Source organism: Pristiophorus japonicus, chromosome 13 (assembly GCF_044704955.1).
Source record: "Pristiophorus japonicus isolate sPriJap1 chromosome 13, sPriJap1.hap1, whole genome shotgun sequence".
Taxonomy (NCBI): Eukaryota; Metazoa; Chordata; class Chondrichthyes; family Pristiophoridae; genus Pristiophorus; species Pristiophorus japonicus.
In genome coordinates, this window is record NC_091989.1 from 89,761,151 (window position 1) to 89,832,949 (window position 71,799).

The window sequence follows — 71,799 nt, forward strand, 5'->3', positions numbered from 1 at the left end:
GAGGTGGAAGAGGATGAGGAGGAGTAAGAGGATGAGGAGGAGTAAGAGGACAAGGAGGAGGAAGAGGACAAGGAGGAGGAGGATGGGCAGGAGGAGGAACAGGATGGAGGGAGGAGGCAATGAGACATTCGACCTTCCAGACAGGCTGTCTGTGACTGGCTCATCAGACTGTGATTCAAATGAATTAAACCCCAAATCCCCATAGCTCACCACATACCCATCATACCATCCCTGTCTCATGCCATATCACAGTATCCTCCTGGGCGCAAAGCTGAAATGAGACCACAAAATATTCCAAACACCATTAATAAATGTGTCTAGAAACAAATGACACATCACATGAATTCTAATAAGGAATGATCCTTGTGCCTACCATAGTTGAATAGCTGTCATTGTGTGCAAGGTATGAGATGTGGGTGTGAGTGTTGCTAGGTAGGGATTGTTGGTGGGTGAGTGCTGGAGATGTGGTGCATTGAGCAGTGTGTGAAGCTTGTGGTGCAAATGGTGGTACGTAGCATTTGTTGAAGCCTTCACTCACTCTACCCACCCGTGTGAGCTCGTTAAACTTCCTCCTGCACTGAGTTGATTCCTGGGGAGCACAGTGCTGCCCGTGACGTGGTGTACCACCTCCCTCTACATAGTGTGGCAGACTTGTGGTGAGGACCTCCTGCCAGGTGAGGGGTACAGAACCGCCCGCCTTTTCTCCATCGCTAAAACCAATGCCTCCAAAGCTTCCTCGGAAAACCTCCGGGCTCTCCCTCTGGGGCAGCGATCTGCCATCAGCATTTGTAAATAAGTGCTCCTTCTCCATGTCCTTCTTATAGTTGTTGAGGCAACAATCCCGAGAATGAGGTGCTGCAGCATCAATGAACCTACCCTTTAAATAATGAAAAAAGCCTGTGTCAATCATTACTTGCCAGCCCTGATATTGGTCCATTATCATCATCATAGGCAGTCCCTCGGAATCGAGGAAGACTTACTTTCACTCTAAAAATGAATCCTTCGGTGGCTGAACAGTCCAATACGAGAACCACAGTCCCTGTCACAGGTGGGACAGATAGTCGTTGAGGGTAAGGGAGGGTGGGACAGGTTTGCCACACGCTCTTTCCACTGCCTGCGCTTGATTTCGGCATGCTCTCACCGATGAGGCTTGAGGTGCTCAGCACCCTCCCGGATGCACTTCCTCCACTTAGGGCGATCTTTGGCCAGGGACTCCAAGGTGTCGGTGGGGATGTTGCACTTTATCAGTGAGGCTTTGAGGGTGTCCTTGTAATGTTTCCTCTGTCCACCTTTGGCTCACTTGCCGTGAAGGAGTTCCGAGTAGAGCGTTTGCTTTGGGAGCCTCATGTCTGGCATACGAACTATGTGGCCTGCCCAGCGGAGCTGACCAAGTGTGGTTAGTGCTTCTTTTCAGTGTAATGCCAATGAGCTTGGTTTGTTAGACTAGAATCATGACCGCAATCATTTTAATGAGGAGTGAGGACAAATTTTGGGTGCAGCCTAGACGATTTTCAATGGGCACTACTTAACCATTTTTAGTCGAAACACTGCCCATTTCTTGGCTATAACGAATTTCTAGCCCAGGTCCAAAGTCACCTGTTCCTCCCAAGTGTACAGGTGTAGACATCCGGGGAGGGCTAGTCAAGGCTGTGATGGCTACCTATGGCCAAACGTCCTGCTGACATTTGCTGCTTAGGGTCACAAATGGCTAATTGGGTATACTGGAGAAATACTGGTGTCCCTGTAACAATACCCCAGGAGAGGAAGGAGGGTGACGAGAAGATTGGTGAAAAAAGGAGCAGCAAAGGTAAACAATAATAATCAAGACAATATCAAGAAGTGACATATTTTTATTGGAAACCTAGGTGAAGGGCCGAGTCCCACTCCCCTGCCCTTTTCCCGTAGCCCTGCAAATTTTAATATCTTGAAAATTTCGATCAGATCACCCCTTAACTTTCTACATTCCAGGGAATACAACCCTAATTTGTGTAATCTCTCCTCGTAACTTAACCCTTGGAGTGCGGATATCATTCTGGTAAACCTACACTGCACTCCCTCCAAGGCCAATATATCCTCCCTAAGGTGTGGTGCCCAGAACTGCTCACAGTGCTCCAGGTGTGGTCTAACCAGGGCTTTGTGTAGCTGCAGTATAACTTCTAACCCCTTGTATTCTAGTCCTCTAGATATAAAGGCCAGCATTCCATTAGCCTTTTTGATTATTTTCTGTACCTGTCTATTGTGTTCCTAACACAGATGAGACTGCACACAGGGAGGTTAAAGTAACAGTGACCTCAGTCTTTATTCAGACACCCCAGAATGAGGAACAAGCTGTTATTTCACATTCAATCCATTTTGAAAAAGCTTCCACCACCACCAGGAACATTTTACCGAGAAACGGGCCCGCATAGTCGACATGGATCCTCGACCATGGTCTGGAGGGCCAGGATCACAAACTTAGTGGAGCCTCTCTGGGCGTGTTGCTCAACTGAGCACATACGCTGCATTGCCGTACACAGGACTCTAAGTCAGAGTCGATACCGGGCCACCACACGTGGGATCTGGTTATCGCTTTCATCATTACTATACCCGGGTGTGTGCTGTGGAGATCCGAGATGAACGTCTCCCTACCATTTTTTGATTGCACTACGCAATTGCCCCACAACAGGCAGTCTGCCTGAATGGACAGCTCATCCTTTCGCTGCTGGAACGGCTTGATTGGCTCTTGCATTTCAACGGGGATGCTGGCCCAGCTCCTATGCAGTACATAGTTTTTTACTAGGGACAGCAGAGGATCTTGGCTGGTCCAAGTCCTAATCTGGTGGGCCGTGACAGGTGATTTATCATTTTCAAACGCTTCCATGACCATCAACAAGTCTGCGGGCTGCGCCACCATCAACAAGTTTGCAGGCTGCACCATTTCCAGCCCCGTGGTGGGCAATGGTAGCCAACTGAGAGCATCCGCACAGTTCTCGGTGCCTGGCCTGTGGCGGATGGTATAGTTATGCACTGATAGTGCGAGTGCGCACCTTTGTATGCGGGCTGAGGCATTAGTATTTATCCCCTTGTTTTCAGCGAACATGGATTTGAGGGGCTTGTGATCGGTTTCCAGCTCAAATTTGAGGCCAAACAGGTACTGATGCACTTTCTTTACCCTGAACACACACGCTAATGCCTCTTTATCAATCATGCTGTAGGCCCTCTCGGCCTTAGACAAGCTCCTGGAGGCATAGGCAACAGGTTGCAACTTCCCCGCAGCGTTAGCTTGTTGTAATACACACCCAACTCCGTACGACGACGCGTCAAATGTTAGCACAAGTCTTTTACACGGGTTATACAATACAAGCAGCTTGTTGGAGCATAACATGTTTCTGGCTTTCTCAAAAGCAATTACTTGTTTTTTTCCCCATACCCAGTTCTCACCTTTGCGCAATAACACATGTAGGGGCTCTAAAATGGTGCTTAACCCTGGTAGGAAGTTACCAAAATAGTTGAGGAGTCCCAGGAACGACCGCAGCTCCGTGACGTTCTGTGGCCTGGGCGCGTTCCTGATAGCCTCTGTCTTGGCGTCTGTGGGCCGAATGCCATCCGCCGCGATCTTTCTCCCCAAAAACTCCACTTCTGTTGCCATGAAGATGCATTTCGACCTCTTCAGGTGCAGCCCTACGTGATCCAGTCGCTGGAGGACCTCCTCCAGGTTTTGTAGGTGCTCGGCGGTGTCCCGACCCGTGACCAATATGTCATCCTGAAAGACCACCGTGCGTGGTACCGACTGGTGTAGGCTCTCCATGTTTCTCTGGAAGATCGCTGCAGCCGACTGAATTCCAAATGGGCATTTGTTGTAGATGAACAGTCCCTTGTGCGTGTGATGCAGGTGAGGCCCTTCGAAGACTCCTCCAGCTCCTGCGTCATGTAGGCCGAAGTCAGGTTGAGCTTGGTGAACGTCTTGTCTCCTGCCAGCATCACAAATCGGTCGTCTGCCTTAGGTAGCGGGTATTGGTCCTGTAGCGAGAAACGATTAATAGTTACTTTATAATCGCCGCAAATCCTGACCGTGCCATCACTTTTGAGTACTGGAACAATCGGGCTGGCCCAATCGCTGAATTCCACTGGGGAGGTGATGCCCTCGTGTTGCAGCCTGTCCAGCTCGATTTCCACTCTCTCCCTCATCATGTGAGGTACTGCTCGTGCCTTGTGGTGAATGGGTCATGCCTCTGGGGCCAAGTGGATCTGCACCTTCGCCCCGTAAAAGTTTCCAATGCCTGGCTCAAAAAGGGAAGGAAATTTGTTAAGAACCTGGGTACATGAGGCTTCATCGACATGTGATAGCGCTCGGATGTCATTCCAGTTCTAGCGGATTTTGCCCAGCCAGCTCCTTCCAAGCAGTGTGGGGCCATCGCCCGGGACAATTCAGAGTGGCAGTTCGTGCACCGTGCCCTCGTAGATGACCTTGACCATGGCGCTGCCCAGGACAGTGATAAGCTGTAGGTGTACGTTCTCAGTTTCGTGTGGATGGGGCTCAGGGCTGGTCTGAATGCCTTTTTGCACCACAGTCTCTCAAATATTTTTTTACTCATGATGGATTGGCTAACGCCGGTTTCCAGTTCCATGGCTACGGGTAAACCATTCAATTTTACGTTTAGCATTATAGGTGGACATTTCGTCGAAAATGTGTGCACTCCGTGTACTTAAGCATCTGCCTCCTCTCTCTGAGGCTCGAAATTGCTTTGATCTACCATGGACCGATCTTCCTCTGCCACGTGGTGGTTAGCAGGTTTTGCAGAGCTTGCAGCTCGTTTGCAAGCTCATTGGAGGGCCCCATTGTACCACAGCTCTTGAAGTGGCATGAATAGGCTGAATGGAAGCCTCCACAACGCCAACAAGATGTGAATTGCCTTGCGTTCATCCTTTGTTGGGGACTCTGAGTCATCTGGGTCACCTGAGGCCTGCTGACATTTGCAGACTCGTCGGTTCTGCCCTGTACATTTCTGCTCACAAACACAGTTCCAGTTAATTTATGAACATTGCTGAGGGATTTGTTTGGTGTTATCACTGGTGGACATAAACGCCTGTGCTATTGCAATGGCCTTGCTGAGGGTCGGTGTCTCTACAGTCAAAAGTTTTTGTAGGATGGTCTCGTGGCCAATGTCCAGTACAAAAAAGTCTTTGAGCATCTGCTCCAGGTAGCTATCAAACTCACATTGTCCTGCAAGCCGCCTTAGCTCGGCGACATAGCTCGCCACTTCCTGACCTTCAGATCGCTGGCACGTGTAGAACCGATACCTCGCCATCAGCACGCTCTCCCTCGGGTTAAGATGCTCCCGAACCAGTGGACACAGCTCCTCATACAACTTATCTGTGGGTTTCACCGGAGCCAGAAGATTCTTCATGAGGCTGTAGGTCGGTGTCCCGCAGACTGTGAGGAGGACCGCTCTCCTTTTTGCAGCGCTTCCTTCTCCGTCCAGCTCGTTGGCTACAAAGTACTGGTCTAGCCGTTCGACATAGGCTTCCCAGTCCTCACCTTCCGAGAACTTCTCCAGGATGCCCACAGTTTGCTGCATCTTTGCGTTGGATTCGTATTCTCGTCACCAGTTATTGTGTTCCTAACACAGATGATGTGCATACAGGGAGGTTAAAGTAACAGTGACCTTTAATAAGACACTCCAGAATGAGGAACAGGCCTTAGGGACCGGCTCATATACAGTGCTCCCAAGGGATGCTGGGATCCCTTGGGACTTCAGGGGATGAGCTCCCTGGTGGCGGAACATGGGAGTGCATACTTTACAGACACGCAACACTCTCCATGACATTTTAATGATCTACATACCTGAACCCCTAAGTCTCTTTGGACCTCCACTGTTTTCAGCTTTTCACCATTTAGAAAATTCCCTGTTCTAACCTTTTTAGGTCCAAAGTGGTTGACCTCACATTTCCCTGCATTGAAATCCAATAGGAGAAATTAAAAACAGGAATAAGGAAATGACAGAGACGTGAAACAAATATTTTGAATGTGTCTTCACAGTAGAAGACACAAAGGGGGAGAAATTGCCCCGCGACCCGATTGTGGCTGGTAACTTTCCAGGGCCGGGACTTTTAGCGCTCGCGTGGAAGCCCAGCCCTCGCCGCTGAATTGCCCTCACCGCCTCTAAAGGAAGCGGAGCACAATCTCCCGTGCTCCACTTCCTTTGGGGGTGGTAACCGGGGAGCTACTTGGGCAGGGAGTCAAGCGCTATGCAGATGCTCAAAGGTGAGGGCCACTGTGCATTTGCACGGCCTCTGATGGCCATGACTGGGCCACCATGGCGGCATGCCGAACTGCAAGATGGTGGCCCGGACCACACTAGGGAGAATCGTCCAACAAAAAAAAGATGGCGGCGCAGGGTGCTGGCGCCCTCCCCTTTAAGCAACGCTCCAAGAGCGGATGTCGGCCAGATTTGCAGCCCGCCGGCAATTTCCCCCGCGGGGTGGTAAGATGGCGGAGGTTGCGCAGCAGCACAGGGCGCTAACCGTGGAGTACACCGCTGCCATGGCAACCCCGCCGCAAACTCCCGGGAAATTTCCCAGGAGGCAGTAGCGCCCCCTTCCCCGGGTGAAAACTATCTTGTGCCCCGTTAGCGACCCCAGAGGCACTAATGGGGCTATAAAAGGGAGCAATTTCGCCCCTAAAAAACATACTGGAAATTGTGGGGAACCATGGGGTCGAATGAGAGTGAGGAACTTAAAGTAATTAATATTAGTAAAGAAAAAGTACTGGAGAAATTAATGGGACTAAAAGTTGATAAAGCCCTTGGACATAATGGCCTAGCGTTTTAAAAGAGGTTTTGATCTTCCAGAATGCCTAAATTCTCGAATGGTCCCCATGGATTGGAAGGTAACAAATGTAGCCCCGCTGTTCAAGAAAGGAGAGAGAAAACAAGGAACTATCAGCCAGTTAGCCTACCATCAGTAGTAAAGAAAATGCTAGAACCTGTTACCAAGGACGTGGTAACAAGACACTGAAAATCAGAATATAATTAGGCAGAGTCAACACGTTTTTATGAAAAGGAAACCGTGTTTGACAAATCTATTGAAGTTTTTTGAGGTTGTAACTAGCAGGGTAGATAAAGAGGAACCAGTGGATGTAGTATATTTGGATTTTCAGAAGACAGTTGATAAGGTTGTTACACAAAATTAGGACTCATGGGATTGGGGGTAATATACTAGCATGGATTAAGGATTGGTTAACAGACAGAAAACAGACAGTAGGATTAAACGTGTCATTTTCAGGTTGGCAAGGTGTAACTAGTGGAGTACCGCAATGATCTGTGCTTGGGCCCCAGCTATTCACAATTTATATCAATGAATTAGATGAAGGGACCAAGTAAGTGTAATATATCCAAGCTTGCTGATGGGAAAGCTAGGTGTGAAAGTAAGCTGTGAGGAGGATGCAAAGAAACTGCAAAGGGATATAGACAGGTTAAGTGATTGGGCAGGAAGGAGGCAGATGCAGTATAATGTGGGGAAATGTGAGGTTATTCACTTTGGTAGGAAGAATGGAAAAGCACAATATTTTTTAAATGGTGAGAGATTGGGAAATGTTGGTGTTCAGAGGGATTTGGAGGTCCTTGTGCAAAAATCACTGAATGTTTACATGCAGGTACAGCAAGCAATTAGGAATGCAAATGGTATGTTGGCCTTTATTGCAAGATGGTTGGAGTGTGCGAATAAGGGAGTCTTGCTGCAATTATATAGGGCCCTGGTGAGACCGCACCTGGAGTATTGTGCACAGTTTTGGGGCTAGACTTTCCACTTTCAGGCTAAGGCCGAAAAAAATGGGCCTTGCTCCAGCGATGCAGGACCTATCGCCCGTGCTGATCGCCGGCTCAAGGCCCATTTTTTGGGGGCGATTTTCCACTTGGCCTTACCCCAGCGATGTCAAATGGGCGATGTGATTGCTCGGCGATCGCCCAAAGAAAACAGAAGTGAATGAAAAAAAAAGCTTCCCTAGCAACGCATTACTGCGCATGTGCAGGTTGATTTTTTTTTCAGGTTGAAGCTCCTTCCCGCGTTTTCAGAGGTCAGGGGTCATCACACATGCTCAGAAGCTCTGTGAGGGTCGGGGAGAGAGAGAGAGAGGAGAAAGCATTTTGTGGTTTGAATAATCTCATATTAATCGATAATGGAGGCATCATTTGAAGGGAGGAGGTCCATGCCTTTCAGCGAGGAGGCCAATGAGGCCCTGGTGAATGTTGTCAGCACCAGGTGGAAGGATCTGACACGGTTAGGCATGGGAAACCTCCACCCTGTGCATATCGGAAGATTTGGGCAGAGATTGCCGACGTGGTCACGTCGGCATCTAATGAAGCCCGCACACCGGACCAGTGCCGCAAGCATTGGAACAGCCTACTGGCAGCTGCGAGAGTAAGTTGAAATTTATATTTAAAGATCTAATTAATAACTAGAATCTGCAATGTTATTAGGTTACATTTAAAGATAACTAAATTATGAATACATTTATGCAACCCAGCATAAAGTTAAATGTTGTAGTGTGAAATATGCAACGTAATGCTAATTTGTAAAAGAACATTTAAATCTGTCAGTTCAGTCTTAAATGTCTTCAATGTCTTAAATTGCCTGATCCATTTGCTTATGCCGTGCAATGTTATTGTATCATTTACAGAAGAAGATCTCGATCAATAATCGAGAGCAACGCAGGACGAGCGGGGGCTCTGCCATGATGCACAGTTTAAGTGCTTACGAGGAGGTCGCGGTGGCCTTGGTGGGGCCAGAAAGTCGTTCGGTCACATTCCGTGGTGTGGCCGAACCCACCCTTGAGACATGTGAGTAATGAGAACTGTGCATTGTGCAATGTGTGAATCATTAGTAAATACTGAAAATATCGTAGTTACGCATGTAATGTCATGCAATTATAATGTAATTTGATGTTATGCAATGTTATGCAATTACAATGGAATGTTATGCGATTATAATATAATTTGATATATAATGGTGATGTACTATAGATATTCGAATGAGGTCATGTTAGGTCATGTTAAACCTTGTGGTCACCTGTGCATATGGGGTAATGGAAAGCATTGCAATGTTTTGAGTTCGAGAAAAATTGTAATGCAATGAGCTGAGAGTGGATTCACTCTGGAGCATCCACGATGCTGAGAATGACGTGAGTAGCACGTGTAGCGAGTTGGTCTTACCGCAGGTGAAGGGTCCACAGCCAGCTAGGGAATGGAAGACCAGCAGGAAGAGCAGTGCAAGGACGGCAGTGCAGGGGTCCCCTGCGGTCATCCCCCAGCAAAACAGATACACTGCTTTGAGTACTGTTGAGGGGGATGACTCATCAGGGGAGGGCAGCAGCAGCCAAGTTCATGGCACTGTGGCTGGCTCTGTTGCGCAGGAAAAAGAGTGGGAGAGGGATAGTGATAGGGGATTCAATTGTAAGGGGAATAGATAGGCATTTCTGCGGCCGCAACTGAGACTCCAGGATGGTATGTTGCCTCCCTGGTGCAAGGGTCAAGGATGTCTCGGAGCGGGTGCAGGACATTCTAAAAAGGGAGGGAGAACAGCCAGTTGTCGTGGTGCACATTGGTACCAACGACATAGGTAAAAAAAGGGATGAGGTCCTATGAGACGAATTTAAGGAGCTAGGAGCTAAATTAAAAAATAGGACCTCAAAAGTAGTAATCTCGGGATTGCTACCAGTGCCACGTGCTAGTCAGAGTAGGAATCGCAGGATAGCGCAGGTGAATACATGGCTTGAGCAGTGGTGCAGCAGGGAAGGATTCAAATTCCTGGGGCATTGGAACAGGTTCTGGGGGAGGTGGGACCAGTACAAACCGGACGGTCTGCACCTGGGCAGGACCGGAACCAATGTCCTAGGGGGAGTGTTTGCTAGTGCTGTTGGGGAGGAGTTAAACTAATATGGCAGGGGGATGGAAACCAATGCAGGGAGACAGAGGGAAACAAAAAGGAGACAAAAGCAAAAGACAGAAAGGAAATGAGTAAAAGTGGAGGGCAGAGAAACCCAAGGCAAAAAACAAAAAGGGCCACTGAATATAAAGGGGCTGCAGGAGGGGTCAAAACTAAAAATCATGGTTTAAAAACTAGGATTAAAACACTCTACCTAAATGCACGCAGCATTCGAAATAAAGTAAATGAGTTGACGACACAAATCATTACAAATGGGTATGATTTGGTGGCCATTACAGAAACATGGTTGCAGGGTGGCCAAGACTGGGAATTAAACATACAGGGGTATCTGACGATTCGGAAAGATAGACAAGAAGGGAAAGGGGGTGGGGTAGCTCTGTTAATAAAGGATGATATCAGGGCAGTTGTGAGAGACGATATTGGCTCTAATGAACAAAATGTTGAATCATTGTGGGTGGCGATTAGAGATAGTAAGGGGAAAAGGTCACTGGTGGGCGTAGTTTATAGGCCCCCAAATAATAACTTCACGATGGGGCGGGCAATAATCAAGGGAATAATGGAGGCATGTGAAAAAGGAACGGCAGTAGTCATGGGGGATTTTAACCTACATATCGATTGGTCAACTCAAATCGCACGGGGTAGCCTGGAGGAGGAATTCATAGAATGCATACGGGATTGTTTCTTAGAACAGTATGTAACATAACCTACAAGGGAGCAAGCTATCTTAGATCTGGTCCTGTATAATGAGACAGGAAAAATAAACGATCTCCTAGTAAAAGATCCTCTCGGAATGAGTGATCACAATATGGTTGAATTTGTAATACAGATGGAGAGTGAGGAAGTTGTGTCAGAAACGAGCGTACTATGCTTAAACAAAGGGGACTACAGTGGGATGAGGGCAGAGTTGGCTAAAGTAGACTGGAAACACAGACTAAACGGTGGCACAATTGAGGAACAGTGGAGGACTTTTAAGGAGCTCTTTCATAGTGCGCAACAAAAATATATTCCAGTGAAAAAGAAGGGCGGTAAGAGAAGGGATAACCAGCCGTGGATAACCAAGGAAATAAAGGAGAGTATCAAATCAAAGACCAATGCGTATAAGGTGACCAAGGTTGGTGGGAAACTAGAGGATTGGGAAAATTTTAAACAACAGCAAAGAATGACTAAAAAAGCAATAAAGAAAGGAAAGATAGATTTCGAAGGTAAACTTGCGCAAAACATAAAAACAGATAGTAAAAGCTTTTACAGATATATAAAACGGAAAAGAGTGACTAAAATAAATGTTGGTCCCTTAGAAGATGAGAAGAGGGATTTAATAATGGGAAATGTGGAAATGGCTGAGATCTTAAACAATTATTTTGCTTCGATCTTCACAGTGGAAGACACAAAAACCATGCCAAAAATTGCTGGTCACGGGAATGTGGGAAGGGAGGACCTTGAGACAATCACTATCACTAGGAGGGTAGTGCTGGACAGGGTAATGGGACTCAAGGTAGACAAGTCCCCTGGTCCTGATGAAATGCATCCCAGGGTATTAAAAGAGATGGCGGAAGTTATAGCAGATGCATTCGTTATTATCTACCAAAATTCTCCGGACTCTGGTGAGGTACCAGCGGATTGGAAAGCAGCTAATGTAACGCCTCTGTTTAAAAAAGGGGGCAGACAAAAGGCAGGTAACTATAGGCCGGTTAGTTTAACATCTGTAGTGAGGAAAATGCTTGAAACTATCGTTAAGGAAGAAATAGCGGGACATCTAGATAGGAATAGTGCAATCAAGCAGACGCAGCATGGATTCATGAAGGGGAAATCATGTTTAACTAATTTACTGGAATTCTTTGAGGATATAACGAGCATGGTGGATAGAGGTGTACCGATGGATGTGGTGTATTTAGATTTCCAAAAGGCATTCGATAAGGTGCCACACAAAAGGTTACTGCAGAAGATAAAGGCACGCGGAGTCAGAGGAAATGTATTAGCATGGATAGACAATTGGCTGGCGAACAGAAAGCAGAGAGTCAGGATAAATGGGTCCTTTTTGGGTTGGAAATCGGTGGTTAGTGGTGTGCCACAGGGATTGGTGCTGGGACCACAACTGTTTACAATATACATAGATGACCTGGAAGAGGGGACAGGGTGTAGTGTAACAAAATTTGCAGATGACACTAAGATTAGTGGGAAAGCGGGTTGTGTAGAGGACACAGAGAGGCTGCAAAGAGATTTGGATAGGTTAAGCGAATGGGTTAAGGTTTGGTAGATGAAATACAATGTCGGAAAGTGTGAGGTCATCCACCTTGGAAAAAAAAACAGTAAAAGGGAATATTATTTGAATGGGGAGAAATTACAACATGCTGAGGTGCAGAGGGACCTGGGGGTCCTTGTGCATGAAACTCTTTTGAGTTTATCTGTAAAATAAAAAAAACATTAAACCGTGCCACCCGCCCTGGATGACACAGCAGACATTTACAAGGCCCTTTTTTTTTCCTTTTTTGTGTTTTTTTTGTATTTTTCTTTTTTTTTTGGTTTTTTTTTGGGCGCTAAAATCACTTTTTTCCAAGTGCCCCCTATAAAAGGGGAGGGGGACACTAAAAGCACTGGCAATTAAAACAAATTAAACTTTAAAACGTAAAATCAAATTAAAATTTGGTTGCCGGGCGTGATGATGCACTCCAGTCCCTCCGGTGCCCACCTCTCGCGGAAGGCCGCGAGCGTACCGGTGGACACCGCGTGCTCCATCTCCAAGGACACCCTGGACCGGATGTAAGAGCGGAAGAGAGGCAGGCAGTCAGGTTGAACGACCCCCTCGACCGCCCGCTGCCTGGACCGGCTGATGGCACCCTTGGCCGTGCCCAGGAGCAGTCCTACGAGGAGGCCTTCGGACCTACCCGCTCCCCTCCGCACTCCTTGTGCATGAATCCCAAAAAAGTTAGTTTGCAGGTGCAGCAGGTAATCAGGAAGGCAAATGGAATGTTGGCCTTCATTGCGAGAGGGATGGAGTACAAAAGCAGGGAGGTCCTGCTGCAACTGTATAGGGTATTGGTAAGGCCGCACCTGGAGTACTGCATACAGTTTTGGTCACCTTACATAAGGAAGGATATACTGGCTTTGGAGGGGATACAGAGATGATTCACTAGGCTGATTCCGGAGATGAGGGGATTACCTTATGATGATAGATTGAGTAGACTGGGTCTTTACTCGTTGGAGTTCAGAAGGATGAGGGATGATCTTATAGAAACATTTAAAATAATGAAAAGGATAGACAAGATAGAGGCAGAGAGGTTGTTTCCACTGGTCGGGGAGACTAGAACTAGGGGGCACAGCCTCAAAATACAGGGGAGCCAATTTAAAACCGAGTTGAGAAGGAATTTCTTCTCCCAGAGGGTTGTGAATCTGTGGAATTCTCTGCCCAAGGAAGCAGTTGAGGCTAGCTCATTGAATGTATTCATATCACAGATAGATAGATTTTTAACCAATAAGGGAGTTAAGGATTATGGGGAGCGGGCGGGTAAGTGGAGCTGAGTCCACAGCCAGATCAGCCATGATCTTGTTGAATTAGGGCTTGATTAGGGCAGGGAAAATGGAGTATGAGAAGAAGCTTGCAGGGAACATTAAGACGGATTGCAAAAGTTTCTATAGATATGTAAAGAGAAAAAGGTTAGTAAAGACAAACGTAGATCCCCTACAGTCAGAATCAGGGGAAGTCATAACGGGGAACAAAGAAATGGCGGACCAATTGAACAAGTACTTTGGTTTGGTATTCACGAAGGAGGACACGAACAACCTTCCGGTTATAAAAGGGGTCGGGGGGTCTAGTAAGGAGGAGGAACTGAGGGAAATCCTTATTAGCCGGGAAATTGTGTTGGGGAAATTGATGGGATTGTAGGCCGATAAATCCCCAGGGCCTGATGGACTGCATCCCAGAGTACTTAAGGACGTGGCCTTGGAAATAGTGGATGCGTTGACAGTCATTTTCCAACATTCCATTGACTCTGGATCAGTTCCTATGGAGTGGAGGGTAGCCAATGTAACCCCACTTTTTAAAAAAGGAGGGAGAGAGAAAACAGGGAATTATAGACCGGTCAGCCTGACATCGGTAGTGGGTAAAATGATGGAATCAATTATTAAGGATGTCATAGCAGTGCATTTGGAAAGAGGTGACATGATAGGTCCAAGTCAGCATGGATTTGTGAAAGGGAAATCATGCTTGACAAATCTTCTGGAATTTTTTGAGGATGTTTCCAGTAGAGTGGATAAGGGAGAACCAGTTGATGTGGTATATTTGGACTTTCAGAAGGCGTTCGACAAGGTCCCACACAAGAGATTGATGTGCAAAGTTAGAGCACATGGGATTGGGGGTAGTGTACTGACATGAATTGAGAACTGGTTGTCAGACAGGAAGCAAAGAGTAGGAGTAAATGGGTACTTTTCAGAATGGCAGGCAGTGACTAGTGGGGTACCGCAAGGTTCTGTGCTGGGGCCCCGGCTGTTTACACTGTACATTAATGATTTAGATGAGGGGATTAAATGTAGTATCTCCAAATTTGCGGATGACACTAAGTTGGGTGGCAGTGTGAGCTGCGAGGAGAATGCTATGAGGCTGCGGAGCGACTTGGATAGGTTAGGTGAGTGGGCAAATGCATGGCAGATGAAGTATAATGTGGATAAATGTGAGGTTATCCACTTTGGTGGTAAAAACAGAGAGACAGACTATTATCTGAATGGTGACAGATTAGGAAAAGGGGAGGTGCAAAGAGACCTGGGTGTCATGGTACATCAGTCATTGAAGGTTGGCATGCAGGTGCAGCAGGCGGTTAAGAAAGCAAATGGCATGTTAGCCTTCATAGCAAGGGGATTTGAGTACAGGGGCAGGGAGGTGTTGCTACAGTTGTACAGGGCATTGGTGAGGCCACACCTGGAGTATTGTGTACAGTTTTGGTCTCCTAACCTGAGGAAGGACATTCTTGCTATTGAGGGAGTGCAGCGAAGATTCACCAGACTGATTCCCGGGATGGCGGGACTGACCTATCAAGAAAGACTGGATCAACTGGGCTTGTATTCACTGGAGTTCAGAAGAATGAGAGGGGACCTCATAGAAACATTTAAAATTCTGACGGGTTTAGACAGGTTAGATGCAGGAAGAATGTTCCCAATGTTGGGGAAATCCAGAACCAGAGGTCACAGTCTAAGGATAAGGGGTAAGCCATTTAGGACCGAGATGAGGAGGAACTTCTTCACCCAGAGAGTGGTGAACCTGTGGAATTCTCTACCACAGAAAGTTGTTGAGGCCAATTCACTAAATATATTCAAAAAGGAGTTAGATGTAGTCCTTACTACTAGGAGGATCAAGGAGTATGGCGAGAAAGCAGGAATGGGGTACTGAAGTTGAATGTTCAGCCATGAACTCATTGAATGGCGGTGCAGGCTAGAAGGGCCGAATGGCCTACTCCTGCACCTATTTTCTATGTTTCTATGTTTCTATGAATGGCGGAGCAGGCTCGAAGGGCTAGATGGCCTACTCCTGTTCCCAATTCTTATGTTCTTATGTTCTTATGTTCTTATGATTTGAATAGTTAATCGTTGTTTATCAAATTAAAGGTCAAGTGGTCGTCGAGTCAGTGCAGTCCACTACCACTGAACCGTCTCCAACATCGCAGGAGGCTTAAGAAGAAGAGGAGCCACTGCAGACTCCTGCTGCTGTGCTTCAGCAGGAGGAGGAGGAGGAGGTGACAGAGAGGGAGGAAGAAGAGATTTTTTTTGCGGGGGGGGGGGGGGAGGGTGGCGGATCAACCTGCAGCCATCTCGGTTGAGATGGAAGAATCACCGGGACCAAGCGGTGTGCAGGTGGCGACGCCAAGGCGCGTCATATTGCAAACGCTGACCCCACGGAGGTCTGGTCAGCGTGGCGAGCAATCGCCTGCCGTGGAGGGCCAGACAGAGAGCTAGATTGCCCTGTGCAGGGAGATGGTCGCGATTAGTCACGACCTTATCCAGAGGTTCGAGGGATTCTCTGCGAACTGGAGCCAGTTCTCTGTGAACTGGAGCTAGTTTCCAGCATCATGGAGTGAGTTCTGCCAGAACTTCTCCAACTGGTCTTCTGAGCAGTCACTGACTGCAAGGGAGACCTTGGAGGCTATTCGGCAGCAGACAGCCGCAACCAATGCCCTATGGCATGCGTTGCTGGCTGGACACGGCGCTGCACCCCAAGGTGTCGTGTCTGCTCGCAGCGAGATCCCTAGCATGCAAGTGAGTACGGAGGGCACAGTTCCTCCAGACTCGGAAGTAGAGCCTCAGGCTTCCGCTTCCTCTCCGTCACCTCCACCACGGCAGGAAGTCTTGACATCCCACTCTGCACGATGTCTTGGTGTCGGTCTGCGTAGACCAAAACGGGCGGGTGGGGTGCGAACACAGGATGGGACAGGATCTGGAGGGAAACGTGGCCGCAGGTAGGGAGGGGGGAGTGCTTCTCGATAGTTCACTGGTTTTAAAATGTTCACTTGCTGTTATCAATTTATTGTACTCTTGTTATTCTAATTGTTATTGTTATTGTTACTAAATCGGCCAATTGTATTCAATAGTTAAATGTTCACTTTGTTCACTTGTTATCATTACTTAACTGTTCACTTTCCATTCTTTCTGAAATGGTCACTTGTTATCGTTACTGAAATGGTAACTTGTTAGCATGACTGAAATGGTCACTTGTTGTCATGACTGAAATGGTTACTTGTTGTCATTACTTAAATGGCCACTTGTTAGCATGACTGAAATGGTCACTTGTTGTCATGACTGAAATGGTCACTTGTTGTCATTACTTAAATGGCCACTTGTTCCTTAAAATGTTCAATTTCTTCTTCTAACGTTTTGTGGATTTTGAGGGAAGGGTGGGATGGTGCGGGGGGTGGGGGGTTGGAGGGAGGGTGCTGTTCATTAGTTCTTAAAAAAAATTATTTTTGTTTAATAAAAAAAAAATTTCTACAACTTTTGTACCTTCTCTATTATTTACATAAGTTTTACAATATACAGTTCTTCATGCAGATTTGTTTGTTTATTCTGTTTCACCACGGAATATCATTACATAACTTCAGTGTAAAAACTGTTGATTAAATAATTCCGATATTTCATGAGATCTATTTAGCATAGATAATGTGATAATACCTATTTATATTCCCTGTCCTAAATTTCTAAATACAATTGGCTTCAATTTTACTCTCTAAATAACTCAGAACAATTCTCCACCCTTCCTCAGAAGCTAAAAATGGTGCCCGTAGTGCTCATTTCCCTCTCTAAGGCCCTGAAAAAGCAACTATTTTTGAGCACTCTTTTGGGCCTTGCATTGGCCCAGCAAAGTGCATGCTAAGTGCTGAAACTTGGTATGGACCTTGTGTGGGCGATCATTTGGGCGATCATCTCAGCGATCAAAGTGGAAACTTGGGGGTCTATTTTTCCAGTGATATTTTGTGCCTAGTTTCCACTTTTTGCTCAAAATGAGTGGTAGAGGTCCATTTTGGGCAATAGACAGGCCATAGATGGATGATGTGAAGTGGAAAGTCTAGCCCTTGGTCTCCTTACCTAAGGAAAGATATTCTCGCCTTCGAGCAAGGTTTACTAGACTGATTCCTGGGATGGGGGGATTGTCCTTTGAGGAGAGATTGAGTAGACAGGACCTATATTCTCTGGAGTTTAGAAGAATGAAAGGTGATCTCATTGAAACATATAAAATTCATAGAGGACTTGACAGGATAGATGCAGGGATGTTTCCCCTGGCTGGGGAGTCTAGAACCAGAGGTCACAGTCTCAGAATATGGGATCGGCCATTTAGGACCGAGATGAGGAGAAATGTCTTCACTCAGAGGGTTGTGAATCTTTGAAATTCTCTACCCCAGAGGGCTGTGGAGGCTCAGTCGTTGAGTATATTCAAGACGGAGATCGATAGAGTTTCAGGCACTATGGGAATCAAGGCATAGAATCATAGAATGGTTATAGCACAGAAGAGGTCCATTCGGCCCATTGAGCCTGTGCTGGCTCTCTGCAAGAGCACTTTAGCTAGTCGTAATCCCCTATCCTTTCCCCATAGCCCTGAAATTCTTTTTCCTTCAGGTACTTATCCAATTCCCTTTTGAAAGCGACGATTGAATCTGCCTCCACTGCCCTTTCAGGCAGTGCATGCCAGATCCTAACCATTTGTTAGCTTTTATTGCAAGGGGGTTGGAGTGTGCGCGTAAGGAAGTCTTGCCTCAATTATATAGGGCCCTGGTGAGACCGCACCTGGAGTGTACAGTTTTTGTCTCCTTACCAGTCCGGGGCACGGGCGGACCTCCGTGTCCGCCCCCTGACAGGCCCAAGGGCCCGTCGAATCGTTAGTCGACATGCAGATTTTGTCTCCTCTCTCCAATTGGCGCCTGGCTCAAGCCAAAGGCCAGAGCCAGCAAAACTGGAAAAACGAGTTTCTGCAGTCAGTCGATTTGCATATGAATGCCCAATCAACAGGTACTCCACTTGATCTGCATAACTAACCTGACCAAAAAAAAAAAAAAAAAAAAAAAATGTCGCTTCTCGGCCTTTTGGCTAAGATCTGCATAACTAACCTGACCAGCCACCATGACGTCCGGGTGGTTCCTCCCTGGTCAGGAAGGTATATGCTTACATTTTTGTAAACAGGAGGTGGGTGGGATTGGTGACCCATCCACCTCCACGGAGGTGTGTGGGGGACCTGACCCATCCACCTCCATGGCACGAACCTGGTATTGCAGTACTTCCAGGAACGGTGCAGTGGCTCTAAGCCTTTTGGCTAAGAGCATTGGCGCAGAGTGATCCTTGACTGGTGCAGGGTGACCTCTGGCGTTTGACAAAGAATTGTAACGATTGGATAACGATTGGACATGAATTTAAAAAAAAAAAAAATGTCGGATCGAGTGCGGCCTGCCGCACTTCAGCAGTTACCGGCAGTGGTCACGATGGTGGACCCATGGACCATCCATTTGGTCAGGGGGCAACGACAGCCGAGCTTCCGGCTTGGGCATTCTGCTGCGGGGAGGCCACTTCACCATCACCGAAGTTAAGGAGTCGGTGGGCGGCCGCCTCCTCGTAGCAGATGTAATGTACAAAAACTCCCCACTCAGGTTAATTAATGTTTACGCTCCAGCTGTGAAGAACGAGAGGCTGGCCCTCTTCCAGCAGCTCCCACTGTTACTGGCAACGTCCAGACCGGTCATTCTGGGTGGTGACTTCAACTGCATCATCGATGCGGCTGGACGATCCAGCAGAGCCGACAGCAAACTGGACGCCACGTCCAAACTCCTGATGGATGCGGTAAAAGATGCCAAGCTGTGCGACGTCTTCAGCAACCCTGCAGACGGAGCACCGCGCAGATACACCTGGTCGAGACCAGACGGGTCCGTCCGTTCCAGAATTGACTTCCTGTTTGTGTCCCACACGCTCAAGGTCAGATCCACCGACGTCACGCCGGTGTTCTTCTCTGACCACTGCCTCCTACTGGCTGACTGCCACATGCAGGACAATCAGAAAGTTGGCAGAGGGATATGGAAGCTGAACGTGAAACTGTTGACTCGGGAAAACATTGAGGAACTCAAGAGGGATTACAAAGGTTGGAGGACCGTAAAACCCCTCTGCGATTCCCCGATGCACTGGTGGGAAACAATCAAGACGAACATCAAGAGGTTCTTCATCCTCAAAGGTGTTCAGGAGGCGAGAGGGAGACAGAGGGAATTATCCCGACTCCAGACAAATATGCAAAACCTGCTCCTGCTGCAGTCGATGGGGGTCGATGTCGCGGAGGAACTCGAAGAGGTGAAGGGCCAGCAAGGCTCGCTCTTTGCCTCGGAGTCCTCCAAGATCATCTTCCGATCCAGAGTCCGCTCCGTCGAGCAGGATGAGACGTGTTCGCGTTTCTTCTTCCAAAAGGTACACAGGGGGAGCTCTGTGATCACCAGCCTAAAGGAAGAAGACGGTTCTGTGACGTCTTCGCAGCCTGACATGCAGAGGATCAGCGAATCTTTCTATGCCAGGCTGTACGAAGTCAAGCCCACAGACCGCGCGGCCTCCCAGTCTTTCCTGTCGTCTATTTCGGATGTCTTAGACGACGGCAAGCGAGAGAGTCTGGACCACCCGCTAACTCTGGACGAGCTGACAAAGGCCGTCCGGTCCTTCGAGACGAATAAAACTCCCGGAAGCGATGGCTTACCGGTCGAGTTGTACTCGGCTCTGTGGGACTGGATAGGCCCGGACCTGCTGGAAGTGTACGGAGGTATGCTTCTGGCCGGCAGCATGTCAGAATCGATGAGGAAAGGCATCATCACCCTCATCTACAAGCAGAAGGGGGAGAGGGAGGAAATCAAAAACTGGCGGCCCATTTCGCTGCTCAATGTGGACTACAAGATCCTGTCAAAGGTCATCGCCAACAGGGTCAAGTCTGCTCTTGAGCTGGTGATTCACCCGGACCAGACCTGCGCTGTCCCCGGCAGGAAGATCTCTGATAGCCTCGCGCTACTCAGAGATACGATCGCCTACGTGCGGGACAGGAGGGTGAACACCTGTCTAATCAGCTTAGACCAGGAGAAAGCCTTTGACAGGATATCGCACACGTACCTGATGGACGTGCTCTCCAAAATGGGGTTCGGGGAGGGCATCCGAAATTGGGTCAAACTGCTCTACACAGACATCAGTAGTGCAGTTCTAATCAACGGGTGGGAAACTCAAAGCTTTCCAATCAGATCTGGAGTCAGGCAAGGCTGTCCTCTGTCGTCTGTCTTGTTTGTGTGTTGTATCGAGCCCTTTGCCGAGTCCATCAGGAAGGACGCGGGCATCAGAGGGGTGACGATCCCAGGCAGCGGAGGCGCCCAGGTCAAAACCTCGCTGTACATGGACGACGTCGCCGTCTTTTGCTCGGACACGCAGTCGGTCCGCAGATTGCTCGCAATCTGCGACCAGTTTGAACTGGCCTCGGGAGCAAAGGTCAACCGCACCAAAAGCGAGGCCATGCTCTTTGGTCACTGGACCGACCGAGCCTCCATTCCCTTCACCGTCAAGCCAGATTTCCTGAAGGTGCTGGGAATATGGTTCGGAGCGGACGGGGCGTGCGCCAAAAACTGGGACGAGCGCATAGCCAAGGTCAGACAGAAACTGTCATTTTGGGAGCAGCGCTCCCTTTCCATCACAGGCAAGAACCTGGTCATCAGGAGCGAGGTGCTCTCGGTGTTGTTGTACGTGGCGCAGGTCTGGCCCATCTCACGATGCAGCGCCGCGGCAGTCACCCGAGCCGTCTTCCACTTTGTCTGGAGATCCAAAATGGACCGTGTCCGCAGAGACACGATGTACAAATCTTTGGACAGTGGAGGAAAGAACGTTCCGAACGTGGCCCTCATCCTGATGGCCACCTTTGTGTGCGGCTGCATCAAGCTATGCACAGACCCCCAGTACGCAAACACCAAGTGTCACTACGTGCTGAGGTTCTACCTGTCCCCATTGTTGAGAAGGATGGGTCTGGCCACGCTGCCGCGAAACGCCCCCACCAGTTGGACCATGCCTGTCCACCTGTCCTTCGTGGAAAAGTTCTTCAAAAGAAACCCCTTTGACCACAAGGCCATCAAACAGTGGTCAGCACGTAAGGTCCTGGACACCCTACGAAAGAAGGAGACGGTGGACCCTGTCGGGTGGTTCCCTGAGCGGACTGTCGAACTTGTTTGGCAGAACGTCTCATCGCCAAAGCTTACACACAAGCACCAAGACGTAGCTTGGTTGGCGGTGAGGGGGGCCCTACCCGTCAGAGTGTTCATGCACAGCCGACGCCTCAGCAGCACGGCACGGTGCCCCCGGGCCGGCTGCGGGGCGGACGAGACTGTCACCCATCTCCTTCAGGATTGCGCCTTTGCGACGCAGGTCTGGAAAGAGATGCAGTGGTTGCTGTCGAGGTTCATCCCAAGCAGCTCCGTAACACAGGACTCTGTGCTCTACGGGCTGTTCCCAGGGACACACACCGAGACAAACATCACCTGCTGCTGGAGGGCCATCAACTCGGTCAAAGACGCCCTTTGGTCTTGCCGAAACTTGCTGGTCTTCCAGAACAAGGAGATGACCACGTCCGCATGTTGCAGACTGGCGCAATCCAAGATCCAGGAATACGTGCTGAGGGACGCACTAAAAATTGGTGCAGTCGCCGCAAAGGCACGGTGGGGTAGGGCCACAGTCTAAAACCCTTCCGCCACGGAAAACCCGGGGGCAGAAATCAGCAGCAAACTCCCTCGGGCTGTATTTGTATTTGAAATTTACACTTTGTGTACATAGAGCACCAAACCTGTAAACATCAATGTAGTGCCATGTACAATGTAAGGTGTGTTATGAAATGCAAGTTTGGAAAGAAAAAATGTAAATGTACCATCACCCATTCCGGGCTCTGTAATGTAACACATGAAATGTAATTTGTGTAAATGTACCACAATGTACCCTGTTTATTGTACTGAATCGCAGTTGAACAGAAAAACGAGAAATGTAACGAACGAAACTGCCGTCGGCACCCAGATGTATTGTATGGGATTGCTGACCGCAGCGAAATGTAATGAAATGCCATCGAATGTACTGTACAGATTCTTTTTTATGAATAAAGTATATTTTGAAATAAAAAAAAAAAAAAATGTCGGATCGCTTCTCGGCCTTTTGGCTAAGATCATGCGTAACTGACCTGACAGGGGAGTAACCACCATAACCCCAAGGTGGTTCTCCCTGGATCAGGAAGGTATATGCTTGCTTTTTTGGAAATAGGAGGTGGGTGGGGTGGCTTGACCCATCCACCTCCACGGAGGTGTGTGGGGGGCCTGACCCATCCACCTCCATGGCACGAACCTGGTATTGCAGTACTTCCAGGAACGGTGCAGTGGCTCTAGGCCTTTTGGCTAAGAGCATTGGCGCAGAGTGATCCTTGAATGGGCCCAAGGTGACCTCTGGCGTTTGTGATTTGACAAAGAATTGGAACGATTGGCTACGAATTTCAAAAAAAAAAAAAAATGTCGCTTCGTCGCGGCCTTTTGGCTAAGATCATGCGTAACTGACCTGACAGGGGAGTAACCATGACCCCAAAGTGGTTCTCCTATGCTTTTTGGAAATAGGAGGTGGGTGGGGTGGCTTGACCCATCCACCTCCATGGCACGAACCTGGTATTGCAGTACTTCCAGGAACGGTGCAGTGGCTCTAGGCCTTTTGGCTAAGAGCATTGGCGCAGAGTGATCCTTGAATGGGCCCAAGGTGACCTCTGGCGTTTGTGATTTGACAAAGAATTGGAACGATTGGCTACGAATTTTTTTAAAATTTAAAAAAAATGTCGCTTCGTCGCGCTTCTCGGCCTTTTGGCTAAGATCATGCGTAACTGACCTGACAGGGGAGTAACCATGACCAGAAAGTGGTTCTCCCTGGATCAGGAAGGTGGTTCTCCTATGCGTTTTGGAAATAGGAGGTGGGTGGGGGGCCTGCCCCGTCCACCTCCATGGCACGAACCTGGTATTGCAGTACTTCCAGGAACGGTGCAGCTTTGGCTTTAGGCCTTTTGGCTAAGAGCAAAATCATTGGCGCAAAGTGATCTTTGATGGGTGCAAGGTGACCTTTGGCGTTTATGATCTGACAAGTTGATCTGACAAAGAATTGGAAAGATTGGTAACGAATAAAACATTTTTTTTTAATTTTTAAATGTCGCTTCTCGGCCTTTTGGCTAAGATCAAGTGTAGTATCTGTTCTTATCAGTTTAATATCCCCTATGGGGACATGATATTGAATTGATTTTTGGACAGGGAGCTGGATCAGGGGCATGTCCCGTCCACTCCATGCACCGACCTGGTATTGCAATATTTCCAGGAACGGTGCAACGTCGCCTCTCGGCCTTTTGGCCTAAGATCAAACACATTGGCGCAAAGTGATCTTTGGCATTAGAGTTGATCTGGAACGAAATTGGATTTTTTTTAAAAATGTCAATGATGAGAGCATACTTTTGTCAATTTGGAAGTACTGAGTGTCAACATTTGAAAAGTGGTTTTGTTTTATCACAGAAGGCATGTCGGGTTGACGAATTCAAACGGCAATGTAGCAAAAGTCTGCTTTCCCGGGATCAATTGAATCGGGAAAAGGTGAAACATGACTGGTAATGTTTACTGCTTTGAATGCAAATTGTTTGCACCACAAAATGAAACATCCTTACTGGCAACAGGATAGATACTTGCTTATACAGGCTAGATTCACTTGTTTATACCTATATACAGAAGTACCTATATACGCACTAATGTACCTATATACAGAACAGACTATGTACTAGCCTGTTTTATTTCACATGTTATTGAGAGAAATTTGCATATATGTACAGGAATCTAGTATTGCAATGTTACCAGAACCAGAATATATACCTACTTGATACAGAATATATGCTTTCATTGTTGAATATACTGGCCTATGTTTTCATGCTCAGAACCAGAATCAGAAACGTAATGTAATGAGCATGAACAAACATAACTACAGGCCCATTTGGATCAGTTTGCCCCAGACCCATCAGGCCCATAATCCAACCCTGCCCCCAAGGATCTATCCTTGGCCCCCTCCTATTTCTCATCTATATGCTGCCTCTTGGCGATATCATCCAGAAACACGGAGTCACTTTCCACATGTACGCTGACGACACCCAGCTCTACCTCACCACCACTTCTCTCGACCCCTCCACAGTCTCTAAATTGTCAGACTACTTGACCGACATCCAGTTCTGGATGAACAGAAATTTTCTCCAATTAAATATTGATAAGACCGAAGCCATTGTCTTTGGTCCCTGCCACAAACTCCATCCCTCTCCCTAGCATCTGTCTGAGGCTGAACCAGAGAGTTCGCAACCTTGGTGTCATATTTGACCCTGAAATAAGCTGCCGGCCACATGTCCGCAGCATAACTAAGACCGCCTATTTCCACCTGCGTAACATTACCTGTCTCCGTCCTTGCCTCAGCCTATCCGCTGCTTAAACCCTCATCCATGCCTTTGTTACCTCTAGACTTGACAACTCTTCATCATCATCATCATCATAGGCAGTCCCTCGGAATCGAGGAAGACTTGCTTCCACTCTTAGAATGAGTCCTTAAGTGGCTGAACAGTCCAATACGAAAGCCACATCCCTGCCACAGGTGGGACAGATAGTCGTTGAGGGTAAGGGACTGGTTTGCCGCACGCTCTTTCCGCTGCCTGCGCTTGATTTCTGCATGCTCTCGGCGATGAGGCTCGAGGCGCTCAGCGCCCTCCCGGATGCACTTCCTCCACTTAGGGCGGTCTTTGGCCAGGGATTCCCAGGTGTCGGTGGGGATGTCGCACTTTATCAGGGAGGCTTTGAGGGTGTCCTTGTAACGTTTCCTCTGCCCACCTTTGGCTTGTCTGCCATGAAGGAGTTCCGAGTAGAGCGCTTGCTTTGGGAGTCTCGTGTCTGGCATACGAACAATGTGGCCTGCCCAGCGGAGCTGGTCAAGTGTGGTCAGTGCTGCAATGCTGGGGATGTTGGCCTGATCGAGGACACTAATGTTGGTGTGTCTGTCCTCCCAGGGGATTTGCAGGATCTTGTGGAGGCATCATTGGTGGTATTTCTCCAGCGACTTGAGGTATCTACTGTACATGGTCCATGTCTCTAGCCATACAGGAGGGCGAGTATTACTAGAGCCCTGTAGACCATGAGCTTGGTGGCAGTTTTGAGGGCCTTGTCGTCGAACACTCTTCTTCTCAGGCGGCCGAAGACTGCACTGGCGCACTGGAGGCGGTGTTGAATCTCCGCATCAATGTCTGCCTTTGTTGATAAGAGGCTCCCAAGATATGGGAAATGGTCCATGGATCTTGATGACTGGGGGCAGTGCTGTGTGGCGAGGACAGGCTGGTGGAGGACCTTTGTCTTACAGATGTTTAACGTAAGGCCCATGCTTTTGTACACCTCAGTAAATACTTCAACTATATCCTGGAGTTCAGCCTCTGAATGTGTGCCGACGAGGGCGTCGCCCACGTACTGTAGCTCAACAACAGAGGTTGGGGTGGTCTTGGCCTGGCCTGGAGACGACGAAGGTTGAACAGCTTCCCACTGGTTCTGTAGTTTAGTTCCACTCCAGCGGGGAGCTTGTTGACTGTGAGGTGGAGCATGGCAGCGAGGAAGATTAAGAAGAGGGTTGGGGCGATGACGCAGCCTGTTTGACCCCAGTCCGGACATGGATTGGGTCTGTAATGGATCCGTTGATAAGGATCACAGCTTGCATGTCATCATGGAGCAGGCGGAGGATGTTAACGAACTTTTGGGGGCATCCGAAACGGAGGAGTTGACTACTCCAATGCACTGCTGAGTGGCCGCCCACATTCTACGCTACTTGAGTTCATCCAAAACTCAGTAGCCCGTGTCCTAGCTACCCCACACACAGACAAAACTGGCAGTACAGGCTTTCGACAGCAAGCGGTGGCAACAGAAGCCATCAAGGGCCACAGGAATGGCCGTTCACACCTCATCAAGCCACAATGCGAGCAATCAACTACAAACTGAGAGAAGCTCAAGAGAGATCAGCCAGACGCAGCTCATTCTTTGCAAGCAGTCTGTGCTGGAGGTGTGGGGGTGGGCACTTGTCGATTTCAGCAGGCTGTTTGCAGGAACTGTGAATATACAGGGCATTTGGTCCGCATGTGCAAAAAAACGGCAGCTCGGCTGCTATACGAATCGGATGGGTCGGAAAGCGGATCAGAAGACATGGGGACAGTACCCGGGACACCGATGTCCAGCGGGTCAACACGATCAATGGCCGCTGTTCCTACGACAGGATGCCTCCTATAATGATGAGGGTCCTACTCAATGGGATATCTGTCAACATGGAGCTGGATACAGGAGCGAGTCAATCTCTCATGGGCGCTCAGCAATTTGAACAACTGTGGCCGCATAAAAGAGACAGACCAAAACTCACAAGGGTCGACACCAAACTAAGGACCTATACCAAAAAAATCGTACCAGTCCTCGGCAGCGCCATGCTCTCTGTCACACACAGTGAACCGACTTCCCCTGAGGATTGTCCCCGGAAACCCCCCAGCACTGCTGGGGAGAAGCTGGCTGGCAAAACTAAACTGGAAATGGGATGATGTCCATGCCATGTCATTAGAGGAACGGACCTCCTGCTCATCAGTTATAAAGCGATTTGAACATCTCTTTCAGCCAAGTGTGGGCACTTTCAAAGGGGCCAAAGTCAAAATCTACATCACACAGGATGCTAGACTGGTCCATCACAAGGCCAGAGCTGTACCCTATGTGATGAGGGAAAAGATTGAACACGAACTAGACAGGCTTCTGCTGGAAGGCATTATATCATCTGTGGAATTTCGAAACTGGGCAAGTCCCATCGTCCCAGTCATGAAGCCTGATGGATCCGTACGAATCTGTGGGGACTACAAATCTACCATAAACAGAGTCTCCCTACAGGACCAGTACCCGCTACCCAGAGCGGAGGACTTATTTGCCACATTGGCTGGAGGTAAACTTTTCTCAAAATTAGACCTCATATCTGCGTATATGGCACAAGAATTGACCGAGGAATCCAAGCTACTCACCACCATCAACACACATCGAGGCCTTTTCATGTACAATCCATGCCCATTCGGCATCAGGTCGGCAGCTGCCATATTCCAGCGCAACATGGAGAGTCTGCTCAAGTCCATCCCGGGGACGTTTGTATTTCAAGACGACATACTTATCACAGGCAGGGACACCGACTCCCATCTCCGTAATTTGGAGGAAGTACTAAAGCGGTTGGATCGGATAGGCCTACGAGTCAAGAAATCCAAGTGCCTGTTTCTCGCACTCGAGGTTAAATTTTTGGGCAGAAGGATTGCCGCTGATGGAATCCGCCCAACAGAGTCCAAAACAGAAGCAATTCGCCTGGCACCCAGGCCCTGGAATGTCTCAGAACTGCGCGCCTTTCTCGGGCTACTCAATCACTTTGGGAACTTTATGCAGAACTTAAGCACGCTGTTGGAGCCTCTCCACGTGCTACTCAGGAAGGGATGCGATTGGTTTTGGGGGGACGCCCAGGAACGCGCCTTCAATAAGGCACACAACCTTCTGTGTTCCAACAGTGTTTTGACTTTCTTTGACCCAGGTAAAAAGCTAGTTCTCACATACGATGCGTCAGCATATGGGGTCGGGTGTGTTTTGCAACATGTCAATAGTGCGGCAAATTACAACCCATAGCTTATGCCTCCAGGTCACTTTCGCGGGCGGAGCGCGGATACGGAATGGTAGAGAAGGAGGCACTCGCGTTCGTGTACAGTGTCAAAAAGATGCACCAATACCTTTTCGGGTTAGAAACCGACCACAAGCCCCTCACGTCCCTCCTATCCGAGAGTAAGGCAATAAACGCCAACGCCTCGGCGCAAATTCAACGGTGGGCACTCATGCTGGCGTCCTACGACTATACCATAGGCACAGACCAGGCACAGACAATTGTGCCGACGCGCTCAGCAGGCTACCCCTGGCGACCACGGAAGGGTTTGACGAACAGGACTGTGAAATAGTCATGGCAATCAATGCCTTTGAGTCCACAGGTTCGCCCATGACGGCTCGCCAAATCAGAGCCTGGACGGCCAGCGACCCCACGTTATCCTTAGTAAAAAGATGTGTCCTAACCAGTGACTGGGCAGAGGCTTGCGATGCCTGTCCCGAGGAATTAAAACCCTTTCACAGGCGCATGCATGAGCTATCACTACAAGCAGACTGCCTGATGTGGGGCAGCCGAGTAGTCATGCCTCTGCGAGGCAGAGAGGCATTTGTCCGGGAGCTCCACCGCGAGCACCCGGGGATCGTTCTCATGAAGGCCATAGCCAGATCCCACGTCTGGTGGCCTGGTATTGATGCGGACTTGGAGCTCTACGTCCGAAGGTGCACCATTTGTGGACCAACTCAGCAATGCCCCCAGGGAGGCTCCACTGAGCCCCTGGTCCTGGCCTACCAAACCGTGGTCGCGGGTGCACATAGACTATGCGGGCCCATTCATGGGCAAAATGTTCCTCGTAGTTGTAGATGCATTTTCAAAGTGGATCGAATGCACCATTTTAAACTCGAGCACAACCTCCACCACTGTGGAGAGCCTCGCAACCATGTTTGCAACGCACGGAATCCCTGACATATTAGTCAGTGACAATGGTCCGTGCTTCACCAGCGCAGAATTCCAAGACTTTATCATTGACCACGGCATAAATCACGTCAAGACGGCACCGTTCAAGCCGGCTTCCAACGGCCAGGCGGAAAGAGCAGTGCAAATCATTAAACAAGGCATGCTTAAAATCCAAGGTCCCATGCTGCAGGGTCGCCTGTCGCGACTGCTGTTGGCATACAGATCTCATCCGCACTCACTGACTGGGATCCCCCCCGCGCAACTGTTGATGAAAAGGACTTTAAAAACAAAGCTCTCATTAATCCTCCCAGACATGCACGAAATCGTTGAAGCAAAGCGCCATAAGCTGACTGAGTACCATGACAGAAATTCCAGGGGGAGATGGAATGAGATAGGGGACAAAGTGTTTGTACTAAACTATGGCAGGGGTCCCAAATGGCTTGCAGGGACAGTAACGGGCAAGGAAGGAAACAGGCTACTGGTAGTACAAATGGACAATGGCAAAACCTGCCGGAGGCATGTAGACCAAGTCAAAAGCAGATTTACCAACAACACTCGGAACCAGAGGCAAACTACAATGTGGAACTCGCACCACACCTGGTGGACAGACAGAGGGAACAACCTGAGGAAAGGACAATCCCTACAGACAGCCCAGGCGAGTCAACAACAATCACACCAATTGAAACAGACAGCCCAGGCGCGATACCAGCAACCACACCCAAAGAAAAACAGACACCAAGGCAAACAACTGAACCACAACTCAGACGCTCCACGCGAGAGCGTAGACCACCTGAGAGACTGAACTTATAAAGACAATAAGACCTTGGGGGAGGGTGATGTCATGTATCTTACATTATTATATATAACTGTATCCCAACATGCTATATATGACTGTAATAAGATATGACCTGTAACCACCAGCATACCTTACCACCGGGGGTGCACTTGCAAGAGACAGGTATATAAGGCAGGTCTCAGGCAAGTGCAGCATTCCAGAGCTGGAAAATAAAGGTGCAGGTCCAGAGTGACCTTGACTTTACTACATGCCTCGTGTGAATCTGTACTGAGGAGACAGGACTTTACAGAGGACACAAAAAATCTGCAAAAGGACAGACAGGCTAAGTGAGTGGGCAAAAATTTGGCAGATGGAGTATAATGTTGGAAAGTGTGAGGTTATGCACTTTGGCAGAAAAAAAATCAAAGAGCAAGTTATTATTTAAATAGAGAAAGGTACTTGTGCATAAAACACAAAAGGTTAGTATGCAGGTGTAGCAAGTGATCAGGAAGGCCAATGGAATCTTGGCCTTTATTGCAAAGGGGATGGAGTATAAAAGCAGGAAAGTCTTGCTACAGTTGTACAGGGTATTGGTGAGGCCACACCTGGAATACTGCGTGCAGTTTTGGTTTCCATATTTACGAAAGGATATACTTGCTTAGGAGGCAGTTCAGAGAAGGTTCACTAGGTAGATTCTGGAGATGAGGGGGTTGACTTATGAGGAAAGGTTGAGTAGATTGGGCCTCTACTCATTGAAATTCAGAAGAATGAGAGGTGATCTTATCGAAACGTATAAGATTATGAGGGGGCTTGGATAAGGTGGATGCAGAGAGGATGTTTCCACTGATAGGGGAGACTAGAACTAGGGGGAATAATCTTAGAATAAGGGACCACCCATTTAAAACTGGGATGAGGAGGAATTTCTTCTCTCAGAGGCTTGTGAATCTGTGGAATTTGCTGCTTCAGAGAGCTGTGGAAGCTGGGTCATTGAATAAATTTAAGACAGAGATAGACAGTTTCTTAACTGATAAGGGAATAAGGCGTTATGGGGAGCGGGCAGGGAAGTGGACCTGAGTCCATGATCAGCTCAGTCATGATCATATTAAATGGCGGAGCAGGCTCAAGGAGCCAAATGGCCTACTCCTTATGTTATGTTCTTATATCAACCGCATTACCCTCATCAACCGTCTCTGTTACCTCATCAAAAAACTCAATCAAGTTAGTTAAACACAATTTGCCTTTAACAAACCCATGCTGGCTTTCCTTAATTTATCCACACTTGTCCAAATGACTCTTAATTTTGTCCCTGATTATTGTTTCTGAAAGCTTCCCGGCTACCGAGGTTAAACTGACTGGCCTGTAGTTGCTGGGTTTATCCTTACACCCTTTTTATTGAACAAGGGTGAAACATTTGCAATTGTCTGGTCCTTTGGCACCACCCCCATATCTAAGGAGGATTGGAAGATTATGGCCAGTACCTCCGCAATTTCCAGATTGACTTCTCTCAGCATCTTAGGATGCATCCCATCCAATCCTGGTGACTTATCTACTTTAAGTACAGCCAGCCTTTCTAGCACCTCCTCTTTATCAATTGTTATTCCATCCAGTATCTGAACTACCTCCTCTTTCACTATGGCAGCATCTTCTTCCTTGGTACAGATAGATGCAAAGTACTCATTTAGTACCTCAGCCATGCCCTATGCCTCCACGTGTAAGTTTTTGGTCCCTAATCGGCCCCACCCCACCTCTCACTACCTGTTTACTATTTCTGTCTATGGAAGACTTTTGGATTCCCTTTTATGTTAGCTGCCAATCTGTTCCCATACTCTCTCTTTGTCCCTCTTATTTTCTTTTTCACTTCCCCTGTGGACTTTCTATATTCAGCCTGGTTCTCAGTTGTATTCTCGACCTGACATCTGTTATATTCCCCCTTTTTCTGCTTCATCTTACTCTCCATCTCTTTTGTCATCCAGGGAGCTCTGACTTTGGTTGTCCTATGTTTCCCCGTCGTGGGAATGTAACTCGACTGTACCCGAACCATCTCCTCATTAAAGGCAGCCCGTTGTTTCACTACAGTTTTGCCAGCCAATCTTTGATTCCAATTTACCCAGGCCAGATCTGTTCTCAGCCCACTGAAATTGGCCTTCCTCCAATTAAGTATTTTTACTCTAGATTGCTCCTTGTCCATTTCCATAGCTAGTCTAAACCTTATGATACTGTGATCACTGTTCCCTAAATGTTCCCCTAATGACACTTGGTCTACTTGACCCATCTCATTCCCAGAACCAGATCCAGCAATGCCTTCTCCCTCTCTGCCCTTTACACTATTACTATCCCAGTCTATATTAGGACAGTTGAAGTCCCCCATTCTCACTACTCTATAGTTCTTGCACCTCTCTGTAATTTCTCTGTAAATTTGCTCTTCTATATTCTTCCCACTAGTTGGTTGCCTATAGAATACACCTAGTAGTGTAATGGCACCTGTACTGCTTCTCAACTCTAACCAAATAGATTCTATCCTTGACCCCTCCTCTCTCTCCAGCACTGTAATATTCTCCTTAATCAATAATGCCACCCCTCCTCCTTTCTTTACTTCCCTATCTTTATTGAACACCTTGGAGCCAAAATTTCCCCCTGCCCGAAACAGGGCGCTTTTGTCTGTTTTTACTGCCGCGGTGATTGCAGTCGCCTCTTGAGCGACATTCCGTTCTTTGTTTGTTTTTTTCACTTGGATCCAGTAGTCACTCTTAATGGGGACTACACGAGAGGGGTGGAAGTTGGGGAGGGGTTCAGTAGTGGTCGCCGCGACAACGACATCACGGTGCTGTGTCACCACGGCCCTCCACTTAAAGGGGAGAGCCTTTGCGATTTCAAAACTTCGGCCCACTGGGCTACCAGGGAGGGTTTCGGCCGGGCCAGCGGTTTGGCACCCAAGAGGGAGTGCGAGGCTGCTGGTTGCTGGCACGGCTGAACCCGGGGGCATAATTGTCGGGCCAACCTGGCAGTCGACCGACAAAAAAAAACATGACGGCGGTGGCAGTAGGTCCTCCCCTTTAAGGGAAGCCGCACAGCCGCTGCAAAAGGCCACAGCCTCACTGGACCACCGTGAAAAAACAGGTTTTGGCACCACCGGGTGGGCCAAATATTTTCAGAGTGGAATTTCGCAGTCAGGGGATGGGGACAGGGGGGCGGTGGAGGGGGGGGGATGTGGAGGATAGATCGGCGGTGCGTACTGTGATGACGCACTTAACATGGATCGGCAGCAGCGGAGTGGTAGGGGAGTGATCGGGGCACCACCGGGTTAACACGGGAGCGGAATTTTGATAATGGCGGCCATTACACGAAAAGCCGGCGGCCATTGTACTCTGCAGCATGGCCGCCGATTTCCGGTGTTAACGGGCTTTAATGAAAGGGGCAATTTCAGGCCCCTTATATCCAGGAATATTTAGTTTTCAATCCTGCCCTTTTTGAGCCAGGTCTCCGTTATCGCCACGACATCATATTCGCATGTGTCTGTTTGTGTCTGCAGCTTACCAACCTTATTTACCACACTTTGAGCATTTACACACATGCACTGTAAACCTATCTTAGACCTTCTTGTACTCCCTGTTAATACTATTTCTTACTCTAGTGCTATCAGTCTCTCCCAATCCTTTGTGCACCTTGATAGGGCGGGGAAGTGGAGTTGGTGTACAAGTTCAGCCCATGCTCCAATCACCGACCTGGACCTTGATGATGTCACTCTTCACTGCCGTCGCCCTCCTGCACCAGCTCGCACTGCTCCCTGGAGTAGCATGCCTCCATGCTGCTCCCGAGGCCGAACACCTATCACAACCTATTGTTAAAAGCTGATGATGATCCAATCACAAATGCCAGTATTGCATTCCACAACCCTCTGTAAAATAGTTTCTCCTGCTCTTCATGGGGTTGGATTTTCAGCTGGCTTGTGCCGCTGTTACCGCCCCGGAAAGGGTGTCTAAATGCTTACTGTCGAGCGGCCAGCTTTTACCGCCCAGCCGGAAAATTCGGTTCAGGGTTTCTGGCGCCGCAAAAAACTTACCGCCCAGCCCTGGAGTTTTATTCAGACCACGATGTCAATCATCGTGCAGCGTTCCGTTAATGCCTCAGTTGCAAAATTAACGTCGCATTTAACGTCCGGGTCAAGTGGCGCCTCAAAAACCAGGTGATCCCATGGTCGAATAGGCGCTAGTTGCAGCATATTTAAAGTGAGGGAGGAGGGTCCTAAATTGAAGGTCACATTCACTGCAACATTAGCGCACAACACGCTATGTGAACCTCAGACTGTAAAGCAGCAGATTTATCTGTGTCCTTACAACTTCAGTGAAATAATTTAATGAGGGCATTACTAGTTCGCCAGCGAATCCAACTCCATGCTATTGCCAGGCGGCGTCAAGATAGAAGGGCTGTTGATCATGTTGGGCCACGGATGAGGGGAGACCGAAGATGTCTGAACAGGAGTCCTTAACCCCCCACAGGCAGCAACACTCATACCTCCAGCTCTCTGAGGAGCAGTGTGTGAGAAGGCTGCGCTTCTGAAAGGAAGTGCTGACAGAGATATGCCACCTCCAACAGGCAGACCTGCAGCCTCACATCGGCACCAGGACTGCGCTACCCATCACAGTGAAGGTCACTGTGGCACTGGCCTTCTATGTCTCCGGCTCCTTTCAGGCTTCAGCAGGGGACATATGCAGCATCTATCAATTTGCTGCATTCGCCACGTCACAAAGGCTCTGTACGCCTGCAGAATGAACTTCACAACATTCTCAATGAGCAGGAAGAGTCAGAGTGAGCAGACATGCGGATTTGGCAGGATTACGGGCTTCCCGAGGGTTCAAGGGGCCATTGACTACACATACGTGGCCTTGTGAGCACCATTACACAACGCAGAGGTATTCAGAAACCGAAAGGGATAGTGTTATATCTTTAGATGCTCTGATAATGAGGCAATGTATTGCACTTGAACTGTAGTGACCTTAGTCCATTTAATATAACTCCAGAGTGAGGATCACACCTGGTGGCCTGCCTTTTATACTAGGCCTAGCATACCTGTACAGGTAACCTACAACTCTCCCACTGCAGTGCCCTCTGGTGGCACACCTTAGTGGCCAGACAGCTGGTGTACAAGTTTCCCATAGTAGTGCCCTCTGGTGGCACATCATATGTAATAGTACAAGCAGTAAACATGTCTGAATACATGACATCACTCTCCCCCAAGTCCTTAGTGCAAATCGCCTTCATACATTGACTTTGCTCTGGGCTTAGCTCTATATAGTTGATCCTTGGAGAGTTGTTTCCATCTTGGGTGAGTAGGTGGTGTTTTGTTGGCAGTAGAGGTGCTGGTGGTTTCTGTTTGTGAGTCCATGACCACTCCATTCTCCCCCCTACCCCCCCCCCACACATTGATTTTGCCGGTGGCTCATTACATCCATATACATTCAAGTCCAGAAAAAAAATTTGCATTTATATCATTACATTTGTGGTACAGTTGTGAGGCAAGTACATTTGACTGGTGAGATACATTCTTGATACATACTTGGAATCAGTACCGGTATCAGCACCAGTGTGTGAGGACAAACTAGTGCCAGAACTGCTGGATGGTGTGCAGGTAGTCTGGTGGCGGCGCGGTGCCCAGTGCTGGCAGTGGGAACCCGGTGGGCTCAAGTTGCCTGCTCTCGGGGCCTTTGCCGTTGCTCCTAGCTTCAGGCAGCTTCACAGATGCCTGTGATCTCCCTGTCCTTTCCTTGTGCCCCGGGTCGTTGCTGCTCCCTGAGGAGCAGTCGTCTAGCAGTGCACAGGAAACTGCTGACTTGCTTGCCTGGGCGTTATTTGGTTTGAGATCCAGGCTGGTCCCGGTCCCATTTGGGAGAACCGTTGCGGGTGACCCTTCGTTCCCGGGTGGCAGTAGGGTCTGGGGGCTGTGCCTTAGCGCGGTTTGCTCTTTCAGGCTCATGGCAGTTGGTGCCATTGGGTGCCTGAGAGGTGGAGCCGATCAGGGGCAGGGTATCGATACCGGTGCCATTGCCCTCCTGAGATCGCTTGCTCTGCAGCTTGTCTATATTAGCTGCTTGTGGCCACACTCTGTGGTGCATCACTCTGGTCCCAGGGATGCAGGCTACAGCATTGGGTAGCCTGCTGGACCTGTGTGCTCCCGATGGGTGTTTGCCCGCTACATTATCTGAATACAGTTGAAATCCTACATCGCACAACGTTTCATTACTCATTGTAGATAAACTGCAGCTCCGATCGCAATCGCACGACTTTTCTTTGTTTATTACATATATAAAACTCTGATCATCAATAATAAGCTTTACATTTAACTCACAGTTGCTGTTACATTGATTGAGAATGTGGAACTGTCCCTTTAAGTGTGGTGAGTTGTGGGCCTCCTTTAAGAGAGCCTTGCTATCTTACCCCAATCCTCTTCTTCGCTGGGTTCCACGTGTTGCTCCATCAGCGCTGCATCTCGTGGTCTGGTCACCGCCATCTTTTTCTTCAGCGCTTCACCTCGTGGTTTGGGCGCCATCTTTCTTCCATCCACGATGTCGACTGCTGTGATCCTCTTCTCCCCGGGTTCTGCCACCGAAGCTGGCAAGTCGCCTTTGAATCCAATTTTCTTCCTCCGGAGTCTTGCCACTGGAGCCTGGAAGGTGCATTCAGCTGGATCATCTCCACGCAGTAGTGCTGCGCGGTCTGTGCCTCGGGTGCTGTGCTGGTCTGCTCTCTGGTGCCGGATGCAATCTCAGGTGGGGGCTTGCTTTGCCTCTGAGCGTGGGGGACGTCGATCGCTGGATGGGTGAAATCTTCACAGCTCCAATGGATCTTCTCCATCCACCTTCTTCCGAATAGCGTTGGCCCATCACCTGCAACAATCCACAGTGGTAACTTGTGCACCGCGCCATCATGGAGTACCCTTACATCTGCACTACCAACGACCGGGATAAGTTAATCGGTGTAGGTGCGCAGCTTTGCCTGAACCGGGACCAACTTGGATCGTTCAGCTTGATTGTCCCATAGCCTCTCAAAGGCTTCTTGATTCATTACTAACTGGCTCACCCCCTTGTCCACTTCCAAGAAGACTGGAACGCCGTTTATCTCGATTTCCATCCTCAACGGGGTACACTCGGTGGTGCAGGTAAACATGCCATATAACTCATCTGTTGATTTCTGAATTCTTTTACCTCAATCTGGTTCAGCAAAATTACTGAAACGAATACCGTTTGTGCTTTAAACAAAGCAAGCTTTTATTTAAAAAGCAAATCCCGATCGGGGACTTTATCAGACAGAAGGAATGCAAGTCTGTTCGAACGCACTCACTTCCTACGGACAAAGTGACGTTACATTGTAAAGGGACGATGGTTATACATTTTCGGCAAAAGATAACAAGATAGGACCAGAGTGACATCCCAGCTCAGCCCATCTCTTTTGATCCCTCCTTCCCTTTGTCCACTCATAAGCCGACCCAAGCATGGTCCGATTTTAAACAAAGACCTTCTGTCAATGTTTCAGGTTAATAACATGATTTAATAAGACCTTGAGGTTTTTCTGCAAGCTGTGGGTTTTGTTTCAATATGTGTTAGTGTTGGAACATTTCGCAGTCTAGAGTCTGAGATGTCATGGCTATTCCTCTATGAATTCTTTGTTAGCTTATACTGTCCCTATACAATTCCCACGTTCTCAACTTCAATGTCTCTATACATTTTTAAACATTCACACATCGTGGGGCTGAGCTGCCTCTCTGACCACCTCTTCATAATCCGTGCTGGATTCATGGCCATCTGCAGACTCTTCATCAACACAGTGAGTCATATTTCTTTTACACATTCGCTGGAGGTGGCCCTTTGTGCTACAGCCTTTACACATGTAGTCTTTAAAATGACACTGGTGAGCCCTGTGATTCCCTCCGCAACGCCAGCATGGTGCTAACCGATTAGCCCCTCTCGGCGGACTCAGAGTTAAGGGACTCGGGAGCCTGTTCTCTCTTCCCTGAGGAGATTCACGTTCTACAGTCCAGCCTCTAAAAGGTGCCAGTCTATGTACAGTACTTGCTGGGTTTGAGTCCTGAGGATGAGTCATCCGCCCAGAGCCGCAGGTCGAGGCCATGAATGGCTGGCTCACGGCGATGGCCTTCTGCAGTGTGACTGTAGTATCCGCAGATAGTAATCTGTGAAGAAGGCCCTCGTGGCTAATTCCGATGACAAACATATCCTGCAGCACTTCGGTGAAGTGTTCACTGAAATCACACGGTGCCGCCAGCCTCCTGAAGTCTGCAGCATATTTCGCGATTTCCTGGCCTTCGGGCCGACGGTGGGTATAAAACCAGTATCTGGCTGTGAGGAAGCTCTTTTTGGCTTGAGTTGTTCTTGGATCAGCGTTACAAGCTCCTCGTACATCTTGGTCATTGTTTGCGCTGGTGCCAGCAAGTCCCTGACGAGGCCGTAGACGGTGGGCCCACAACTGGTTAGCAGGATAGCTCTGCGTTTATCAGCCAGTGTGGCCGGATTATTGCCTGCCAAGTCGTTTGCTGTGAAGAAATGGTCGAGCCTCTCTGCAAAGGCTTCCCAATCATCACCATCGTCGAACTGCTGCAACGTACCAAGGGTAGCCATTTTCGTGCGAAAGTCCGTAATCTCGTCACCAATTGTTATGTCTTTAGATGCTCTGATAATGACTCCACGAGGCAATGTGTTGTACTTGAACTGTAGTGACCTTAGTCCATTTAATATAACTCCAGAGTGAGGATCACACATGGTGGCCTGTCTTTTATACTAGGCCTGGTACACCTGTACAGGTAACCTACAAGTCTCCCACTGCAGTGCCCTCTGGTGGCACACCTTAGTGACCATACAGCTGGTGTACAAGTTTCCCATAGTAGTGCCCTCTGGTGGCACATATGTAATAGTACAAGCAGTAAACATGTCTGGATATGATATATGACAGATACCACTCCCTAAACATCCAGCTGGTGTGCGACCACACGCAGCACATCCTTGCAGTGAGTGCCTGCTATCCAGGGAGCACACGTGATGCGTTCATCCTGCGTGAGAGCATGTGTCACGATTGTTTCGGCCACCACGGGAATGGCGTGGCTGGCTGCTCGGGGACAAAGGATAACAGCCTAGCCACCTGGCTAATGACCCACCTACGTGATCCCACCATAGAAGCGGAGCGTCGCTACAATGAGAACCATGCGGCCACCTACAAAATCATGGAACAGACAATAGGGCTGCTCAAGCAGCGTTTCCGGTGCCTGGGCCACTCTGGAGGCAGCAGCCTGCAATACTCCCCTCAACAGGTCTCAGAATTCATTGTGGTGTGCTGCATGCTGCATAACTTGGCCATCATGAGGGGCCAGGCAATGCCAATGGGGATTGCACCCCCACCGCAGGAGGAGGAGCCTGGCAAGCCGATTGGACAGCCACACAATCCATGGGATAGGCAGCGTGGAGATGCTGCCAGACCAAAAGCCACAAGCTTGAGGGCTGCTGTGTGTGTGGGCCAGACAGTACAGGCGGCCTACGATGACGCCATGGACCAGCTCTGAGCTTGGGAGGCCCAATTGTGGACTCCTCCGCATCAGTATCAGCGGCAGCAGCCTGTGATGGCTCGAGGGTAGACCCCGTTAGATGTAAGGTCGGAGTTGCAGTGGTGGAAGCCAGAATACTGTCATCTTGAGGAAGGACAGCACCTTCCATTTCCAGGGGCCCACTGCCACTCACCCAGGGTGGAGCCTCAGCACCCGGAGCACAATGTGTGAGCACAGCTTGCTGGCCTGCTTTGGCACCGTCCCTTCCCCGTTGGACAGTGGGGGAACACAGAGAGGACAGCAGCAGTCAGTGATCGCATGGCATCACCTAACTGTTGTGTGACTTGGGCCTGTGATGCGATAGCTGCTGCCACGTCACCCATGGCACGCACCATCCCCTCTGGGACTGCACTATCGCTGCTGGAGCCCATTTGCCTTGAGCGGCTATGGAGGAGCTCGCTGGAGTCCTGAGATGCACAGACAATGCGTGAGGCTGCCTCTATCACACTCATGCGTTGATGCTCTGCGGTACCCTGCCCAATGCGCCCATGAGGTCAGAAGAACATAAGAAATAGGAGCAGGAGTAGGCCCTAGGGCCCCTCGAACCTGCTCCGCCATTCAATAAGATCATGGCTGATCATCGACCTCAACTCCACTTTCCCGCCCAATCTCTATATCCCTTGATTCCCCTAGACTCCAAAAATCTATTGATCTCAGCATCCACAGCCCTCTGGGGCAGAGAATTCCATAGATTCACAACCTTCTGAGTGAAGAAATTCCTCTTTGATTCTGTCTTAAATGGCCTACCTCTTATCCTGAGACTGTGCCCCCTAGTTCTAGACACTCCAGTCAGGAGAAACAACCTCTCAGCATCTAACCTGTCAATCCCCTTCAGAATCTTGTATGTTTCAATGAGATCACCTCTCATTCTTCTAAACTCCAGTGAGTATAGTCCCATTCTACACAATCTCTCAGGAGCCCTTTCATCCCAGGAATCAATCTAGTGTACCGCCTCCAAGGCAAGTATCCTTCCTTAGATAAGGAGACCAAAACTGTGCACAGTATTCCAGGTGTGGTCTCACCAAGGCCCTGTACAATTGTAGCAAGACTTCCTTACTCTTATATTCCAACCCCCTTGCAATAAAGGCCAACATGCCATTTGCCTTCTTTATTGCTTGCTGTACCTGCATGCTCGCTTTCTGTGTTTCTTGCACAGGACACCCAAATCTCTCTGAACACCAACATTTAAACATTTCTCACTATTCTGTTTTTCTACTCTTCCTACCAAAGTGAATAACCTCACATTTCTCTACATTATACTCCATCTGCCATCTTACTGCCCATTCATTTAGTCTATCTATATCCCTTTGCAGATATTGTGTTCTCCTCATAGGTTACTGTCCCACCTAGCTTTGTATTGTCAGCAAATTTGGATACATTGCACTCGGTCCTTTCATCTAGGTCATTAATATAGATTGTAAATAGCTGGGGTCCCAGCACCGATCCCTGTGGCATTCCACTAGTTACGGCCTGCCAACCTGAAAAAGACCCGTTTATCAGTACTCTGTTTTCTGTCCATTAAACAATCCTCTATCCATGCTAATACATTACCTCTAATCCCATGAGCCCTTATCTTATGTAACCTTTTATGAGGCACCTTATTGAATGCCTTTTGGAAATCCAAATATACTATATCCACTGGTTCACCTTTATATATCCTACTCGGTCACGGTGCAATTCCACGTTCTCCCTGTGTCATGTATCTAGACATGTTACTGCCTGTACTATTACATATGATGTGCCACCAGAGGGCACTATTATAAGAAATATGTACACCAGCTATATGGTCACTAAGGTGTGCCACCAGAGGGCACTGCAGTGGCAGACTTGTAGGTTACCTGTACAGGTGGGCCAGGTTTAGTATAAAAGGCAGGCCACCATGTGTGATCCTCACTCTGGAGTTATATTAAATGGATTAAGATCACTACAGTTCAAGTGCAATACATTGCCTCGTGGAGTCATTATCAGAGCATCCAAAGACACAACACTCTGGACATAGCCACCAAGTCCAGGTCCACGTGTGCCTGTCTCTGAGCAGGACTACTGGGCCGACTCACCCTCCGGGGAGCTGGCCTCCGACCTTCCCCTCGCGCTCGGCATTGCTGTAGGCCACTGGGGCCAGGAGCCCTCAAAGCAGACGTTGTCTTCCGATATTGTGTCCCCACTCGATGGGACTGTTGATGTCTCCCGCTCCGGGAGCACGCTGTCATCCCCTCCTTCATCATCTCCCCCGTCTCCAGATGTTGATGGCTCAGGGGCAGGCTTCTGCGCTTCTGGCTGGTCATCTGTAAGCACAAAGCAACAGATGTGTGGTTAGCAACAGGGGAGAGGGCAGGGAGATAAAAGGAAACTGGCGTTGGTCATCTATATGTAAAAGGGGGTAGGCTACTTGAAATTAGGGGTCAAGGAAGTCACATCAATCGCAAAAGCCATTCACATGCCATCTATACCCATAGGGGGCTCTGCCTCGCTGTCGGCCACTGTGCGAACTGGGGTACCCATTAGGGCCAACACTCGCTGCTCCACCTCACTGAGGTCCTGTAGATCAGGCTCTCCATCTACCCTCCATTGCTGCTCCCACCGATTATTCAATAACTTGGCCTACAATAAGAGCAAGAAGGGTTGAGTCAGCGTGCAGCTCCTCTTGTGCCACATGGGCCTCCATCGTAGAATAGCTGCTACTGTTTGGAAGTGCCAATGTGTTCATTCTAATCTGCGTGGCTGCACACTGGGCAGGTGGAAAGACTGTGAGGAGGTGAGAGCCAGGTAGGATTGCGGCTCAGGATGACGTTTACCCAACGCATATTAACAGTGCAAGGTTGGTGCGAGGAGCGGTGAGAATGATTTGGGAACAAGAGGGTCCGTGCCCCTGAATGCACAAGGCATGGCTGGTGAACTGAGCCTGCAGTTTTCAGGTGGCTTCACCAACACACACCATGCTTGGAACACATCATCATCATCATCAGAATCGAGGAAGACCTGCTTCCACTCGTAGAATGAGTCCTTAGATGGCTGAACAGTCCAATACGAGAACCACAGTCAACGTTACAGGTGGGACAGATAGTCATTGAGGGAAGGGGAGGGTGGTACAGGTTTGTCGCACGCTCTTTCCGCTGTCTGCGCTTGTCTTCTGCATGCTTTCGCCAATTAGACTGGAGGTGCTCAGCACCCTCCCGGATGCACTTCCTCCACTTAGGGCGATCTTTGGCCAGGGACTCCAAGGTGTCGGTGGGGATGTTGCACTTTATCAGGGAGGCTTTGAGGGTGTCCTTGTAACGTTTCCACTGCCCACCTTTGGCTCATTTGTAGTGAGGGAGTTCCGAGTAGAGCGCTTGCTTTGGGAGTCTCGTGTCTGACATGTAGAGAAGGGGCAGCTCCATCAAAGACTTTACATTGTGTGAGAAAGTGATATTGCGACCATGGCAGGGGTGCATAAATGGAAAAGGTACTCACCCTGATGACCCCCGTGAGGTTGTTAAACTTCTTGTGGCATTGGATGGCAGTTCTAGGCACTGTGTCTGCCATTGACACCTCCAGCGATATCTCCCTCCAAATCCTCCTGAAGACCCTTGGCACGGGCCTCCTTCCTCCCACTAGATGCAGTGCAGGCCGCCTCCTCTCAATAGAAACATAAAAACATAGAAAATAGGTGCAGGAGTAGGCCATTTGGCCCTTTGAGCCTGCACCATCACTCAATAAGATCATGGTTGATCATTCACCTCAGAACCCCTTTCCTGCTTTCTCTCCATACCCCTTGATCCTTTAGCCATAAGGGCTATATCTAACTCCCTCTTGAATATATCAAACAAACTGGCATCAACAACTCTCTGTGGTAGAGAATTCCACAGGTTAACAACTCTCTGAGTGAAGAAGTTTCTCCTCATCTCGGTCCTAAATTGCTTAACCCTTATCCTTAGACTGTGTCCCCTGGTTCTGGACTTCCCCAACATCGGGAACATTCTTCCTGCATCTAACCTGTCCAATCCCGTCAGAATTTTATATGTTTCTATGAGATTCCCTCTCATCCTTCTAAACTCCAGTGAATACAGGCCCAGTCGATCCAGTCTCTCCTCATATGTCAGTCCTGCCATCCCGGGAATCAGTCTGGTGAACTTTCAATGACTGATGTACCATGACACCCAGGTCTCGTTGCAACTCCCCTTTTCCTAATAATGTTCTGCCTTCATGTTTTTGCCACCAAAGTGGATAACCTCACATTTATCCACATTATACTGCATCTGCCATGCATTTGCCCATTCACCTAACCTATCCAAGTCAACCTGCAGCCTCTTAGCATCCTCCTCACAGCTCACCAGCTCACACCGCCACCCAGCTTAGTGTCATCTGCAAACTTGGTGATATTACACTCAATTCCTTCATCTAAATCATTGATGTATATTGTAAATAGCTGGAATCCCAGCACTGAGCCCTGCGGCACTCCACTAGTCACTGCCTGCCATTCTGAAAAGGACCCATTTAGCCCATTCTCTCTGCTTCCTGTTTGCCAACCAGTTCTCTATCCACGTCAATACATTACCCCCAATACCGTGTGCTTTAATTTTGCACACCAATCTCTTGTGTGGGACCTTGTCAAAAGTCTTTTGAAAGTCCAAATACACCACATCCCTTCTACACTCTGCTAGTTACACCCTCAAAAAATTCCAAAAGGTTTGTCAAGCATGATTTCTCTTTCATAAATCCATGCTGACTTGGACCGATCCTGTCACTGCTTTCCAAATGAGCTGCTATTTCATCTTTAATAATTGATTCCAACATTTTCCCCACCACTGATGTCAGGCTAACCGATCTATAATTACTTGTTTTCTCTCTCCCTTCTTTTTTTAAAAGTGGGTTACATTAGCTACCCTCCAGTCCATAGGAACTGATCCAGAGTCGACAGACTTTTGGAAAATGATCACCAAAGCATCCACTATTTCTAGGTCCACTTCCTTAAGTAGTCTGGGATGCAGACTATCAAGCCCTGGGGATTTATTGGCCTTCAATCCCATCAATTTCCCTAACACAATTTCCTGACTAATAAGGATTTCCTTCAGTTCCTCCTTCTCGTTAGACCCTCGGTCCCCTAGTATTTCCGGAAGATTATTGTCTTCCTTAGTGAAGACAGAACCAAAGCAGTTGTTCAGTTAGTCTGCCATTTCTTTGTTCCCCATTATAAATTCACCTGATTCTGACTGCAAGGGACCTACGTTTGTCTTCATTAATCTTTTTCTCTTCACATATCAATAGAAGCTTTTGCAGTCAGCTTTTATGTTCCCAGCAAGCTTCCTCTCATACTCTGTTTTCCCCCTCCTAATTAAACCCTTTGTCCTCCTCTGCTGAATTCTAAATTTCTCCCAGTTCTCAGCTTTGCTGCTTTTTCTAGCCAATTTATATGCCTCTTCCTTGGATTTAACACTATCCTAATTTCCCTTGTTAGCCATGGTTGAGCCACCTTCCCCGTTTTATTTTTACTCCAGACAGGGCTGTACAATTGTTGAAGTTCATCCATGTGATCTTTAAATGTTTGCCATTGCCTATCCACCGTCAACCCTTTAAGTATCATTCGCCAGTCTATTCTAGCCAATTCACGTTTCATACCATCGAAGTTACCTTTCCTTAAGTTCAGAGGAATAAAGTGTAAGTGATCATGTAAAATGTGCAACTGATAATCTGAATTGTATATATGCAACCAGCGAGGAAAAGTCGCGCGATCATGTTAAATGTGTAATTGATGATCTGAACTGTGCACATATAACCAACGAGAAAAAGTCGCGCGATTGCAATCGGACCCATAGTGTGTCCATCATAAGTAATGAAAAGTTGTGCGATGCATGGTTTCAACTGCTCGCAGCCAATGCAGCGGGCAGACACCAATCGGGAGCACACAGGTCCAGTGAGCTACCCAATGCTGTAGCCTGTGTCCTGGGGACCAGAGTCATGCACCATGGAGTGTGGGCACAAGCAGCCAACACACACGAGCTGCAAAGCAAGCGACCTCAGCAGGGCAACGGCACCGGTATCGATACCATGCCCCTGATCGGCTCCACCTCTCAGGCACCCAATGGCATCAACTGCCACGAGCCTGAAGGAGCAGACTGTACCAAGGCGTAGTCCCCAGATCCCATCGCCACCAAGGCCATACCCCTAGATGTAGGGTCACCCCACCACAGTTCCCCCAAAAGAAACAGGCACCAGCCAGGATCCCAAACCAAACGACGCTCAGGCCTGCGAGTCAGCAGTTCCCTGTGCACTGCTAGACGACAGCTCCTCAGGGCGCAGCAGCGACCCAGGGCGCAGAGAAAGGACAGGGAGGTCACAGGCATCTGTGAACTGGCCCAACGCTAGGGACCAGGCAACAGCCCTGAGAGCAGGCTACACGAGCCAACTGGGTTCCCACTGCCAACACCGGGCATGGAGCCGCCACCAGACGGCAGGGACACAACCCAGCAGCTCCAGAACTAGCTTGTCCTCACGCACCGGTCAATGCATCGATAAGGCATCTAATGTACTTGTCGTACCACGGAACAAAAAAATAATGCAAAACCCACTTTCCTGAACTTGAATGTACATGAATGCTGGGACCCCCGCCATAATCAATGTAGCGGGGGTGGGGGGGTGGGTAGAATGGAGTGGTCAGGGACACACACAACACACAAACAGCAACCAACAGCACGCGACTGCACCAACTACTCACCCAAGATTGAAATGACCTGCCAAGGGTCAACCAGACAGAGCCCACATAGAGCTAAGCCCAGAGCACAGTCAAATTAGAGGTGATTTGCACTAAAGGCTCAGGGGAGAGTGATGTCATGTATCCTACATGGCTACTGTTGGTACTATCACAAGGTGTGCCACCAGAGGGCACAGCAGTGAGAGACTTGTAGGTTACCTGTACAGGTGTGCCTGGCCTAGTATAAAAAGGCAGGCCACCAGGTGTGATCCTCACTCTGGAGTTAACAAATAAAGGACTCAGGTCACTACAGTTCAAGTACAACACATTGCCTCGTGGAGTCATTACTAGAGCATCTAAGGACACAACATCAGGGACACCCTCAAAGCCTCCTTGATAAAATGCAACATCCCCACCGACACCTGGGAGTCTCTGGCCAAAGATCACCCTAAGTGGAGGAAGAGCATCCGGGAGGGTGCTGAGCGCCTCGAGTCTCGTTGCCGAGAGCATGCAGAAAGCAAGCGCAGGCATCGGAAGGAGCGTGTGGCAAACCAGTCCCACCCACCCTTTCCTTCAACCACTGTCTGTCCCAACTGTGACAGAGACTGTAATTCCCATATTGGACTGTTCAGTCACCTGAGAACTCACTTTTAGAGTGGAAGCAAGTCTTCTTCGATTCCGAGGGACTGCCTATGATGATTGTCATGTATCTTACATTATTATATATAACTGTATCCCAACATGCTATACATGACTGTAATAAGATATGACCTGTAACCACCAGCAGACCTTACCACCGGGGGTGCACTTGCAAGAGACAGGTATATAAGCACAGGTCTCAGGCAAGTGCAGCATTCCAGAGCTGTGAAATAAAAGGGGCAGGTCCAGAATGACCTTGACTTTACTACATGCCTCGTGTGAATCTGTACTGAGGGGACAGGACTTTACAGTGGCGACGGGTTACGGGATTACAGAATCCACAGAATGGCGAACAATGGATCAGATGAAAAGTACAATGCGGGAGACAATTGGGAGGACTTTATAGAAAGGCTCCAGCAAAGCTTTGTAACCAAAGACTGGTTAGGCGATGATACGGCAGACAAGAGAAGAGCCCATCTCTTGACCAGCTGTGGCTCGAAAACATATGCTTTAATGAAGGATCTGTTGGCACCTGGGAAACCAGCAAGCAAGTCGTTTCAAGAATTGAGCACACTGGTAAGAGACTACCTGAAGCCAGTGAGCAGCCTACACATGGCCAGACACAGGTTCTACAACTACAGACACTGTGTGGGCCAGAGCATACCCGACTTCGTAGCGGAACTTCGGAGGTTGCCTAGTTTATGTGAATTCTCCGATGAACTGAGGAGAGAAATGCTGAGAGACTTTTTCATTGAAGGAATAGGCCACGCAGGCATATTCCGAAAGCTCATAGAGACCAAGAACCTGACCTTAGAGGCAGCAGCACTGGTTGCACAGACATTCTTGGTAGGGGAAGAAGAAATTAGGTTGATTTACAATGCAGGTACGACAACCAACGAAATAATGGAACAAGGAGTTCACAGCATTAGAAAAGCTGCTACCCCCACACACAGACAAAACCGGCAGAACAGGCTTTCGACAGCAAGCAGTGGCAACAGTAGCCATCAAGGGCCACAGGAACGGCCATTCACACCTCATCAACCCACAATGAGAGCAATCAACTACAAACTGAGAGAAGGTCAATAGAGATCAGCCAGATGCAGCTCATTCTTTGCAAGCAGTCTGTGCTGGAGGTGTGGGGGTGGGCACTCGTCAAGGGAATGTCGATTTCAGCAGGCTGTTTGCAGGAACTGTGAATATACAGGGCATTTGGCCCACATGTGCAAAAAAACGGCAGCTCGGCTGGTATACGAATCGGATGGGTCGGAAAGCGGACCAGAAGACAGTGGGGACAGTACCCGGGACACCGATGTACAGCGGGTCAACACGATCAATGGCCGCTGCTCCTACAACAGGGCGCCTCCTATAATGATGAGGGTCCAACTCAACGGGATATCTGTCAACATGGAGCTGGATACAGGAGCGAGTCAATCTCTCACGGGCGCTCAACAATTTGAACAACTGTAGCCGCACAAAAGAGACAGACCAAAACTCACAAGGGTCGACACCACACTAAGGACCTATACCAAAGAAATCGTACCAGTCCTCGGCAGCGCCATGTTCTCTGTCACACACAAAGGGACAGTGAACCGACTTCCCCTGTGGATTGTCCCCGGAGACCCTCCAGCACTGCTGGGAAGAAGCTGGCTGGCAAAACTAAACTGGAAATGGGATGATGTCCATGCCATGTCATTAGAGGAATGGACCTCCTGCTCAACAGTTATAAAGCGATTTGAACATCTCTTTCAGCCAGGTGTGGGCATTTTCAAAGGGGCCAAAGTCAAAATCTACATCACACAGGATGCTAGACCGGTCCATCACAAGGCCAGAGCTGTACCCCATGTGATGAGGGAAAAGATTGAACATGAACTAGACAGGCTTCTGTGGGAAGGCATTATATCACCTGTGGAATTTAGCGACTGGGCAAGTCCCATCGTCCCTGTCATGAAGCCTGATGGATCCGTATGAATCTGTGGGGACTACAAATCTACCATAAACAGAGTCTCCCTACAGGACCAGTACCCGCTGCCCAGAGAGGAGGACTTATTTGCCACATTGGCTGGAGGTAAACTTTTCTCAAAATTAGACCTCACATCTGCATATATGACGCAAGAATTGACCGAGGAATCCAAGCTACTCAGCACCATCAACACACATCGAGGCCTTTTCATGTACAATCGATGCCCATTCGATACAATTTAAGTGTATCTAAGGGTTAAGTCATGGCAGGAGAGCTCGGTCACATGATATGCTCCTCCTGTACCATGTGGGAACTCAGGGACACTTCCGGTGTCCCTGACAACTATGTGTGCGGGAAGTGTGTCCGTCTCCAGCTCCTGACGGTCCGCGTTGCGGAATTGGAGCTGAGGGTGGATTCACTCTGGAGCATCCACGATGCTGAGAATGACGTGAGTAGCACGTGTAGCGAGCTGGTCTTACCACAGGTGAAGGGTACACAGCCAGCTAGGGAATAGAAGACCAGCAGGAAGAGCAGTGCATCCTCCTGCAAAACAGATACACCATTTTGAGTACTGTTGAGGGGGATGACTCATCAGGGGACCCTGATCAGGGCAGCAGCCAAGTTCATGGCATCGTGGCTGGCTCTGCTGCACAGGAGGGCAGGAAAAAGAATGGGAGAGCGATAGTGATAGGGGATTCGATTGTAAGGGGAATAAATAGGCGTTTCTGCGGCCGCAACTGAGACTCCAGGATGGTATGTTGCCTCCCTGGTGCAAGGGTCAAGGATGTCTCGGAGCGGGTGCAGGACATTCTAAAAAGAGAGGGAGAACAGCCAGTTGCCGTGGTGCACATTGATACCAACGACATAGGTAAAAAAAGGGATGAGGTCCTACGAGACGAATTTAAGGACTAGGAGCTAAATTAAAAAGTAGGACCTCAAAAGTAGTAATCTCGGGATTGCTACCAGTGCCACGTGCTAGTCAGAGTAGGAATCGCAGGATAGCGCAGATGAATACATGGCTTGAGCAGTGGTGCAGCAGGGAGGGATTCAAATTCCTGGGGCATTGGAACAGGTTCTGGGGGAGGTGGGACCAGTACAAACCAGACGGTCTGCACCTGGGCAGGACCGGAACCAATGTCCGAGGGGGTGTGTTTGCTGGTGCTGTTGGGGAGGAGTTAAACTAATATAGCAGGGGGATGGGACCAATGCAGGGAGACAGAGGGAAACAAAAAAGAGACAAAAGCAAAAGACAGAAAGGAGATGAGTAAAAGTGGAGGGCAGAGAAACCCAAGGCAAAAAACAAAAAGGGCCACTGAATATAAAGGGGCTGCAGGAGGGGTCAAAACTAAAAATCATGGTTTAAAAACTAGGATTAAAACACTCTACCTAAACGCACGCAGCATTCGAAATAAAGTAAATGAGTTGACGACACAAATCATTACAAATGGGTATGATTTGGTGGCCATTACAGAAACATGGTTGCAGGGTGGCCAAGACTGGGAATTAAACATGCAGGGGTATCTGACGATTCGGAAAGATAGACAAGAAGGGAAAGGAGGTGGGGTAGCTCTGTTAATAAAGGATGATATCAGGGCAGTTGTGAGAGACGATATTGGCTCTAATGAACAAAATGTTGAATCATTGTGGGTGGAGATTAGAGATAGTAAGGGGAAAAAGTCACTGGTGAGCGTAGTTTATAGGCCTCCAAATAATAACTTCACGGTGGGGCGGGCAATAATCAAGGGAATAATGGAGGCATGTGAAAAAGGAACGGCAGTAGTCATGGGGGATTTTAACCTACATATCGATTGGTCAACTCAAATCGCACGGGGTAGCCTGGAGGAGGAATTCATAGAATGCATACGGGATTGTTTCTTAGAACAGTATGTTACAGAAGCTACAAGAGAGCAAGCTATCTTAGATCTGGTCGTGTGTAATGAGACAGGAAAAATAAACGATCTCCTAGTAAAAGATCCTCTCGGAATGAGTGATCACAGTATGGTTGAATTTGTAATACAGATTGAGGGTGAGGAAGTTGTGTCAGAAACGAGCGTACTATGCTTAAACAAAGGGGACTACAGTGGGATGAGGGCAGAGTTGGCTAAAATAGACTGGAAACACAGACTAAATGGTGGCACAATTGAGGAACAGTGGAGGACTTTTAAGGAGCTCTTTCATAGTGCGCAACAAAAATATATTCCAGTGAAAAAGAAGGGTGGTAAGAGAAGGGATAACCAGCTGTGGATAACCAAGGAAATAAAGGAGAGTATCAAATCAAAGACCAATGTGTATAAGGTGGCCAAGGTTAGTGGGAAACTAGAAGATTGGGAAAATTTTAAACAACAGCAAAGAATGACTAAAAAAGCAATAAAGGAAAGATAGATTACGAAGGTAAACTTGCGCAAAACATAAAAACAGATACATAAAACGGAAAAGAGTGACTAAAGTAAATGTTGGTCCCTTAGAAGATGAGAAGGGGGATTTAATAATGGGAAATGTGGAAATGGCTGAGACTTTAAACAATTATTTTCCTTCGATCTTCACAGTGGAAGACACTAGGGGGGTAGTGCTGGACAGGCTAATGGGACTCAAGGTAGACAAGTCCCCTGGTCCTGATGAAATGCATCCCAGGATATTAAAAGAGATGGCGGAAGTTATAGCAAATGCATTCGTTATAATCTACCAAAATTCTCCGGACTCTGGTGAGGTACCAGCGGATTGGAAAGCAGCTAATGTAACGCCTCTGTTTAAAAAAGGGGCAGACAAAAGGCAGATAACTATATGCTGGTTAGTTTAACATCTGTAGTGGGGAAAATGCTTGAAACTATCATTATGGAAGAAATAGCGGGACATCGAGATAGGAATAGTGCAATCAAGCAGACGCAGCATGGATTCATGAAGGGGAAATCATGTTTAACTAATTTACTGGAATTCTTTGAGGATATAATGAGCATGGTGGATAGAGGTGTGCCGATGGATGTGGTGTATTTAGATTTCCAAAAGGCATTTGATAAGGTGCCACACAAAAGGTTACTGCAGAAGATAGAGGTACGCGGAGTCAGAGGAAATGTATTAGCATGGATAGAGAATTGGCTGGCCAACAGAAAGCAGAGAGTCGGGATAAATGGGTCCTTTTCGGGTTGGAAATCGGTGGTTAGTGGTGTGCCACAGGGATCGATGCTGGGACCGCAACTGTTTACAATATACATAGATGACTTGGAAGAGGGGACAGAGTGTAGTGTAACAAAATTTGCAGATGACACAAAGATTTGTGGGAAAGCGGGTTGTGTAGAGGACACAGAGAGACTGCAAGAGATTTAGATAGGTTAAGCGAATGGGATAAGGTTTGGCAGATGGAATACAATGTCTGAAAGTGTGAGGTCATCCACCTTGGGAAAGAACACAGTAAAAGGGAATATTATTTGAATGGGGAGAAATTACAACATGCTGAGGTGCAGAGGGACCTGGGGGTCCTTGTGCATGAAACTCTTTTGAGTTTACCTGAAAAAAAACATAAACATTAAACCGTGCCACCCGCCTGGGTGACACAGCAGACATTTTCAAGGCCCCTTTTTTTTTTTCCTTTTTTTGTGTTTTTTTTTCTTTTTTTTCCCGGTTTTTTTTTGGGCGCTAAAATCACATTTTTCCAAGTGCCCCCTATAAAAGGGGAGGGGGACACTAAAAGCACCGGCAATTAAAACAAATTAAACTTTAAAACGTAAAATCAAATTAAAATTTGGTTGCCGGGCGTGATGATGCACTCCAGTCCCTCCGGTGCCCACCTCTCGCGGAAGGCCGCGAGCGTACCAGTGGACACCGCGTGCTCCATCTCCAAGGACACCCTGGACCGGATGTAAGAGCGGAAGAGAGGCAGGCAGTCAGGTTGAATGACCCCCTCGACCGCCCGCTGCCTGGACCGGCTGATGGCACCCTTGGCCGTGCCCAGGAGCAGTCCTACGAGGAGGCCTTCGGACCTACCCGCTCCCCTCCGCACTCCTTGTGCATGAATCCCAAAAAAGTTAGTTTGCAGGTGCAGCAGGTAATCAGGAAGGCAAATGGAATGTTGGCCTTCATTGCGAGAGGGATGGAGTACAAAAGCAGGGAGGTCCTGCTGCAACTGTATAGGGTATTGGTAAGACCGCACCTGGAGTACTGCGTGCAGTTTTGGTTACCATACTTAAGGAAGGATATACTGGTTTTGGAGGGGGTACAGAGACGATTCACTAGGCTGATTCCGGAGATGAGGCGGTTACCTTATGATGATAGATTGAGTAGACTGGGTCTTTACTCGTTGGAGTTCAGAAGGATGAGGGGTGATCTTATAGAAACATTTAAAATCATGAATGGGATAGACAAGATAGAGGCGGAGAGGTTGTTTCCACTGGTCGGGGAGACTAGAACTAGGGGGCACAGCCTCAAAATACGGGGGAGCCAATTTAAAACCAAGTTGAGAAGGAATTTTTTCTCCCAGAGGGTTGTGAATCTGTGGAATTCCCTGCCCAAGGAAGCAGTTGAGGCTAGCTCATTGAATGTATTCAAGTCACAGATAGATAGATTTTTAACCAATAAGGGAATTAAGGGTTACGGGGAGCGGGCGGGTAAGTGGAGCTGAGTCCATGGCCAGATCAGCCATGATCTTATTGAATGGCGGAGCAGGCTCGAGGGGCTAGATGGCCTCCTCCTGTTCCTAATTCTTATATTCTTATGTTCTTATGTTCTTATGTTCTTATTCGGCATCAGGTCAACAGCTGCAATATTCCAGCGCAACATGGAGAGTCTGCTCAAGTCCATCCCGGGGACGGTTGTATTTCAAGACGACATACTTATCACGGGCAGGGACATCGACTCTCATCTCCGTAATTTGGAGGAAGTACTAAAGCGGTTGGATCGGGTAGGCCTACGAGTCAAGAAATCCAAGTGCCTGTTTCTCGCACCCGAGGTTAAATTTTTGGGCAGAAGGATTGCCGCTGATGGAATCCGCCCAACAGAGTCCAAACCAGAAGCAATTCGCCTGACACCCAGGCCCTGGAATGTCTCAGAACTGCACGCCTTTCTCAGGCTACTCAATCACTTTGGGAACTTTATGCAGAACTTAAGCACGTTGTTGGAGCCTCTCCACGTGCAACTCAGGAAGGGGTGCGATTGGTTTTGGGGGGACGCCCAGGAACGCGCCTTCAATAAGGCACGCAACCTTCTGTGTTCCAACAGTGTTTTGATTTTCTTTGACCCAGGTAAAAAGCTAGTTCTCACATGCGATGCGTCAGCGTATGGGGTCAGGTGCGTTTTGCAACATGTCAATAGTGCGGGCAAATTACAACCCATAGCTTATGCCTCCAGGTCACTTTCGCGGGTGGAGCGCGGGTATGGAATGGTAGAGGAGGAGGCGCTCATGTGCATGTACGGTGTCAAAAAGATGCACCAATACCTTTTCGGGGCCAAGTTCGCATTAGAAACCGACCACAAGCCCCTCACATCCCTCTTGTCCGAGAGCAAGGCAATAAACGCCAACGCCTCGACGCGAATTCAACGGTGGGCACACATGTTGGCGTCCTACGACTATACCATAAGGCACAGACCAGACACAGACAACTGTGCCGACGCGCTCAGCAGGCTACCCCTGGCGACCACGGAAGGGTCTGACGAACAGGACTGTGAGATAGTCATGGCAATCAATGCCTTTGAGTCCACAGGTTTGCCCATGACGGCTCGCCAAATCAGAGCCTGGACGGCCCCCACGTTATCCTTAGTAAAAACCTAACCGGTGACTGGGCAGAGGCTCGCAATGCCTGCCCCGAGAAATTAAAACCCTTTCACAGGCGCATGCATGAGCTATCGCTACAAGCAGACTGCCTGATGTGGGGCAGCCGAGTAGTCATGCCTCTGCGAGGCAGAGAGGCATTTGTCCGGGAGCTCCACCGCGAGCACCCGGGAATCGCTCTCATGAAGGCCATAGCCAGATCCCACGTCTGGTGGCCTGGTATTGACGCGGACTTGGAGCTCTGCGTCCGAAGGTGCACCATTTGTGCCCAACTCAGCAATGCCCCCAGGGAGGCTCCACTGAGCCCCTGGCCTACCAAACCGTGGTCGCGGGTGCACGTAGACTATGGGTTTGAGGGTAATATATTAACATAGATAGAGGATTGGCTAACAGAAAACAGAGAGTCAGGAAAGATGGGTCATTTTCAAGCTGGCAAACAGTAACTAGTGGGGTGCCACAGGGATCAGTGCTGGGGCCTCAACTATTTATAATCTATATTAATGACATGGATGAAGGGACTAAGTGTAATGTAGCCAAATTTGCTGGTGATACAAAGCTGGGTGGGAAAGCAAATTGTGAGGAGGATGCTATGAATCTGCAAAGGGATATACATAGGCAAAATGAGTGGGCAAAAATTTGGCAGATGGAACATAATTTGGGAAAATGTGAGGTTATCCACTTTGGTAGGAAGTATATTTTTTTAATTATTTAAATGGAGAGAGATTGAAAAAGTACAGAGGGAACTGGGGGTCCTTGTACATGAAACTCAAAAAGTAAGAGGGCAGTAGGCCCGGGGCCTGTGTGTGGGTGATCGCTGGTGTAGGGCAGTAGGCCCGGGGCCTGTGTGGGTGTGAGCCCTGGGGTAGGGAAGTAGGCCCGAGGCCTGTGTAGGGGTGAGCCCCAGGGCCTGTGTGGGCTGTGAGCCCCGGGGCCTGTGTGGGCTGTGAGCCACGGGTAGGGCAGTAGGCCCGGGGCCTGTGTGGGCTGTGAGCCCCAGGGCCTGTGTACGCTGTGAGCTTCAGGTAGGGTAGTAGGCCGGGGCCTGTGATCCCCAGGGTAGGGCAATAGCCCCGAGGCCTGTGTGGGGGTAAGCCCAGGATAGGGCAATAGGCCCGAGGCCTGTGTGGGCTGTGAACGCCGTGCCTGTGTGGGGTATGAGCCCTGGGTAGGGCAAGGCCCGGGGCCGGGCAAGGCCCGGGGCCTATGTGCGGTGTGAGCCCCGGGGCCTGTGTGGGCTGTGAGCCCTGGGTAGGGCAGTAGGCCCGGGGCCTCTTTGGGGTGTGAGCACCGCGGTAGGGCAGTAAGCCCAGGGCCTGTGTGGAGTGTGAGCCCCGGGGTAGGGCAATAGGCCCGGGGTCTGAGTGGGGTGTGAGCCCCGGGGCCTGTATCGGGGTGAGCCCCGGGTAGGGCAGTAGGCCCAGGGCCTGTGTGGGCTGTGAGCCCTGGGACCTGTGTGGGGTGTGAGCCCCGGTTAGGGCAGTAGGCCCAGGGCCAGTGTGGGGTGTGAGCCCCAGGGCCTGTGTGAAGGTGAACCCCTAGTAGGGCAGTAGGCCCGGGGCCTGTGTGAGGTGTGAGCCCTGGGGCCTGTGTGAAGGTGAACCCCGAGTAGGGCAGTAGGCCCGGGCCTGTGTGGGGTGTGAGCCCTGGGGCCTGTGTGGGGTGTGAGCCCCGGGTAGGGCACTCGACCCGGAGCCTGTGTGGGGTGTGAGCCCCGGGGCCTGTGTGGGCTGTGAGCCCTGGGTAGGGCAGTAGGCCTGGGACCTGTGTGGGTGTAAGCCCGGGTAGGCCAGTAGGCCCGGGGCCTGTGTGGGCTGTAAACCCAGGGTAGGCCAGTAGGCCCGAGGCCTGTGTGGGCTGAGAGCCCCGTGTAGGGCAGTAGGCCCATGGCCTGTGTGGGGGTAAGCCCAGGTTAGGACAGTAGGCCTGGAGCCTGTGTGGGGGTGGGCCCCGGGTAGGGCAGTAGGCCCAAGGCCTGTGTGGGCTGTAAACCCCGGGTAGAGCAGTCGACCCGGGGCCTGTGTGGGCAGTAGGCCTGGGCCTGTGTGTGGTGTGAGCCCCGGGTAGGGCAGTAGGTCTGGGGCCTGTGTGGGGGTGAGACCCGGGTAGGGCAATAGGCCCGGGGCTTGTGTGGGTGTGAGCCACGGGTAGGGCAGTAGGCCCGGGGCCTGTGTGGGCAGTAGGCCTGGGGCCTGTGTGTGCTGTGAACCTCGGATAGGACAGTAGGCCCGGGGCCTGTGTGGGGGGTGAGCCCTGGGTAGGGCAGTAGGTCCGCGGGGCCTGTGTGGGGTGTGAGTCCCAGGTAGGGCAGTAATCCTAGGGCCTGTGTGGGAGTAAAACCCAGGTAGGGCAGTAGGCCCGGGGCCTGTGTGGGGTTGAGCCCCTGGTAGGGCAGTAGACCCGCAGGGCATGTGTGTCTAATGTGAGCCCCGGGTAGGGCAGTAGGCCCGGGACCTGTGTGGGCTGTGGGCCCCGGGTAGGGCACTCGGCTCGGGGCCTGTGTGGGCTGTGAGCCCCGGGTAGGGCAGTAGGCCCGGGGCCTGTGAGCCCCAGGTAGGGCAGTAGGCCCGGGGCCTGTGTGGGTTGTGAGCCCCGGGTAGGGTTGTAGGCCCGGGGCCTGTGTGGGCTGTGAGCCCCGGGTAGGGCAGTAGGCCCGGGGCCTGTGTGGGCTGTGAGCCCCGGGTAGGGCAGTAGGCCTGGGGACTGTGTGGGCAGTGAGCCCCGGGTACGGCAGTAGGCCCGGGACCTGTGTGGGCTGTGAGCCCCGGATTGGGCAATAGGCCCGTGGGCTGTGAGCCCCGGGTAGGGCAATAGGCCCGGGGCCTGTGTGGGCTGTGAGCCCCGGGTAGGGCAGTAGGCCCGGGGCCTGTGTGGGCTGTGAGCCCCGGGTAGGGCAGTAGGCCTGGGGACTGTGTGGGCAGTGAGCCCCGGGTACGGCAGTAGGCCCGGGACCTGTGTGGGCTGTGAGCCCCGGATTGGGCAATAGGCCCGGGGCCTGTGTGGGCTGTGAGCCCCGGGTAGGGCAATAGGCCCGGGGCCTGTGTGGGGGGTGAGCCCCGGGTAGGGCAATAGGTCCGGGGCCTGTGTATTTGCTGCCGATGCCAACTCCCCTGATCACATGATTGCAGTCACGTGATTAAAAGTTTGCTGCCACCATTTGACTTTTCTTGTTTTCGCGGCACCCTCACACACACACACATATATATATATTACATTATCAAAATATAACGTCCGCCGGCCTCTCGGCATTTGTTTCAAGTTTGTTTTTTAATTGATAAAAAAGTTTTTTAAAATTGACGTTACGTCTGACACTGCAGGATTTATTCGTCACGTGATGCAAATATCTTTTACTTTTTAAACAAATTGAATAAAATATTGATGAAGGAGGGGTTGCTTAGCTTATGATACGATGTAATTTAGTTTTAATTGTAAGAAACATATTGTAACGTGCCGTGTGGGGGGGAGGTCAAGCGGCGCGAGCGCCGGACTGCACCATTGTTGCGGCGCGAGGGCGGGTTTGGACTGTACCATTGTGGCGACGCGGTGTGTTTATGTGTACGCGCCGGGGGTGGGCTGTACCATTTTGGCGGCGCTGTGTGTCTATGTCTGCGCGGGGGGGATGGACTGGACTGTACCATTTTGGCGGCACGGTGTGTCAACCTGTGCGCCGGCGGCGGCGGATGAGGAGGGGGGGGGGGGGGGGGAGCTGGGTTGTACCATTCTGGTGGCGCAGTGTGTGTGTGTCTGTACGTCTGTGTGTGGGGACTGGCCTGTACCATTGCGGCGGCGAGGAGTGTTTGGACCGTGCCATTGTGGCGGCGCGGGGTTTGCGGGCTGGGGTGGGAGGGGGGCAGGGCTGGTGTCGGGGCTCGGTGTGGGGGGGAGGGGAGGGGAGGGGAGGGGCTGAGCCGAGCGGAGACACTTTTACTCGAACGCTGTCGGAGAGAGAGAGCGAGGCGTAGCCAAAAAAAAACCAAAATAAAATAACAAACTTTAAAAAAAACAACTCGTGCGCTTTGCAGCCGCTCACCGGAAACCCCAACTTTCCCCCCCCTCCCCACACTCGGAGCAGTCTCGCTCTCGCCCGACTAATCGGCCGACTAATCGGCGGGCTCGGGATTGTTTTCCTGCTGTGTGTGGTATCGGGGCCTTTTTTATATATATAATATATATAAACCACCCCCCACACACACCACCCTCCGCGGCCTTTCCCCCCAAAAAATAATAAATTGAAGCGAGAGTTGATTTTTTTAAATTTAAGTATTCGGTCGACAACTGAAAGTTTTTCTGAGGAACATTTTTTTTTTAAACCACCAATCGGGAGTTTGTGGATTTTATTTTTCCCTGTGAGTGTGTTGTTGTGTCGGTGGCTTCCAAGATGGCGCGGTGAGTGAGCCCGGGCCCCCGCCACTGCCGCCATTTGCCGCCCGCCCGCACCGAGCGACAGCAGCCAGCCCCGGAGGAGTGGAGTTGGGGTGGGGGGGGTGGGGCAGAGAGAGAGAGAGAGAGAGAGAGAGACCCCCCGAGCCTCAACAACCCCCAGGCCGCAGGCCCCGCGCTCTCTCTCGCTTCCTCTTCCCACCCACTCCAGCCTCCCCCCCCCCCCCCCCCCTTTCCCCTTCTCTCTCTCTCTCTCTCTCTTTTCCATTTTACTCCGCCGGCTCTTTTTTAAAAAAAAAAGCAGCGCCATGTTCAGGCGACACGGAGAAGGAGGAGGAGGAGCAGCGGGAGCGAAGTGAAGTGAGCGAGGAGCCGGGGACAGGCTGTGAGGAGAGAGTGAGAGAGAGCCCCCCACCACACACACACACACACACTCGCGGGGCCAAGTCTGAGCGGAAGCGGAGCCCAAACACTTTTTTTTGGCGAAGTGACCACCAAGTCGCCACCACCGGACTCTTCCCGTGAGAACATTTATCAGAAGGAGCCAACCCTCCTTCCTTCCATCGCTTTATAGATTTAAGAGAGAGACGAAAGGCGCTGAAAAGAAAGGAGCAATTTTTCTTTTTCCAGTAAAAGAAAGGGGAATAATGACCATTTCCCGCTTTCCTCAGCTGACCGCCCCGACCAGCAATGAATCTTGACTCGTTATCGCTGGCCTTGTCTCAAATCAGCTACCTTGTGGACAACCTGACCAAGAAGAATTACAAGTCCAGCCAGCAGGAGATCTCTCATGTGAGTTTGCCGAGAAACGAGTCCCGCACACAATGTACTAGAGGTCCCGTGAGCCTGAGGCCTGCTGCATTCGCGAGAGAGAGAAAGTGTGTGTGTGTGTGTCAGAGAAACTGTAATGTAACTTAATTTAAAAAGCAACTCCTGGTGGAGGGGCAACTCCTGCAGATTGATCGCCCTCTTTAATAATAACGCGAATAACAATAACAAGCCAACAGGGGAGATTAGAAACTCACATGGTGAAGTCTGGGCCTACAAAAAGTTAATGATCAGAAATTGCATTAAAACGTTTAAAGCAAACTCTCTCAGACGTGAGTTACTTAGTTATTGAATGAGATAGGGAGGAAGTTTTTTTTAATGTTTAAGAAACGTTACACTTTTTGTACAATGCGTAACTCGGTGTGAGTTACTAACTCATTCAGGAGTGAGGCCTAGTAAAGGGATCAGCAAAAAGTGGGGGAAGGGAAGGAAAGGAGTTGGTGTGTCTATGGTATATAGAAATACTTTTGAAAGTGATTCCTTTCAGCGAGATTTTGAATTTTAATGATGTATCTTTCACAATTAAGTTTTGAACTGTTTGATTTGAATAGTAAGTCTACAAAAAGATTTTAAGCAACATATACAGATTCATTGACAACCTAGCAATGACTCATTAGGTTCCCAACTTTTAATGCACTGGCTACACTTTAAAAAAAAATTCTATTCTATCTTCAGTTAACTAACCTCCTGGGTCATTTAGTCCAACTTTCAAGTTAATAGAGAGGAACTTCTCTAAGTTGTTTAGCTTTGCTTTTCATAAGTCCATGGACTCCAAAAGCAAATCATTCTTTGAAAGTGCCATGTAAATGCAGTCTTCCTCACTTACTTGTGAAAAGTTGAGTACACGTGTGTTAGCTATTGGAGGGAAATGGGAGTTATAGGAAATGCCAAGCAGTTGAATGGGCACTGCACAGGCAAAATTGTTGATGAGATTTTTGTTTTTAAGCAATTGGAATAGAAAAACTGAATTGAGGTCTAAAGGAGCATGAGAAAAAGGCTCGACTTCAGAAGCTATCTGCAGCTTGAAATTGTGCTGTACTTTTACAAAGAAAGATGCAATTTTATTACTTCATTACTTCTATGTTTTTACATTAACCATTATGAAAATGAAAAAAAGAGGATTATTTATATAACAGCAACGGCAATAATAAAATGCTGGAAATGCTCAGCAGATCAGGCAGCATCTGTGGAGAGAGAAACCGAGCTAACGTTTCAGGTCGATGACCTTTCATAAGTTAATTTATAATTTAAATCCCACTAGTTTTTGTCATGATTCAAAAGTTAAACTAAACGACTCGGTGAGTTCTGACATTTAGTGAATTTTTTACAAACACATTTAGAAAAGCAGTAACTGAGATGGAATGTGTAATCTTTAAGAAGAGAATCAGCCTTGGTGGGACTAAGAACATTAAGACTAATGAATAAGTGCTGAGACCCTCGCATTTGGCGTCAGAATTATTAAGTTGCAAGTGAAGTTGGCCTCGCAAATCAAGTCTAGCCAGCTCCCAGTTGTCAGAACTATTTAAGCAAAAAGTATAGTGGATCAACAACAATGGGGCGGGGGCAATATAGTAAGGCGGCACAACAGAAACCCAATCACAGTTTTTTCCCCTTGGTGAGATTCCCTTTTATTTTTAATGGACAAAAAAGGTTTTGTACCTAATCTCCCTTATCTTGCTGCCCAATCAGTCTCCTCACCCACTTGGATGGGTGTCATATCTCTACTGGCTAAAGGGGAATTAAGTCTGATTGCATTCAATCTAAATAAGACACAGTATTGCTATCCACTGTGAACTCTCATTTATGGGTATTGATATCCTCAAATAGCCTTGGTGATTCTGTTATACTTGTTTTAAAAAAAAAAATACCTTTATGTGCTCTCCATTTTGCACCAAGTATAAAACCATGGGAAAAAAGATTCAATCTGGAGTTTGTGAGATGCTTTGTATCTTTCAGGTGCAGGGGTTTTCAATACTTATACATATAATGCCTTATTGTGTTTAAGCACTCGTGAAAGAAATGTAGATGGTTACTCTGGTTTCTTAAAAATTAATATATAAAAACAATCATAAAATGGCATTTTTTTCTTGGACATATAAAAGGTTTTCAAGAGATTTTGCTAATATTTGGCATAGTGTGAAGTTTTTGACTTCGTACAGATAGGATTTGACAATGCACAGAGTACACTTAAAAAAAAAACCTCAATAGACCACAATACGACACACACAAGTTTTATTCTCTCTGGATAATTTATTTCCCTGTCTTCCTTGCTGTGGTATAGTTCCATGGATGTTGGTTGCACTTTGCTACCTCTACAAAGTGGCCATTCTTCATTTGTTAGTGTAGGCGGGTTATTTAATCAGAGGGATGGGCTGATCAAGCTGACCACGTCCTCGCATCACTTGAAAACTACACATCCATTTACAGGGAAGGTCATTGCAAGATGGTTACAGTTGGGAATACTAGCAGTTTTGTTTTCCCTTCTTCACCTGGAGGTGTTGAAGCTGAAGAGCACCTCCAAAGGCATCCCAATTGAGATCAGCCAACTGAGCATAGATCTGGGATCGGCTCTCTGATGTTCCTGGCCAGTATGGCTCAGCAACTCTACCATAACCAGCTGAATCATTGGGGGAGATTGACAGTAAAGTTTTATTGATACATAAATTTGCATACCATGCTCCCTGACTGCTCAGCAAGTTTATCCAGTGAGTAGCCAAACCATCCAGATTAGATAGGTCCCAGCTTTGATCCCGGGTCTGTGGTGAATTGGCAGTCAGGGAAAGCAGCAGTTTGATGCTGTTTTTGGTCTCCATACACTGGATTTGGGAACGAGAAGTTGCCAGCGATCTTGCTCCTCGGAGTGTTGACCTCTGCTGGAAGTTACACACATTGACATTGGAGAGGGCAAGTTGTGACTGGACTGGGATGCTCTGTCAGCTGTCAAGATTCACATTTTGGAACAGGTATATCAAATTTCAAACAATTAAAAAAAAATCAAGTTTGAGAAAATTGAGGTCCATGCTTTTTAAAAATCTACTTTTTGACCTTTTTATAGAGTTTTGCATTTTTAAAAGAAGTTTGCAATAATTCACACAAGCTTTATCTTTGAGCCAGCAATTTAAAATATGGTTCACAAATAGTAAAAGCTTTTACAGATATATAAAACGGAAAAGAGTGACTAAAGTAAATGTTGGTCCCTTAGAAGATGAAAAGGGGGATTTAATAATGGGAAATGTGGAAATGGCTGAGACCGTAAACAATTATTTTGCTTCCGTCTTCACAGTGGAAGACACAAAAACCATGCCAAAATTTGCAGGCCACAGGAATGTGGGAAGGGAGGACCTTGAGACAATCACTATCACTAGGAGGGTAGTGCTGGACAGGCTAATGGGACTGAAGGTAGACAAGTCCCCTGGTCCTGATGAAATGCATCCCAGGGTATTAAAAGAGATGGCGGAAGTTATAGCAGATGCATTCGTTATAATCTACCAAAATTCTCCGGACTCTGGGGAGGTACCAGCGGATTGGAAAGCAGCTAATGTAACGCCTCTGTTTAAAAAAGGGGGCAGGCAAAAGGCAGGTAACTATAGGCCGGTTAGTTTAACATCTGTAGTGGGGAAAATGCTTGAAACTATCATTAAGGAAGAAATAGCGGGACATCTAGATAGGAATAGTGCAATCAAGCAGATGCAGCATGGATTCATGAAGGGGAAATCATGTTTAACTAACTTACTGGAATTCTTTGAGGATATAACGGTGGATAGAGGTGTACCGATGGATGTGTATTTAGATTTCCAAAAGGCATTCGATAAGGTGCCACACAAAAGGTTACTGCAGAAGATAGAGGTACACGGAGTCAGAGGAAATGTATTAGCATGGATAGAGAATTGGCTGGCGAACAGAAAGCAGAGAGTCGGGATAAATGGGTCCTTTTCCGGTTGGAAATCAGTGGTTAGTGGTGTGCCACAGGGATCAGTGCTGGGACCACAACTGTTTACAATATACATAGATGACCGAGAAGAGGGGACAGAGTGTAGTGCAACAATATTTGCAGATGACACTAAGATTAGTGGGAAAGCGGGTTGTGTAGAGGACTCAGAGGCTGCAAGGAGATTTGGATAGGTTAAGCGAAAGGGCTAAGGTTTGGCAGATGGAATACAATGTCGGAAAGTGTGAGGTCATCCACCTTGGGGAAAGAAAACAGTAAAAGGGAATATTATTTGAATGGGGAGAAATTACAACATGCAGTGGTGCAGAGGGACCTGGGGGTCCTTGTGCATGAAACTCTTTTAGAATAACGCTTCACGAATTTGCGTGTCATCCTTGCGCAGGGGCCATGCTAATCTTCTCTGTATCGTTCCAATTTTAGTATATGTGCTGCCGAATCCCAAAAAGTTAGTTTGCAAGTGCAGCAGGTAAGCATTGCGAGAGGGATGGAGTACAAAAGCAGGGAGGTCCTGCTGCAACTGTATAAGGTATTGGTAAGGCCGCACCTGGAGTACTGCGTGCAGTTTTGGTCACCTTACTTAAGGAAGGATATACTAGCTTTGGAAGGGGTACAGAGACGATTCACTAGGCTGATTCCAGAAATGAGGGGGTTACCTTATGATAGATTGAGTAGACTGGGTCTTTACTTGTTGGAGTTCAGAAGGATGAGGGGTGATCTTATAGAAACATTTAAAATCATGAAAGGGATAGACAAGATAGAGACAGAGAGGTTGTTTCCACTGGCAGGGGAGACTAGAACTAGGGGGCACAGCCTCAAAATACGGAGGAGCCAATTTAAAACTGAGTTGAGAAGGAATTTCTTCTCCCAGAGGGTCGTGAATCTGTGGAATTCTCTGCCCAAGGAAGCAGTTGAGGCTAGCTCATTTTTGTCAAATCAAAGATAGATAGATTTTTAACCAATAAGGGAATTAAGGGTTACGGGGAGAGGGCGGGTAAGTGGAGCTGAGTCCACGGCCAGATCAGCCATGATCTTATTGAATGGCGGAGCAGGCTCGAGGGGCTAGATGGCCTACTCCTGTTCCTAATTCTTATGTTCTTATGTTCACGTAAAGGCCACTGCTAGAGCTTCAAAGTAGAGGAGTTGGAACTAATTGCACTCAACTCAGAAACAGAAGCTGTTATAATCCCTCTTTCGGACAGCTAACTGAAGCCACTTGTGGATTTGATCATTAAAACACAAGAATGACCCACTTGGGTGCGTATGGGACCATACCCAAAAGAGCCCATGAGCAGAGGGAAAAAAGGGAGAAAGTCCGTTTAGGGTAAACTAATGCCCACTTAAAATAGATACCTATCTCCATTTGAGTGTCGATCCCTTTTAGCTGAAGAACCTGTCAAATTTGAACTTCCCCCTTCAGAAATGTTTTAAGCTTGAGGCTTGATTGATTATTGGTGATGAATTTTCCCATCCTTTTTTAAAGCATATTTTTATTCTAAAGGAACATAAATTTGATTTTAGTGTTTCCTTGGAACAGTAGAGTTGAGCAGGTACCATCACAGCAATGGTTCTCAGTCGTGACCAGGGAGTAGTTCAGAGGGGGAAGGTTGGGGAGGGTGGGGGGAGTCCATGTTGGAATCCAATGTGATATTCTAGTGAATCTGTGTTGTACTCTCTTGAAAGCCTCCATATAAGATTCTGACTGGACTAGACAGGCTAGATGTGGGAAGAATGTTCCAGATGTTGGGGAAGTCCAGAACCAGGGGACACAGTCTTAGGATAAGGAGCAGGCTGTTTAGGACTGAGATGAGGAGAAACTTCTTCACTCAGAGAGTTGTTAACCTATGGAATTCTCTACCACAGAAAGTTGTTGATGCCAGTTCATTGGATATATTCAAGAGGGAGTTAGATATAGCCCTTATGGTTAAGGGGATCATGGGGTATGGAGAGAAAGCGGGAAAGGGGTACTGAAGGAATGATCAGCCATGATATTGAATGGCGGTGCAGGCTCTAAGGGCTGAATGGCCTACTCCTGCACCTATTTTCTATGTTTCTATATCTTTCCAACAGTGGGGAGCCCAATACTGCTCACTGTAATCTTAACTGAGGTCTTAAGGTTTTGTATAGTCTCATCGTTACCTCTTGTTTTTTGTTTTCGACACCTCTTGAGATAAAACCTAGATTTCCATTAGCTTTTTTTTTTAGCCTTTTCAACATGAGCTGCTGCCTTTAATGTCCTGTCAACTTATAATCCACAAGTCTCTGTTCTTCCACCGCACAGAGCCTCAGTATAATTACTGCCCATTTTCATTTACCAAAATGCATCATCTTTCACTTGCATTTAATTCCATCTGCCATTTTTAGGCCATTTTCCCATCTTATCAATATCCCTTTGCAGTTTCCTTTGGTCTTCTAAAGAATGAACTACTGTATCATTTGCACATTTTTACACCACTCACTCTGGGTCTGTATCCAAATCTGTGATCGACGCAGTGAGCAGAAGTGGTCCCAGAACTGAACTCCAAGGGACACCACTGCCCACTTCCAACCACTCTGAAAAGCTGCCCTTAACGCCGACTCTGTTTTTCCCTGCTAACCAATTTTTAATCCTGTTTGTTATCCATCTCCTAATTCCACACCCCTTCTTCCTCAGTAATTTCCCATGTGGTACCTTGTCGTGGACTTTCCTGAAGTCCATGGTACACTACATCCATTGCATTTTCCCATTTACTATGTATGTTACCTCTTTAAAGAATACTGAGGTTTGTCAAGCATGATTGTCCCTTTTGAAATGTGTGCTGGCTATTTTCACTTGGTTTCTCTTAGATATGTGGTAATTTCATCCTTCAGGACTCAAATGTTACCTATGATAGATGTTAAGCTAACTGGCCAGTAAATACTTGGATCAGCTCTTTTTAAAAAAAAAAGTGGATACTACATTGGCCACTTTCCAATCTTCCGCAACACATCTACGCTTAATAAGTGGAGGGGGGGGGGGGGAGGGTGGTGGGGGGGGGGGGGGAGGGGGAGAGTGATTGCTGCCTAACCGCCTCGGATTAGGAAGGACGGGACGGATGGATGATGGGGAGAGTGATTGCTGGCTAAATGCCTCGAATTAGGGGAGGGAAAAATCAGTCAATTCAAGCTCTTGATTGCCATCTACTCACCCTGCTGAAAGTGTGGTACATGTAGAGCTCAAGTGAGGGCAGAGGATGGGCTTGGCTGTTCAGTAGCTTGCTGGCACTCACTGAAGGCTTGCATGAAGTATCAGAGTGACTTGTACCTGCAGACATGCGTTCCACCAATGAGTCAAGATCAGGGAGAAAATTAATGAGGGCAACAAGTTGGATAAAGTTGAATAATATTGAGCCCTGGCGATCGGGAGACTATTAACTGGCCACCTGATTATCCCAAAAATAGAAACTGATTATTTTTTTTCCTGATTTGTAGCACCGTCCAGACAATGCTCATGAAATTGAAATGCAACTAAAAGTGAGAGCGTTTGAGGGAAATTTTAACTTGCCTCCATCCATAGTATGGAAATTTCTGTTATTAACCTGGAGAAGCAACCCAGTGAAATAAAGGGCTGTTTCTTTAATTGGGGTTTCCATTTTGCCTTTTGAGTCTACCAGCTGAGTGTTCCTGTGTTCTGAGGAAGCCAGTAAGGAAACTTGGCTGGTCTAACTTTGCAAGGCACATGGCAGTTGGTGATCGGCATGGGATTTATATGCCATCTATAGTTCCTCCTCTTCCATGCTTTAGCACAATGCCATCTTTCTAATTGTGACGTGGATTTCACCAGTAACTGCTGAGTAGTGGTTTAAAGTTATTCTTCCATGGCAGCTGGTAGAAGTTTCAAAAGCATAGAGTAGACCTCTAGAAGGCAGTAAATGTCCTGTATACTTCTCTATACTGATCCACTTTTAAGATTTCAGTTTATTTTATACGAAATGACTTGCACTAATGTGTACCAGACTAGATGCTGTAAAGATCCAGTGAAGATGTCTGGGCTAGTTTTAATTTTTCAGTGAACAGATTTCAGTTGCAAGAATAATAATGGGAAACAGGGAAATGGCAGAGACTTTTAACAAATATTTTGTATCGGTTTTCCAGGTAGAAGACACTAAAAGCATCCCAATAATAATAGATAATCAAGGGGCTATAGGGAAGGAGGAACTTAAAACAATCACCATCACTAGAGAAAAAGTACTAGGCAAACTAATGGGACTAAAGGTGGACAAGTTCCCTGGATCTGATGGCCTGCATGCTAGGGCCATTTTTAAAAAAAAAGTGGCTGCAGAGATAGTGGATGCATTGGTTGTAATCTTCCAAAATTCCCTGGATTCTGGAGAGGTCCCAGTGGATTGGAAAATCCCAAATGTAACGCCCCTATTCAAGAAAGGAGGGAGACAGAAAGCAGGAAACTGTAGACTAGTTAGCCAAACATTTGTTGTTGGGAAAATGCTGGAATCCATTATTAAGGAAGTAGGACATTTAGAAAATCATAATACAAAGTAGAGTCAACATGGTTTTATGAAAGAGAAATTGTGTTTGACAAATTTGCTAGAGTTCTTTGAGGATGTAACGAGCAGAGTGGATAAAGGGGAACCAGTGGATGTGTATTTGGATTTCCAGAAGGCATTTGATAAGGTGCCACATAAAAGGTTACTGCACAAGGTAAGAGCTTACAGGGTAATATATTAGCATGGATAGAGGATTGTCTGGCTACAGAAAACAGAGTGGGGATAAATGGGTCATTTTCAGGTTGGCAAATGGTAACTAGTGGGGTGCCACAAGGATCGGTTCTGAGGCCTCAACTATTTACAATCTAAATGACTTGGGTGAAGGGACTGAGTGTAATGTAGCCAAATTTGTTGATACAAAGGGCCCAATTTTTCCCAACCCCTTTTTTTAGCACACTTACCTTAAATGCGCCGACTTTGCGCGCTGGAAACGGTGCCAAAATAAAGTGGCCCTGTCCTGCCCGCTCTGCCGAGTCTCCAGTGTCCCAGCGTGGCATAGATAGTGAAGTGCGGGCGGAACAACAGCCCAGTGCAGAAAGCACTGCTGGCAGCTGCGTGCATGCGCAGTGAAGTCTGCGCGCATGCTCCTCGCTCGCCCAGCGTGTCCTGTGGGCTCTGAGCAGGACCCGATGCTCGCAGCCCCTATCCTCGGCCGAAGGGACGCCCGATCTCGCCGCACCTATCCCCGGCCGAGTGGCCTCCCGCACCGGCCGGCCGGCTGATTTTTATTTATTGATGGTTATGCTTTGTTTAGTGAGGAGAGTTTTGATTGCGGGGTGTAGTAGTGTTTTTTGAGAGAGAGAGAGTGTTTTGATGGGGGTGAGGGGGCACTTTATGCCAGAATCAATTTTTTTTTAAAAGGTAGGACTTCTATTTTTATTATTGATTGATTGCTTATTAACTTTTTGTAGTTTGTTTATTTCTTTAAGTCTTAGTGCAGGTCCTCCGCTTCCTTGTATTTTATTTGTTATTGAATGCTTATTTTTGTGCTTTGTTTAGTTTGTACGTCTTGGTGCTTTAAATGTACTAACCTGCGCCGAATTCTTCACTGCCCGCAAGGTTTTTCAGAGCTGGCTAAATACGCTGACTTAAGTCGATTTGGTGTAAGTTTTAGCTGGCCAAAGTGGCATAAATGGCCAAAACTGGCCTAAGTGTCTGGGAATGCCCCCTTTTGAAAAAAATAACTGAACTAAAAAAAAATCATACCTAACTGACTTATTCTGGAGCAAATCTTTTGGGGAAAATGGTATTTTTTAACTTATGCCAGGAAAAACAACTTACTCCAAAAAATTGATGCGAATCATGGCCAAAATTGGGCCCATAGATAGGTGGGAAAGCAAGTTATGAGGAGGACACACAGAATCTGCAATGGGATATAGATAGGTTAAGTGAGTGGGCAAAAATTTGGCAGATGGAGTATAATGTGGGAAAATGTGAGGTCATCCACTTTGGTAGGAAGAATAAAAAAGCAAATTATTATTTAAATAGAGAGATTACAAAATGCTGCGGTATGGAGGGATCTGGGGGTCCTCATACACGAAATACAAAGTTAGTGTGCAGGTACAGCAAGTAATTAGGAAGGCAAATGGAATGTTGGCCTTTATTGCAAGGGGGATAGAGTTTAAAAAGAGAGTCTTGCTACAACTGTACAGGACGTCGGTGGGACCACACCTGGAGTACTGCGTACTGTTTTGGTCTCCTTATTTAAGGAGGGATATACTTGCATTGGAGGCAGTTCAGAGAAGGTTCACTAGGTTTGATTCCTGAGATGAAGGGATTGTCTTATGAAGAAAGGTTGAGCAGGTTGGGCCTCTACTCATTGGAGTTTAGAAGAATACGAGGTGATGTTGAAACATAAGATAATGAGGGGGCTTGACAGGGTAGATGCAGAGAGGATGTTTCCCCTCATGGGGGAATCTAGAACTGGGGGCATAGTTTCAGAATAAGGGGTCGCCCATTTAAAACTGAGATGAGGAATTTCTTCTGAGGGTTGTGAATCTTTGGAATTCTCTGCCTCAGAGAACTGTGGAGGCTGAGTCATTGAATATATTTAAGCGGGAGATACAGGTTTTTGAATTACAGGGGAGTCGAGGGTTATGGAGAGCGGGCAGAAAAGTGGAGTTGAGGCCAAGATCAGATCAGCCACGATCTTATTGAATGGTGGAGCAGGCTCGAGGGGCCGAATGGCCTCCTACTGCTCCTATTTCTTATGTTCTTAATAAGACACCAAAAATAGGTTGTATTTGCTTCACAGTGCAGAAAAACAATTCTGTGTTGGGGCCCATTAAGAAAGTATTTATTTAGTACCAAATCATGTCCCAAAGTGCTTCACATACAAATAATTACTTTCCAGTGCAGTCACTGGTGGTGTCGGTAAACATTGTGTAGATAAAGCACTCCTTGTCCCAAAAGTAGAACGTCACGATGATACATTGGTTGGAGGCATTGTGCACAGGATCTCTGTTCATAGACCTCATGTGAGCAGCCGTTCTAAAGAAGGCAATATGTAGGGAGTGTTGAAGAAGCCATATCTTGGAAATAAAGTTTTAACTTGGCTTAGTTATAGCACTTTTAACTTTTGGGACAGAATGTTGTGGGTTGAGTGCCCACTCCAGGACGGAGACTTGGGGAATGCTACCTTGATAGTGCCTCTTGGATGTGATATTAAATTGAGGTGCTATCTGCTTGTTCGGGTGTATATAACATATCTCATAGTACAGTTTGAAAGAGTACAGAGTTCTCATTTAATTGCAACCAACACTTTTTCTCAACCAACATCAAAAACAGAATAACTGATCAACACATTGGCTTTTTTGCGGAACTTGCCTTTTGTAAATTGCCTGCCACGTTTACCTGCAAAACTCAAAAGTACTTCATGGCTTTGAGGCTTGTTGGGACATCCTCTGTATGCGCTGCGATGCTTTTTACATGCAAGTTCTTGAAGCATTTCTCTATCTAGATAAAGTACAGACATATACCTTTTGAGATTCCTGTATTGATGTTTTTCCCCCTCCATACACAGTCCCACGGCCTAGGGTGCCCATATATGGTAGGGGGCGGGTGTGGTACCGTACTGTTAGTGACGAGATCAATCAGTAAATTGTTCCAACAACAACAAAAGTCGTTTCAAAGCAGTGTATGCCAGGTTGAAGGATTTTCACCAGACCTGTCTGCGGGTGAGTCCCGTCATTGACTTGAGTGGAGCAATGTGCAGCTGTATGTGAAGGTTCAAGTGGCAGGTGTTGTTGATGTGAATCCCATTCTAAAAGATAAATAATCTAACAGATATCACCCATCTGAAAGATTGGTTTATATTGGCATTACTCCCCCATTGCTGCTTAAAGCACTATAAAAGGCAAGTAATTAACTGAGCAACCATTAGGTGTTCAGTACTCTTTCATGAGCATTCACAGTTGTGATATGTTCAAGTTGTCACAGAGCTACTTAAAACTTCCTTGAGTATCATACTTAAAAAAAAAAGTATTTTATTTCTCCCCTCTAGTCCCCTCCACTTCCTGCAACACCTCAAAGGGCAAAGGGTGGATTGGCGACCTGTTTTCAATACGCTGCCAATTCCATGCTCGAGATGACCAGGTGTGTGAGAGCAACCTGTGCTGACTCTTCATTTTTGCATCCTTTTTGTGTAGCAGCA

The 71,799-nt window shown here is 48.2% G+C and overlaps 1 protein-coding gene and 6 pseudogenes across 7 annotated transcripts in view; 6 read left to right on the forward strand and 1 right to left on the reverse strand.

Moving 5' to 3' along the window:
• The first annotated feature begins 18,460 nt into the window (after positions 1 to 18,460).
• Positions 18,461 to 18,690, forward strand: LOC139279180 (U2 spliceosomal RNA; annotated as a pseudogene).
• A 3,878-nt stretch (positions 18,691 to 22,568) lies between these two features.
• LOC139279123 (U2 spliceosomal RNA) lies at positions 22,569 to 22,807 on the forward strand (annotated as a pseudogene).
• A 129-nt stretch (positions 22,808 to 22,936) lies between these two features.
• On the forward strand, positions 22,937 to 23,115 carry LOC139279150 (U2 spliceosomal RNA; annotated as a pseudogene).
• A 139-nt stretch (positions 23,116 to 23,254) lies between these two features.
• On the forward strand, positions 23,255 to 23,455 carry LOC139279090 (U2 spliceosomal RNA; annotated as a pseudogene).
• Positions 23,456 to 23,609: 154 nt separating this feature from the next.
• Positions 23,610 to 23,788, forward strand: LOC139279063 (U2 spliceosomal RNA; annotated as a pseudogene).
• Positions 23,789 to 58,190: 34,402 nt separating this feature from the next.
• The window catches only part of cnot1 (CCR4-NOT transcription complex, subunit 1), a 229,729-nt gene continuing 216,120 nt past the window's right edge, over positions 58,191 to 71,799 (forward strand). For 4 of the 7 annotated variants that reach the window (XM_070897741.1, XM_070897739.1, XM_070897740.1 and 1 more), the window contains exon 1: positions 58,361 to 59,642. In XM_070897741.1, the coding sequence (XP_070753842.1) occupies positions 59,541 to 59,642 (102 nt within the window). In that variant the 5' untranslated portion in view covers positions 58,361 to 59,540. Of the gene's footprint in view, positions 58,217 to 58,360; positions 59,643 to 71,799 lie in introns of those variants that run through there. The other 3 variants (XM_070897738.1, XM_070897736.1, XM_070897737.1) reach the window with 3 other exon arrangements.
• Positions 63,970 to 64,067, reverse strand: LOC139279202 (U6 spliceosomal RNA; annotated as a pseudogene).